The sequence below is a fragment of the Lactuca serriola genome, chromosome 2, assembly GCF_051521515.1.
Source record: "Lactuca serriola cultivar US96UC23 chromosome 2, Lser_US96UC23_V15, whole genome shotgun sequence".
Lineage (NCBI taxonomy): Eukaryota > Viridiplantae > Streptophyta > Magnoliopsida > Asterales > Asteraceae > Lactuca > Lactuca serriola.
The window spans coordinates 203,836,820-203,908,908 of NC_136409.1; the positions used below are offsets into that span (position 1 = coordinate 203,836,820).

Genomic DNA, 72,089 nt, shown 5'->3' on the forward strand with positions numbered 1-72,089 from the left:
CTATGTGTATATATTTGGTTGTGTTATGTGTGAATGTGTATTCACTCTCTTCTATCTCATAGATATGATTTATTCTCTATGAGATATGTGCTATGTGTGTGTGTGCCTCATCTGTTATGTGGATTATGTGTTGATTAAAGCATGCTATACAGGTTTTCAAAACTATGTATAAAAATGTATATTTTATCTACTAATATGTTGGGTAGAACATGGGTAGATAGTTGGTGTGTAATAAACAGATGAGAGGCCTCGTTGTTGTTTGATTGAGTCATCTAGCGGAGTTTAGATGACAACCACTGGCTATTCTAGACAGTCTTGTGGAAACATTAGCAGGTTCGCCACCTGTAGGTGTTAATGAACTCGGGTGTTCATTCGCTGTACTCCATCCCCCTCATGGTTGCCTTATTTGACTTATATTGCTGAGGTACCCCCGAAGCATGTGTTGTCGCCCCGATGAAATATTCTTAGACTAGGTCCCTTATGTTAGTTGTTTTAGGGACATAAAGTGAGAATAACGGGAATGGGTAATTGGGTTATTGTTGGTTGGTGAAAATTAAATATGATTATTTATTGTGGGTTGAAAACCCTATATGCTCACCAGGCTCCCAAGCCTGACCCACTCAGTTTTAATTGTATTACAGGAAGTGGTGCGAGGGCATGAGATGGATGAACCATCAGTTGTTTTGATTACAAGTCTGCATATGTTTATATTTGTTGAATGACTTGTAATGTATTCGTTTATGCTTATTGGTCTGTATCGGAACATGACACCCTGAGTTTTGATTATAATGAAAATACATTTCTTTTATGAAATGCTTTGGTAAACATTGTTTTATCATGTTTTGTTTTTTGGGAACAAATTCCGCAACTCTTTCAAATCAAAAGGATTTACTCTGAAAATATTTTAAAAGCATAAATGAAAATCGGTCATACAACTCGACGAGTCGCAGCATATGTGTTCTTCAGATGAAGATGAACTCGGCGAATAGGATGAAGGACTTGAACCTCAGTTTAGAAGGAGAACTCGTCGAGTCAACGTCTAACTCGACGAGTAGGGACGGGATCCAGGGCAATCGATTGGATAGGGACTCGGCGAGTTGGAGAGCCAACTCGGTGAGTCGGGTCAACTGAAAGTTGACTTTGACTTTGACTTATGACATGATCAGGGGTAAAATGGTCATTTTACCCAAAGGACAGTTAGCAGTGATTGATTGAGTATGTTGTGGGAATTGCAGCCGGAGGATTTCCGGAGCAGCAGCAGCAGCAGCGGGTAGTCAGTTCCCGACCAGATCAGCAGCTACTTCGAGGTGAGTTACCTTCTAGTAGCGGTGGGTCTACGGCCACAATGCCGGCCCACCAGTAGGAGTTGTATGTGGATGATTGTCTCCGTGATATTCATCTAGGGTTACTACTACCTGTGCTATGTTTATGTGCTAGTATGATATGATGCTATGTGTTAGTGGCAGTAGGGGAGATAGTCCCCAAGATAACCGGTCGATAGGGCCGAAGGGGTAGTTATACCCAGCCATGCTAGATAGATTCTGATATTGTGGTACATGTTATGTGGTAGTAGTAGAGGGGAGAAGTAGTCTCCAGTACCCGGTCGAGAGGACCGAAGGGGACGCCAGCACCCAGATATGCTAGGCAGTATTTGGTCGAGAGGACCGAAGGGGGGGCCAGCACCCAGGTATGCTAGGCAATATCCGGTCGAGAGGACCGAAGGGGTAGGTCGGGCACCCAGATATGCCTGACAATATATGTATGTTATATGAATATTATGGTATGTGGTACAGTGGGGGAACTCACTAAGCTTTGTGCTTACGTTTTTCAGTTGTTGTTTCAGGTACCTCTTCAGCCAAGGGGAAGGAGCAGGCGCGGTAGCGGCTCATCACACACACTCTTGTTTCCGCAGTTATGAGTTTATTCTGGGATTGACACTCTGATATTCTGGTTGTTTAAATGTTGTGGATTTCAATTTGGTTTTCGATGTGAAATGGTTTAATCAAACAATGTTTTAATTATTAATGTTTTCTAAGTAATGTTTTATAACGAAATTTTTGGACATGAAAACTGGGTCGTTACAGTAAATGGGCCGGCCTTGGTGCCTTCGACCCATTTGGTATGGTGAGGAGACTCACCTCACACTGCCGAAGTCCTCCTGTAACATCCCGAGTTCAGGAGTGCAAGTTCAGGGTTCAAAGTGAAAATGTGGATGGTCAACTCGGCGAGTCCATGGGTAGACTCGGCAAGTAGGGTCGCGATTCTGGTCGCGTGTTAAGTGGCCAACTCTGCGAGTTGGTGTTGTGTGGAGAAAACCCTAGTCTCAGGGGTTGAGCCCTATATAAAGAACATAATACCCTCTCCCCAGCCTCTTTAATCTCCCTTGAAGTCCAGAAGCCCTAATATTCGTTTGTGAGAGAATTAGAGAGCATTTGGATCATAAAGGAGTGTTTGTTGAAGAGATCTTTGAAGATTAAGAGGCTTGGAGCAAGGGGCTTTACAAGGTTTAGGCTTATTCTTCTGTTGGAGTCTTCTATCATTTGTGGGATTTTTTGGAGTATATCTAGTGCTATCTTGAGTTTGGAGGTTGGATTTGAGGTTGCTACCTCAGATCTAGAGTAGTGATCATCTAAATGAGCATAAAGTCCCTGTTCAAGAGTTGTTGATGAATCCTTTTAGTCCCAAACCCTAGACCTAGAGTGTATTATGCTTAGATCTCTTTGGATTCACGTAAAGTTTGCCACTTTACATGATGGATGGCTTGTATAAGAGTAGATCTATGGATTGGGGACCCTTCATGGCTTGGAAAGCCTCTGTATGGGATAAGAGCTAGTGGTACTCGGCGAGTCACATGGGTTTACTCGGCGAGTTGCTTGAAGATAGGCTGCAACTCGGCGAGTTGGTTGAAGATAGCCTTGGACTCGGCGAGTCTGGTCGTGAGGTCCTAACTTTTCCTGGTTGAGTTATGAATCGGTGAGTCAAGGGATGACTCAGTGAGTTGAGTACGATTAGACTCAGAGTTGTGGGACTCGGCGAGTCTTGGCGTGACTTGGCGAGTTGAGTCGTGTTATGGGAGTTTCAGAGCATAGGGACTCGATGAGTCAGCGGGGTGACTCGGCGAGTAGAGCTAGTCTAGTGTTGACTAGTTGTCTTCCAGGGGTATTCTGGTATTTATTGAGTTCAGTGTTTTGGTTATTGATTAGTGGTGAAGTTCGTGTCAGAGGTTGGAGCAGCGTGATCTTATCTCTTCAGTCGGCAGTTGTGAGGTGAGTTATCCTCACTATATCGACAGGGTCTACGGCACCAAGGCTGGCCCTTTATCGGATTGTAATCCGGATATCGTTGTTATGTTTTTCCTTGCTATGTTTGCATCCCGGTAGTTAGGATGGTATATGTTAGAGACCTGGTTAAGGTTGGTATCCTGGTATATAGGATGATGATATATTCATGACCGGTTAGGTCGGTATCCTGGTTAGGATGATGTTATGTTATGTGATCTGATAGATCGGTTTGATTGGATGTGAATTGTTATATGATTGAATGTTTATGTGCACATGGTTGTTGGACTGGGGTTGGGTTGAGGCGGGTCCTGCTTTGTGATGTAGGCCAATATACCCAGGGCGGACCGGATATTCCGAAGGCCCAGCGAGCGGTCCGGATAGGCTGTAGGCCCTACGAGGGCGGACCAGACGTGTCGAGGCTCGGAGAGTGGACCAGGTGGACTGAAGGCTCGGTGTGGGCGGACCAATCATACTGTAGACTCAGAGAGTGGACCAAGTGGGTTGAAGGCCCGGTGTGGGCAGACCAACCAAACTACAGACTCGATGGATATGGCTAGACTCGGAGGGTGGACCAGGTGGACTGAAGGCCCGGTGCGGCGGACCAGTCACACAGTAGACCCGAAGTGCATGACTGTTCTGTGTTCTGTTATGATATGGCATGTTATGTGTATGGTATATGTGGTTGGTATTTTGGGGGTATCTCACTAAGCTTTCGGGCTTACAGTTGTGGTTTAAATGTTTCAGGTACTTCAGGTGACCGTGGCAAGGCAAAGGCGTGATCGTACTGCTCCTCATGATTATGTTTTATGATATGGTTCTAGGAAGACTCTGATAATAATTGTACTGAAAACCTTTTTGTAATAACTTAATGAAACTGGGTTGTTTTTGAAAAGGTTAAATTGGTTGGAATTTTTAGAGCGTTACAAGTTGGTATCATATCCTTGGTTTGAGTGAACTGGAGGAACATTCGTGTGAATCCAGTCTCAAATCAAGGAGTGTTTTCAAAAGAGAATTTAAAATGGTTTTCAAAATGATTAAAAGTGGACGCAGAGGTACGATCAGCCGGAGCCAGTAAGTAACCCCAAAATACCATACAAGATAATTGTTTTTGAGATATGATAGAACAGTATGCTAGTACTAGGCTAGGGATCTTCAGGAATTTTATGATAGAGTTGCCTGATTTATGATGCCTTCTAGCCTAGGGTTTCTTTCTGTATGAGATTTCCAGTGTTCCTCTAGGAGTGAGGGTTGAGTGCTTGTTATGTATGATCATCACTAGGGTGTTGTGGTGATACTTGATATAAATATGGGTAGGTGTGGAAGGTAGTACGGGCCCGTACTACTGAAAGCACAGGACCCATACACGTATCAAGGAAGCCACAACCTCTAGGGTGGGGTTGGGAGTTGGTTCCCGGGGTTCTGGGAGAGCGTTTGATGTTTTGCGGTATTTTCAGTATGGTGGTTTCGAGGCATGCTGGGAGCAGATCCGGATCAGGATCGGGAGGAGGAGAGGGCGGTCGGGGTGGGTCAGTACCGCCCGAGGTTATTGGTTAGATGAGCACAGACGAGTTGGATGCTAGGATTCGTGAGATCCTGCATGATGAGGTTGATGCGATGTTCCGGGCTGAGTTGCCGGAACTGGTTGGGTCGATCAAGACCACTATGGTTGTGTATTTTGATGAGCGTTATGCAGCTCTTGCAGAGACAATAGCCGCGGCAGCCGCAACGGCAGGGGGAGGAGCCGGTTGAGGCTTTCAGTATCGGTACTTCGATAATATGAAGCCCCCTATTTTTGATGGAGTTCAGGATCTGATAGTGGCTATGAGATGGTTGTCAGATGTGGAGGGTTGTTTCTTCACATGTTCGTGTCCTGCGGATCAGAGAGTGAGGTGCGCTCTGAACCTGTTAAGGCTCAGGGCGAAGGATTGGTGGAGATTGACCACGGGATCATATTCGGATGCGCAGAGGGCTGGGGTTTCATGGGATCAATTCCGGGAGATGTTTAGCACTCGTTATGTTCCGCGGGTTGAGAGAGAGAGAGAGAGGTTGGCTCAGGAGTTCCTAGAGCTAAAGCAGGATTCAGAGTCGGTGACGGAGATCACCAGGATGTTCATTGAGAGGGCGATGTTTTGTCCTGAGTTTGCTTCGGAGCAGGCGCAGATGTCCCTATATTTGAGTATGCTCAAGAGGGATATTAGGCAGTTTGTATCTACGCAGAGGTGCGAGACCTTATTAGAGTTACAGAAGGCCGCCAGGCGGCGTGAGTTCGAGATTGAGTTGCAGTTGCGAGAGCAGAGGCAGGCTCCTATGCAGTTGCAGCCAGCGTCGAAACAGTCCAAGACCGTTGATTCTAGATTGGGAGATCAGAGCAGCCGCACTTGTGGGAAGTGTGGGAAGGGTCACACCGGAGTTTGTAGGTCCAGTGGTGCATGTCGCAAGTGCGGAAAGGAGGGGCATTATGCGAGGGATTGTCGGCAGATAGCCCCAGTTCAGGATTTGAGGATTTGTTATCACTGCCATCAAGTTGGACACTTGAGGGTCAACTATCCACAGCTTGTTGCAGGATCGGTGAAGGCTCCAGCACCGGCCACTTTGAGGATTGCGGGTGGAGGTCAGGGTGGAGCGGAGCCCCCGAGGGCTCAGGGTCGTGCTTTTCAGCTTACAGCAGAGGATGTCAGGGCAGTGCCGGATGCAACTGCGGGTATGTTTCCTTCTTGATATTTTGTTATCTTGTGATTATTATGGAGTATTGTATATCTGCTAGTCTCGTTGTGTGATTTTTGGTATTGTATTCGTTTGTTCCTTGAGGGTTATGGTATGGTTAAGGGTTTTGGTATTGGGAGTTTCGTTGGTTATCATCCATGGGGATTATTAGTGGGAAATCAGGCTTTTGGTCTGAATGTCAGGTAGCATCTGCAGTCTGAGGAGTGGTTAGCTGAAGGTCGGGCTTCTTTCAATTCCGACATGATCAGTGTTGATATGTGATTTTGTGAAGGTTGCTCATTATAGTGGGAATCAGTTCGCGTGTAAGGGAATGTGTTGTGTAGGGTTGTTGAGGGAGGTCGGTTATGGCGACCGGTGGTTGATAGTCAGTGCTCTAAGTACGGAGAATTGGAAAATTCTCCGGAAGATTGACAAGCATGAGAGGTTGATTAGTTGTTTGGGATTCAGCAGCGGTTCTGTCAGCCAAGAGCGTAGGCTGGTATGAGCAAGTGACAAGCAAACGGGGCGGGATACAGACCAAGGGTTTCGTAAAAAGGGCGATTGATTGTGGAAGGCCTAGGATCAGGCCGAGATTGAGTATGTAGGATGGAGTTAGAGTTTGGAACCCCTAGAGGGCTAGAACAATATGCATGGGAGAGTTTTCCAGGAGAGATAATTCAGGATGATGAATGCTAGTTAAGCGGTACGGATAGACTGAAGGCCGGTGGGCGTACCAGTCAGGCCGAAGGCTCAGAGGACGGTCCAAACAGGATGAAGGCCCTGGAGGGCGGTCCAGACATGTTGAAGGTTCTAAGAGTGGTCCAGATTGGCTGAAGGCCTGGTAAGGTGGTCCAGTCATGCTGAAGACTCTGCATGTGTTGATAGATCTGTATGAGGAGATGGAATGAGTATGTTACGATGTGATAGAATCAGAAGGTCTGGCCCCAGGTATTGATCATGATTAGTGGAAGGTAGTGCATGGAATCGAGAGTCCTTGTGAGCAGATTCAGAGCATGTGTGGTGCATGGGATAGCGGTTATGCTATAAGGGAAAGGTGTAGCGTTGGACGAGCACCGTGGCACTTGTTGTAGTGACAAGGCGGCCAAGTAGATTTCCTTGGATAAGGAAAGGGAAAGGTATGTAGCTCCGAGAGGGAGTGTAAGTTCACAGAAGTGAAAGCAGTAGCGTGGAGGTATGATTGAGGTGTTATAATTATGGTTATTGAGCAGTGTGCTTGCGCCGATGGTATGGAATCACATCCGGGTTGGATGTCTGCTGAGGTCACGGAAGGAGTTCCGAGGGTGTAGAGCCAAAGAGGCTCGGAAGGGATGCAAGGATGGAGCCTTGGATTCCCAGTTTGGTGGGAACAATAAATTATGCATGTAGTGGTAATTCATCCTAGGGGATATTTGGAGGTGTCGTCAGTGTGTCGGATTTTCCCAACTCGTGGATGCTAGAGCCAGTTCAGCATGTATATGTGATTGCGGAGGAGAACTCATGGGAGTTGCTCTAAAGCTGAAGGATGTGTCATCCTGTCAGCATGGAAGGGATAGAGTTGGACTCAGAAGGGGAGCAGGTTAAGTCTCAACAGTGAATTCGGTGAAGGATATGTCTGACGAGGAAAATGATAGCAGTGTGGTACCGGGTCGGGATCCCGGTGGTTCAGGGTTATATCTAGCTCGTAAGAGTCAAGTGATTGTTGTGATCTGGAACGAGTGAAGTATCATGGAGTGGTACTCGGTTGATAAGTGTGGTTATCAGAGGATGAAGCCGGTGGCCGGCTTGAGGCAGTGGTCAGGACACCGCAGGGGAAGAGTTGGGTTTCGGGTTTAGGTGGTAGTGTTTTGAGGAACCTGGTTTTCTTAATGACAGGTGATGCATTGTGAGAGTAGTTTCTGGAGTTGTGTTGCTGCAAGCTTCGAGGGCGAAGCCTAATTTAATTGGGGGAGAATTGTAACATCCCGAGTTCAGGAGTGTAAGTTCAGGGTTCAAAGTAAAAATATGGATGGTCAACTCGGCGAGTAGGGTCGCGATTCTGGTCGCGTGTTAAGTGGCCAACTCGGCGAGTCGGTGGCTGGACTTGGCGAGTTGGTGCTGTGTGGAGAAAACCCTAATCCCGGGGGTTGAGCCCTATATAAAGAACATAATACCCTCTCCCCAGCCTCTTTACTCTCACTTGAAGTCTAGAAACCCTTGTTGGGTTTTGAGCATTCTAACACTCCTAAGTGTACATGCAACCCTAAATACCTTGGATCTATGTTTTCTCTATTATACATGCAAATAAGAACTTCCAAGGTATTATCCTAATCTAGCATACAAAACTAAGAATGTAACAAGATAGAATACATACCTCTTTGGTGTAGAAAGTCTTCATGAAGCTTGAGTGCCTAGTGCCCCAAGTGTGACACCTCAAATGGAATCACAATCATCAAAACACTTAGAATAACTTGAGAGAATTCTTACAACTCGTGAAATCGGCTAGCCCTTTCACTTCACACACTAGTGGCCGATTTTGGTCAAGAATAAGATGCTTATATAGTTAGGGTTACACCATGTAAACCCTAATTGACATGGCCTTTCATTTCCATGATCCATGGGTACAAATACACCATGGAGCATCCATGGACCATCCTATGGGTTTTAGCCCAACTTGATTATCCATGGAGCATTAGCCCACTATACAAGTATGGATGATTTACACAATCAACCCATATATTTAATTAGTCTTCTTTTGATCACTTAATTAATCCTAGATTAATTCTTGATCAATACTAATTAAATAATCTTATTATTCTTATTATTAATATACTAGAACTTATAATATATTAATAACCATAAGTGTCTTATTTCTCTCATTATAGTCTATCCAAGTGTATGATGGTATGCAACCCAAATGGACCATGCCGGGTCGGGTCAAGTCTTACCAATTATAGTTATGGACTTAGACATTAATCCAACAGTCTCCCACTTGGATAAGTCTAAAACTATTATTGCGTATGACTTCAGGAACCAACTGGCAATCGTAGCTCTCAAAAGCTTCTGTCGAACTCTGACCTTGTAGATGAACTCTGACCTTTGTCAATTACTTGTCCATTATATAAGGGATCATATATTCCTCCATTCTAGATATCATATGGACTGAGACATGGATTATAATCATTCTCTCTGTCCATTTGTTGTTTCCCGATTTCCGATTTATGACGACTGACTAATTGAACAAATCAAATCAGTCCTGGCTCGGCCGAGCATTTCCATTTGTCATCATCAAATCATCGAGGGGCCCACAGATATCGCTTTTATCCCAAAGGTAAAAGGAACGGATAAACTTCGACTCATATGGCTTGTTCTACTACTTGTTGAATCATACACAAAGGCACGTTTTATAGCACCGAGTTACCAAATGTGTTTTCGTGCTATCAATGTACTATCAACTCATAGTAACAACTCATATCTCTAGGTTTGAAGAATATAAGATATTATCGTCTCATGATCACTCGTGATAAAATCCATGAAGTGATTCCAATGAGCGCGGGTTGAATCCAACACTCAGAACTTATGAGCACTCATGATTGTTGTAGCCCTTTGTCCAACACCTTAGACCTCTACAAGCCAACCCATGACAGTCTTAATTCATATCTACTTCCAACATATGACCGACTGTGGATAGTTTGAATAACTTAGTCATTCCAGAAGAATAACCCAGTTTATTCGGGAAGTCAAAACATGCAAAGTGAAACACAATAATAATAGAATCCAATATGGTATCAAAACCTATCACCATATGATTACACATTATTCATTGTATACTGTTTCAACTATCAACTTTATTCTTGAATTTAAAACAATAGTTGTCCCATGCTCCAAGCATGTACACTATGTTTTCTAAACACTAGTCATGCCATACACCAAGTATGCATACTATGTTTGTCTGTGATCTTTACTTTGTGAACTAGATCAATTGAACATAACTTCAATGATTCTCTTTTCACACTCCCAAATCCTTACTACAATTGCAAGAATTCCAAATTCATGCCATTTACTGAAATCTGTTAGATTCTAAACTTATATGCATTGATCCTCTTGTAATGATTATGTACAAAGTCATAAAGACTTGACAACAACCATTACAGAGCATTCCAAAGGAGATCAACTCCTTGGAAATATCCCTCTTGCATTAAGTTTCCTTAACCTTACACAGATTGAAAATTCTAACTTTGAAACATTTCCAGATTCCATTTTGACTATCACTTCTGAACAAGAGTTGCCTCCTTACAGATTATGTCAATATGGTCCTTCCAGAATTATCACTATACTTCAACTATCCTTGAGTAACCAATCTTTGGTAAACCTTAGATTGTCCTCGACAATTGTTTAATCCTTTTAGTCATATCCAGTTCTAAACCTTTTCCCTCCTTAATGCCCCAGGCATTTGGAAAATTTTAGAAAGGATGAATATAGCACATGTAATCGATCCTATATCCGAAGCATATGGGACACAATTCATGATGTCTCACATAAAGACTAAACCAGTCTTTTGCTATACTATTACCATTTCAATTTGCCAAGTTCTCATAATTCAGATTATGAAAAGGGATGCCGTAATCATAATCGAATTTTAGAACGCAAATAATGGACCCATATACAGAATTTCCTTATGTTGAGCCATTCCAACATGAAATTCATATATATCCTTGACAAAATGATTAAAACCTCACGATCTAAGCTTATAGATTTGAGATGAAGTATAATTTCCTCTCCCTTAATTATAGCAAAACAACCTTTTCCCAATTGAAACCTTTTGTTTTCTATAATTAACATTGCTAGCTTGCAATACTTATCATGCTCCCACTAACATGATGATTATTAGCATAACACTTATGCTCCCACTAGCTTTGACATGTACTCAGAAATCAGCTGGACTTCTAGAAATCAATACTTCATTGACTTTCTTACCAAAGTTCAGATTTCTGATACTAGATTGTTTTGATAAGACTTTATCAAAATCATACACCTTCCCTTAGATAGCACACTTGTGTGTCTAAACAATTATGAAGAGGTATGCCGTAATCATAATGGTTAGACCTTTTTGCCACTTCTCACAAGTTCAGGTTAGTGTGCCGGTAAACCACACACGCTCCACTAACGACTTTGAGAATGCAAATATCACAATTGCTATCTAGCTAAAATCTACTTAGTGAAAGTGTTTCCTCACCATCATTTTCATGAATCGGAGAGAAACCTTATGACACTTAGATTTAATGGTGTATGTGTTCTTATCCATGTGAATTGTCAAAACCATAGCCACAAGACAAGGATAATGACAAATCCAAACTCATATGGATTGAACCCAATCTTAATTTCTCGCCACCTGGCAGCTCAAGGGCCTACCATTGCTTCCAAGTTGTTGTGCAACTAATTGAGAACTCTAAGAACTCATATGCAAAGCCAACTTTAACTGGAATGGGCACAGAATATGTCAACACGATAGGTTGTAAAGTGCAAGTCGTGTGCTAGTGAAGAACTTCAGGTTTTATTCTTGATTAGTTCTTGAGACTTTCAAGATCTTTAAGACTCCCACTGTCCTCTTGACCTATAAGACTTCCTTGTCAAACATCCAAGAGATAGTGTGGATTCTTATCAAGACAAACACTTCACACAATTGGCCTTAGTTGGTCTTTGTTTTATCCAAAACATCACAACTTACCAATTTCAAATGTACAAGAGTAGAAAACTTTTACTCTTACATTTCACAAGTGTTTTAAACCTTCTTTAAGGCATGTCACTCAAGTTACAATCTTGGAGTAGGACTCTAAGACTTGTATTGGAATGAAGTATAACTCATCTTCTTGATTTAACCATTTCAACAATTCAAATTCTTCTTCTTAGTCATAAGAATGCACTAAGATTTCCTTTGAGAAATAATTTTTGATATGGTTTCTTAATCATTAAGATGATCACAAAACTGATACTAAAGTACTCTCCCATCTTTTCAGATTTGAGAAACTTTTATCCTTCTGCCTAATTTGATTCTTCTTATTCGCTCTGCCATACATTGGAACCTTTTCCAATGTCTCAGAGTTACACTTAAGCTTGTAAGTATAATCATATTTACTGAGCTTTAGTAAACTATGACGAATAGTCTTATCAAACTTTTGTGGTGGACTTAATCAGTGCACAAGAATGTGTACTCGATCCCTTAGTCCTTTACTTCACACATCCATGTGAACAAGTAATTAGTCTTAATTTTTCCAATACTTGAAAGTTCTCATTCATCATGCTATACAACTTGCATGATTCCAAGTTCCGGTCTAATTGAAACTTGGGTGATGAGAATCTTTCCTTATTTGGTAAATTTAGACATTACCACAAATGAAAGAATCAATTTCATATTTCCACTCTTGCTATTAATGGAATCATATAAGCAACAATTTTTCCTCAAATGCCATTGTAAGGATATTTTAAAATAAATAAAATCTAAAATTTTCTTTTATTTTAAAACTTTGCGGAAAAACTTATCCTTACAATCCATATGAAAACTTGTTGTTATCTATTCCTAAGCAATATCTCATAACTCCTAAGAAGTAACTCAGGAATCCGATCTTCAAATTATGCGATAGAAATCCATTTACGCGATCAGATTCAGCATATTCTTTCTTTAAGTTTCTTCACTTTTCTTTGATTCTTAAAACATCACCATGTGACCCAGTCACATCATGTATCAAGAATCTCAGAATAGAAACTTAACAGAGTTAGATAGTGGAATTTACCTGAAGTAGAGTCAAACTTATTGACTTTAACATCCTTAGGTAAATCTGGCAGCTTCGCAACCAATGCCCCTTTCTTTGGCAATATAAACATATGGACCCTTTGATAATGGTACACGGGACTATCACAGACTTAGCTTTTCTCTTTACCATTTGGTCAACCGAGTTGACTATGGCTGATCCCTTTCCATTGGGAAGAGAGAGCTTTGCTAGATATCCAATGTCATCATTGTCAATGTCCATAAAGTTTTAGGAAGTTGATCTTAGCAAATAGATAAGATCATTAAGGGTCTTGTCATAGTCTGTTTCATAGGTGTTCCAAAAGAACTCACTATGTGACTTAGAAAGTAGTTGAACCACCAACTTTCTCAAGACTTTGACACCCAACTCTCCCGGCTTGTCAATATGTGACTACATCTCCAAGACGTGACCACACCTAGACCTTGCCTTGCCAATAGGGTCTGAGTGACCTTAAACTTTTTCAAGAACTTGTAGGTTAGGGAGAATAATTGGAGGAGGTGAATGAAGTATGATTTCCAAGGGACATCATCTTCATTTAGGAAAGCTTGTTTCAAGAGATTTGGGAAGATCATAAATGTCTAAACCAGACATCTTTTGGGAGATATTCAAGGTAGTTGATTTTAAAGTCCTTAATATGACACCCAATATGAAATATTAAGGCTAGGACCCAACAAACTATTTTATAACTTAGAAGAGGTATGCCGTAATCCAAGCTATAAAATATTTGAAGGTAGGTGAATGACGATTCACCAATTTCCACCAAGATAAACGAAATGTATTATTAGGTTTTAATTGGTTTTGAAACTCCTAGATTTTTGAGATTCATTGAACTGTTCAATGGCATGTTTCAATCTCGAGTGTGCCCTTCAGGTTTTGTGACTGGGATGCCGAGGATCACAAAACAAGGTGTGAAGTAACCATGCAAATTACTTGGTACCCTTAAGTGTTTACCCCTCAATCGATGTGCCGGTTAACCACACACGCTCCACCGATACTATGATAAACATTAAGTTACCCTTTGCCTACCTTGTTAAATACGAGTTAGTGTGCCGGTTAACCACACACGCTCCACTAACCGACTTAAACAAAGTGCGAAGTGTACTTTCATGGATTAGCACCTTATTCACATTTTTCCTAAGTAACTAAGATTGGGTATTATTAAGAGTTTAGTTACTTAGTATTATCATTAATACTTTTAATGAAGGGAGAATTCTAGTCCTGTCAAACCCGTTCGGCTAACGACCCTCCACCGGTCAAGCAAGCGGTGGGGAGAGTGGACACCCATTAAGTTGCCATTTTATAGGCAACAACCTTATACCCACCTTATAGACCGGCTTCGTGAATGAGGCGTACTAGCGGTAAGACTGACTTTACTCTTATACATATATATATTATTAACTTATAATATTATAAAGTATAAGGGTTGAATTTTAACTTTTAAAATTCTAAGGGCTAACTTGGAATAAAGTATTCATAAGTGAAAACTTTACAAATTCCAAAACTTGAGGGCAAGTTTTGAAACTATTCAAAACTAATTAATTCCATAACTCATGTGTTTAAAGTAGTTTTAATCCAAAAACTCTTCAAGTTCCATAACTTGAGAACAAGTTATGGAAGACTTTAAACTAATAAAAGAACTAACTTTTTCTTTATTTTATAACTTATGGATTTAATTATGGTTACACATTTTTCTTTTAATGAAGTAACTCTTGAACTTCCATAACTTGAGGACAAGTTATGGAGTAATAAAAATTATTCAATGACACAAGACTCTTCATTTTGTAACCATTGCCAACTCTTATGAATTTTATGAGTCTTTAATGTGACTCTTCATGTAACTTGAGGACAAGTTACACAAACACATTTTATACTCAACTCTTAGATTAAAATGGATTGAAACCAACTATTTCAATTAACTTTTCTATTAATCTAAGCAACTCATAAGAACAAGATAATTCAAATCAAACTTTTTCATGTAATTAGTCTAAACCTTAAACTAATACAAAACATGAATCTATTGACAATTATCTTTGAAAATGGATTAGCATGAACATTACCACATCAAAAACAAGTTTATAAGTTCAAAAACAACTTAGGGTAATGTTCCTAGTCCATTTCTAGCCAAAAACGTCGAATATATGCTGTCTGGGGCTCCTACTCGTCGAGTGCATGAACCTACTCGGCGAGTAGGATGATTTTACTCATGGACTCGGCGAGTTCATCAGTGGACTCGGCGAGTCCAGTGCCCAGAAAGCCAGAAAATCGAGTTTTTCAGCATTTTTCAACAATTTGCATCAAGTATAAGAGAAAGCAAGCCTAGGCTCTGATACCACTATTGGGTTTTGAGCATTCTAACACTCCTAAGTGTACATGCAACCCTAAATACCTTGGATCTATGTTTTCTCTATTATACATGCAAATAAGAACTTCCAAGGTATTATCCTAATCTAGCATACAAAACTAAGAATGTAACAAGATAGAATACATACCTCTTTGGTGTAGAAAGTCTTCATGAAGCTTGAGTGCCTAGTGCCCCAAGTGTGACACCTCAAATGGAATCACAATCATCAAAACACTTAGAATAACTTGAGAGAATTCTTACAACTCATGAAATCGGCTAGCCCTTTCACTTCACACACTAGTGGCCGATTTTGGTCAAGAATAAGATGCTTATATAGTTAGGGTTACACCATGTAAACCCTAATTGACATGGCCTTTCATTTCCATGATCCATGGGTACAAATACACCATGGAGCATCCATGGACCATCCTATGGGTTTTAGCCCAACTTGATTATCCATGGAGCACTAGCCCACTATACAAGTATGGATGATTTACACAATCAACCCATATATTTAATTAGTCTTCTTTTGATCACTTAATTAATCCTAGATTAATTCTTGATCAATACTAATTAAATAATCTTATTATTCTTATTATTAATATACTAGAACTTATAATATATTAATAACCATAAGTGTCTTATTTCTCTCATTATAGTCTATCCAAGTGCATGATGGTATGCAACCCAAATGGACCATGCCAGGTCGGGTCAAGTCTTACCAATTATAGTTATGGACTTAGACATTAATCTTGATCAGTGGTGAAGTTCGTGTCAGAGGTTGGAGTAGCGTGATCTTATCTCTTCAGTCGGCAGTTGTGAGGTGAGTTATCCTCACTATATCGACAGGGTCTACGGCACCAATGCCGACCCTTTATCGGATTGTAATCCGGGTATCGTTGTTATGTTTTTCCTTGCTATGTTTTCATCCTAGTAGTTAGGATCGTATATGTTAGAGAACTGGTTAAGGTCGGTATCCTGGTATATAGGATGATGATATGTTCGTGACCGGTTAGGTCGGTATCCTGGTTAGGATGATGTTATGTTATGTGATCTGCTAGATCGGTTTTGATTGGATGTGAATTGTTATATGATTGAATGTTTATGTGCACATGGTTGTTCGATTGGGTTGGGTTGAGGCGGGTCCTGCTTTGTGCTGTAGGCCAATATACCCAGGGCGGACCGGATATTCCGAAGGCCCAACGAGCGGTCCGGATAGGTTGTAGGCCCCACGAGGGCGGACCAGACGTGCCAAGGCTCGGAGAGTGGACCAGGTGGACTGAAGGACCGGTGCGGGCGGACCAGTCATACTGTAGACTCAGAGAGTAAACCAGGTAGGTTGAAGGCCCAGTGCGGGCGGACCAACCACACTACAAACTCGATGGATATGGCTAGACTCGGAGGGTGGACCAGGTGGACTGAAGGCCCAGTGCGGCGGACCAGTCACATAGTAGACCCGAAGTGCATGATTGTTCTGTGTTCTGTTATGATATGGCATTTTATGTGTATGGTATATGTGGTTGGTATTTTGGGGGTATCTCACTAAGCTTTCGGGCTTATAGTTGTGGTTTAAATGTTTCAGGTACTTTAGGTGACTGTGGCAAGGCAAAGGCGTGATCGTACTGCTCCTCATGATTATGTTTTATGATATGGTTCTGGGAAGACTCTGATAATAATTGTACTGGAAACCTTTTTGTAATAACTTAATGAAATTGGGTTGTTTTTGAAAAGTTTAAATTGGTTGGAATTTTTAGAGCGTTACACCTGCAAATAAAACTCTAGCTACTGGTTGACAGATTCCTAAACTATCAACATCAAACAACACCCAATTAATAATTAGGTTCCAATACAAAACCATAAGTCCATGCTTGGGGTAAAATGACTAATTTACCCCCAAGCTAGCTTGATCCACGCCTAAGGCCCAAACACACACTCTGAAGGCCCAAAAACCAATAAATGAATCAAGGCCCAACATATGGCCCAATTTTTCAAATTGGGCCCAAACCTCTATATGGTCTAATCTTAAGGCCCAATCATTTATTCTAGTCCAAACATTTGGCATTCCGATGGTCCAATATCTCATAATCATCAAGGCCCAATCTTGGCCCACTTATGGCCCAATTTTACAAATTGGGCCCAAGCCTTTCCAATGGACCTTATCCTAAAGACCAATAATTTCCTTAGTCCAAAAAATTGTTCCTATTTGGCCCACGAAGGCGTACAGCAGCCCAGTCCAAGAAATGGCCCAAACCTAATTAGGGTTTTTTCACATAAAATGACGATTAGGATTAAGTGTTCCTACTTAACTCATTAAGGACTTAATCCATTAAGTCCACCACTCTACTAGTCCAAACATACAATGTGGTCGGACATAACTCAAAATTCCAAATCCAATGGTCCAAACGCGGGTCCCAACAAATCCAAAACTCACATTCCCATAATTAGGGTTTTCCAAACCCTAATATGGGTTTCCAACCAAATCACAAAACCAATTAATCCAATAGTTAAGTTTGTACATTAATTAAAGTCAAACAATTCGGGTACCACCCACTACCACCTCGAACAGTGGTGGTTGGCGGTGGTTCTCGGCGGCAGCCACCACCTCATGGTGGTGGTGGTTATGATCTTGGGTTAAAGCAACACCAAAAGCACTCACGTTTTCTCTTCCGGCTTCTCACTACACCTCCACCAGTAAGGCTATAGTGGTGGTTCTCCACAGCGAGGTAGGAGGAGGAAAATGGGTGGCAATCAGGTCTTGATGCAAGCGGCGGCTGAGGAGGCTACGAAGGTGGTGGCGGCTGTAGAGAATACGCTAGGGTTAGGGTTACATGCATCCAAAAACGGGAGGGAAGGAATGACAGGTTTAAGTCCTATGTTCCTTTCCAACTAATAAACAAAATTGACACAGCTAGTCCCTCCCATTCACAATCTTTTTAACTCAAGTCCATAATTTACCCTTTAGCCCTCAGCATTCAAAAATCCTTTCAATTTAAGTCCAATATTTTACCATAGACCCCCTGACTTCTGAAAATATTTACAAAATAAATCATGGAATTACACTATAACCCCTGAAAGTCCAAATTATATCATTTGGCTCCCCGAAACCAACACCTCGCTAAATATTATGGGTTTTAGGATCACTATAAAATAATATAAAATATAAATTTACATCTTGGGGTTCCGGGTTTATTATTTAATTACTCTATTTTAAACGGAATTTTACAATATTTCAAAAAATGTAAAAATATATATTTATACTTTCTAAAAAATGTAAATACAATTTTTAGTTATATATTTTCTTGTGTATAAATATGTTTTTTCTACATTAACACTTATAATATAAAATATATATATATTTATGGCAAAAACATAAAAGATTTGTAAATTTAAGGGTTTTGAGAAATTTGTATCATGATAACATGGAAACACATTATCACATATAAGAAAGAGCAAAAATAGAAAAGAACTTGTAAAGTTGTGGTTTTCATGTATTAAAAAAATGATGTTAATATAAAATTAATCATATTTCTTCTTGGAAAATCTCCACTAAAGTCTCAATATTTTAGATCATTTTACGATTTAATTCTAAATTATTATTTTTTTTACAAAAAAAACCCAGATTGTTGGATACAACTTCGGAATGTCCATTTTTGGCCGATTTCGTAAATTTAGCTAGTATTCCATCTTTTTTCGTTAATTGGTAATAATATTAAGACTTTTCTAAAGATTACGTTATTTTTTACCAATAACCAGAATATTGAGACATTTGTGAAGATTACCATTGTACTAATCTATATTATGACGTTATCTTTTACCAATAACCATAATATTGAGACTTTTTTGAAGATTTCCCTTGTTTATGTTATAGTGGTCGTTAAACGTTAAAATTTTGGTTTAGTTACTTAAATTTAGGCTTTGTGTTCATTTAGTCACCTAACTTTTAAAATTGTGACAATTTAGTTAATAAACTTTTAGAATAAAGTTATAAAAATGAATTCTAAAAAAGAAAAATGTAACTATAGCACAATAAACTTTTGTTATTTGCTTGGTTTAGTCATTAATATCGTTTTACGCAATAGACCATTTAACTTATTGATAACCTATCAATTAAACCATTTTGCTCGAATTTAATAAGTTATCCAAACTATGGTGATGTGGCACTATTGACGTGGAAACATTAGCGACGTAGTGTTATTCTAAGGTTTCGTCAAGGTCGATAAGTAATGAAATCAATTGCAAACCCTTATAATTTTTTGATAGATCATAAACATGTTTGGATTGTTGAGTGCCTCTGTGAATGACACATTGAGACTCTCAAGCGAAATCTCGTAGCCACTGACACGAAACATCCAAAACTTAGCAGAGGACTCTGTCATCTGTTGGATTGAATTCATGCCTAGAAAAACGGAAACACCTCAAATTTTAGACCAAAATTTTCATTTTTAATTTAACAAAATCAGAGTTTCACAACCAAGTTATCAATTACATAATTATCCCAAAACGACCGGTATCACAAATATCAAAGTTCATAAACATGTCCCAGTAGCAAATCTATCAGCGTGTGTATACAATCAGACCTTCTCCTTCCCACGGTCCTATGAAGTACCTGCCACATTTAAATAAACAATAGTAAGCACGGTGCTTAGTGAGTTCCCCAAGATACCACATACAATACGTCATAAATAAACAACTATGGGTTATCAGCAACCTTGGGGACTATCAACAGTCCAAATGAGCTAACAGTACGCTCTGTGGGTTATCGGCAACCCTGGGTAGCTGTCAGTAGCCTTAATCACATATAAATAGCATAATATAACCATAACAGCCAGACCCAACTGGTCATCATAAATACAACTATTATACCACACATGTAAGAATAAGTAAGGAGACTCACCTGATACTAACGACATGTAAATTGAACACCTAAACTGTCGGATCTAGACTCCGCCTAGTAAACAAAATAATTAAACCTAATTACGTCCAAAACTCACTCGTGAGTCCAAATCCCACAGCTAAACCTTCTAAGGGCAAAAAGGACCATTTTGCCCTTCTCATGGCCCAAAACCGTCAATCTTAACCAAGGTTCAAAGTCAGCAAAATTCAACACTCAGCTATTACTCTAAGCATTCAACAAAGCCAACTTTCATCGGGGATGGATCAAGCTACGCTGCGCGTAGCCAGGAGTACGACCAGTGTATTCCGTCCTCCTCTACTTTTACCAATTTAATGTCTTAATCTCTTAAGACAACTAACCCAACCACATATCTGACTAATCTAATACGTCTTAACCCATAAAGTCGTTAGTTTTAAGCCTTTACATGGCTAGGAAGGATACAATGCAACAATATTTAACTTCTAATGCACTCTAAGCTACTTTACTCGTACATGAACCAAATGAAATGATAGAGGAACTATTTTTATGAATTTATAGGTCCTAAAATGCATGAAAGGATAACTATAATTCCATGGAGTGCTCTAAACTCATAAAGGTCCAATCTTGGGGACAAAAGTACATAAAACTTCAACCATGAATATATAAGGAAAAGCTTGCCAAGGTATAAACTTTATACGTGAAAATGATGCACAAAGAGGAAAGGTTTCTGGATCTACGAGCTTGCTAGAACCTACTCCTTCTTCTCAAGCTTCCTTCTTCCACTACAAGCACCAAGAACACTTAAAAACTTGAAAAAGCTCTCACAAGCAACACAAGTTAGGATTAGGGTTTTAGAGAGGGTTTCGAGGCTGATAAGGGTGCTCAAAATGAAGCCATAATGTTCTTTAAATAGGGGAAACCCTTAAAATTAGGGTTAGTACGGTTATCGTACCACACGTACGCTGAACGTACTAGCTAGCCATCCGCGATCATGCACACTGCATGAGTATGTTGCGCGTACTCATATATACGCCTTGCGTACGACCAATTCTACGTGCCTTTTTCTTCAAGGGACCAAAAGTGGCATTTTTTATAAAGATTAAAGAGATAATAAAATATACCTGATTTTAGGATGTTACAATTCTCCCCCACTAGAATCAGACTTTTCCCTTGAAGTCATCCCCAGGAAACAACTCCGGATATTGCTCATGCATCTCAGACTCAGGTTCCCACGTCCATTCTGAACCTCTCTGGTACTGCCACTGAACTTTGACCAAGTTCACAACCTTGTTCCTCAAGGTTTTAACTTTCCGATCCATAATGGCCATAGGCTTCTCCACATAGTTTAGGAGATGATCGACATGAATGTCCTACAAAGGGACCACAACTGTCTCGTTAGGTATACACTTCCTCAGCTAGGAAACATGAAAGGTATCATGAATCTTCTTCGGCTCCTCCGGTAGCTCCAACCGATAAGCCACCTTGCCCACACAGGCCAAAACTCAGAAAAGGATAATGAACCTGGGGCCCAGTTTTCTCTGCTTCCTGAAGCGAATAACACCCTTCTACAGTGACACCTTCAGGAGCACTTGATCTCCCACCTGAAACTCTAGCTCAGATCATCGCCGATCCGCATAACTTTTCTGGTGGCTCTGAGCTATCAAAAATATTTGTCGAACATGGTATATAAGCTCAGTCATCTTGAGCAATACCTCCGTGATCCCCATGATCCTCTGTCCTACCTCGCCCCAACAAATAGGAGTCTGACACATTCGACCATAAAGAAGCTCGAATGGGGGCATACCGATACTGGCATGATGATTGTTGTTATAAGAAAACTCAGCCAACGGAAGATAGGAGTCCTAACTCCCACCAAAATCAATAACACAAGCACACAACATATACTCGAGCGTCTGAATCGCCCACTCACTCTGCCCGTCCGCCTGTGGATGGTATACGGTACTGAAGTGTAGTTGGGTACCCAACTCCTCATGAAATCTCTTCTAGAACTGGAATTAAAGCACACATCCTGATCAGATACAATAGACGTCGGCACCCCATGTCGAGCTACCACCTCTCGAACGTAAATATCGGCCAACTTCTCTGTAGAAGAGCTCTCACTAATGGCTAAGAAGTGAGCACTCTTCGTCAAACGATCCATTATCACCCAGATAGTGTCAACACCCATCACAGTCGTTGGTAAATTTGTAATGAAATCCATAGTAATCTACTCCTACTTCCATAGGGGAACCTCCAAAGGCTACAACTTTCCATGAGGGCGTTGGTGCTCAGCCTTGACCTTCCGGCAGGTCAAACATCGCTCCACAAACCATGCCACATCTCTCTTCATACATGGCCACTAATAATATGCTTCAAGTCGAGATACATCTTGGTAGATCCCAAGTGGATCGAAAATATCGATTTGTGGGCCTCCTCCATTAGAATCTGTCGGGCCCCACCCGCATATGGTACCCATACCCGCTTATGAAGAGTCAAAAGCCCTCAGCTGTCAATGTCAAAGGCTAAAATCTGACCGATCACCCACTCACTTTTTCGATTTTCCTCTTTTATAGCCTCCAACTGCTCTTCCTTGATGATCTCTAGAAATTGATTCATCACGGTCATCCTCATGCACATATCCTGAATCAGGGCACTTGTCGCCCTCCTGCTCAAGGCATCAGCCACCACATTCGCCTTGCCCGGATGATACAAGATCTCATAGTCATGGTCTTTCACTACATCCACCACCTCCTTTGCCTCATATTAATGTTAGGCTGATCCATAAGATATCTCAGGCTCTTATGGTCCATGTAGATGGTACACCAGACACCATAGAAATAGTGGCATAAAACTTTAACCATGAAGAAGATCCAACCATGAAGATACAATTCCCTGGAGTGCTCGAAACTCATAAAGGTCCAATCTTGCGGAAAAAAGTTCATAAAACTTCAACCATGAAGATCTAAGGAAAAGCTTACCAAGGTATAAACTTTAGACATGAAAATGATGCACAAAGATGGAAGGTTTCTGGATCTACAAGCTTGCTAGAACCCAGTCCTTCTTCTCAAGCTTCTTTCTTCCCCTACAAGCACCAAGAACACTCAAAAACTTGCAAAAGCTCACACAAGAAACACGACTCGGGATTAGGGTCTTAGAGAGGGTTTGGAGGTTGATAAGGGTGATCAAAATGAAGACATAATGTTCTTAAAATAGGGGCAACCCAGAAAATTAGGGTTTGAAATCTGGGCTAGTACGCCCAGCGTATTAGCTGGCCATCCGCGATCATGCACACTGCATGAGTACGTTGTGTGTAATCATATGTACGCCCTGCGTACGACCAATTATGCATGTCTTTTTCTTCAAGGGACCAAAAGTGCCATTTTTTATAAAGATTCAAGAGATAATAAAATATACCTGATTTTGGGATGTTACAAAAAAATCCATGAAATATTCTCCAAAACCGCGTGTTACCCCTAATTTTTCAGTATCCATAAGTTTTCTTGTGTAACTCTCCACCACCGACGATGCTCCTTCTATTTCAACTATGAGATTTACACCAGAACTTTCATCGTGATTCTTTGACTTCATAACGGTGTTGCAAATCTTATTCTCTAGGATCGTTTTGTTAAGCATTTGGATCCTGTTGACATCACTTATGCCCGACTGGAATAATAATTTTCTAGCGGGAATGGGAGTTTGACTCATTGATTGGTGTTTCCGACAAGGATAAGTCGCAAATTGAAGAGAAAGAAGAAGACTATAATATTCCATTAAAGCTTGAATGATTATGTATTTCGATTTTGATGAGAAGAGAAGAAGCATTTGGATTTAGATTATAAAGATGGATGAAATCATTATGAACTCCAAAAACATAACCCATAAAGTAGAAGATTAGAAGAAACAAAGAGCACTTCAATAACATTGACAACAATTAATTGTTGTAACATAAACAAAAAAGGAAAGATTTTATATGTTGTGAATTTGATCAAACCACTTTTTGATTAATTGGGTTTCTTAGGGATTGAATTTTTGGAAATGGGGAATGAAAAACATAGACTCAAAATCAAGGAATGATTGGTGGGAACATAGTTTTGACCCTCCCAAAAAGATTTGAAAATGGAAAAAGGATGTTGGGGGAGACCACAAACATCATGAATATCATCAGTTTTTACTTTCAAGTATTTTTAATATTCAGCTTGATCTTGATTTCTCTCATGGAAAATCAATCCCTTTTCTAAGAAATTATTCCCTAATCTAAATCTACAGGCACACAATCATACCAATTTAGGGTTTGGTTTTGGTTTCTCTCATCGACGATCTATGGATTTAGGGCATGGATTTGTGGGACGATGGCGGCGGTCTGAGGTTGGTGATGATGGTAGTGGAAGGTTGACGGGGGTGGTGATGGGATATTGACAATCGGCGATGGCTTCTACTTGATGTTTCATGAACTTCATAACTTCTCAGGAGAAAATGACACATAGATGAAGTATTCAATTTTAACTTAAATTAAAAAAATAAAAACACTATATAGTCAAAGGGAAACCGAGATAAATTTGGATCTTTCCCTTATTTAATTGGTAAAACAATATTTTAGTGACCGCCGGTTGCACAAAAAAAATTAGTGACAAAATCGGATAATTACCAAAATTTTATTGTGCTATAGTAACATTATCTCTTATAAATAACTTTTAAAAACTAAAAAGTGACTGAATTAGCACAAACCGAAAAGTTAAGTGACCAAAAAAATATTTCATGACCATTTTGACACAAATTTCCAAGTTCGGTGATCTTTTAAAACTTAAAATGAATTAAGTGACCAAATGAGAACAATTCGAAAAATTAAGTGACCAAAAAAACATAAAAATGATGGAATAGTTGTGAATCCCCAAATTAACTCATTTTAATGTAGAATTTTCTTTTGTAAAAACTTCAATTTTTACAAAATAATTAATTTAGGGGGAGGAGGGTCCTTCTTCTATAATCCTGGATAATTCATATGTGGTTGGTTATAGGGGTGAAAATTCTCGACCTAATTCGTAACCAGACACAAAAATAAACGGATTTGGGTTGAGATTTCTGACCCGGCAACCCCTTTATTTCATGGGTTGGATTGGGTTACCTGTTTGGGTTCATGGGTCAACCCGCCAACCCAAATATATATATTATATTTATAAAAAAAATTGGATATGATTGGACAATTGCACTTTGCATGAATGTTTTCAATTTCGTTTGGATGTTTATGACTTTATGACTTTATGTTGGAAACCTTTTTTTCAAATGTGTTGCTTATTAAGTTATTATGTTAGATACTTAGATTGGTATGTGGTTTTTCATTTCATACTAAGTTTTTTTTTGAACGACTGGTTAGTGGTTAGAGGTTAAATCACCAAGTTAGCTAATTCACCTATGCCCGAGTTTGAACCTGAGACCTACAATCTAAGAGACTTCCACCTTTACTAAGTGGGCTAGTCCCACATTGGCTCATAATAGTCAATGTAAAATGCTAATTGTTATTTAATTTAGAGATATGTAAAATTTGTATAAATTTAACATGTGAAAAGTTTCTCGAAAAATGACCTGTCTACTTTTTAACCCAAAATCGACCCACTGACCCACGAACCCATATAATTAAATGGGTTATGTGGTTTGGGTTGGGTTGATGTTTCCAACCCGATAATATATTATATAGGTTGAGTTAGGTTGGTTTGGGTCAATGTATTATGACCTGCTAACCTGAACTCAACCTAATTGTCATGTCTATTGGTTATGTGGAAATGGCTCCATATCAATTATCAAACTCGAATTTAAATGTCAAATATTTTGAAATTTGGCAAAACAAGTCGTTTGAACTCTTCCCTGGTACATAATACATTGTGTCGGACTGCCGATCTATGCATTACGGTTTATGACTTTAATAGTTTTCAGCTTTCTTTTGAATTTTCTTTGCATTTTAGTACATTGTCCATCACCCTCTTCCCTACTTCTCGCATATCTACCACATAATTAAGGAATCTAGAGCATCCATGTTGAATATACTTCCTAGCTCTCGCACCTGAACAAATTGTTGGTCAACGCTGAGCACCCTCGCCATGAATAACCAGTTCTCCCCCACTTGGGGTTCGAACTCTCTCTAACTGGTGCTCACAATGAATCATAGCCCCATTGGGACCCAACCAGTCCATACCCATAATAACATACAACCCTCGCAAAGGAATCAAAACCAAATTGATGGAATACCTGTCATTGAACAAATTCAGAACACAACCCTTATGAACCCTCGAAGCACTAACTGAACGATCATTGGAAATCTCTACCTCCAATGGATAATCTAAAGCTCCTGGAGTGTCGTTAAACTTCTTGCTAAGTACAAGAGACACAAACGATCGGGTAGAACGTGAATCGAATAGAACATGAGCAGTCATACCATTGACTAACAATGTCCCTATACAAGATTAGTTAAGACATAAGCATAGATAAGAAAAGCAGTAAAGGATATGGTAAAGACACATACCAGTAACCACATCAGGTGATGCTCGTGTCATCTTGGCTGTCAGCTGGAATTCCCTGCTCTTCACCACATAAGTCGCCACCTTGCTCCGGTGGCCATCGGTAATCCTCAAAGTGGCTGGTGCAGGCGCCATCACTACTCCTCCTGTCAATCTCGGGTAATTGGACTTTTTATGGTCCGACTAATTGTAGTGGAATCATATCAATGATCCATGAGTGCAATCCTTGATGAAATGAATCAACTGTTGCAATTAAAACAAATCCCACCCTTCTCACGACAACGCCCCTCGTGAGACCTCCCGTACTTGGCACAACAGCCCCGACCCCGATGACCTCTTGATCATGAGTCAGCAGTCTTGGACCTATTTACTTGGCCCTCCGATGTCTATGTTTGTACTAGTCTCCGCTTCCATAGAAGCTCCAAATCAATCTCCTGCTATTGGGTTCTAGCAATTACATCCTCTAGGGTCTTGCAACCCGATAATCTCACAAACTCCCTAATATAATCCCTCAAAATATCATGGTACCTAGTCTTCTTCATCTCCTCATCTGATGCATATTGCGGTACCAACAGAGCTCTCTCTCGGAACTTGGCGGTGATCTCCTCCACAGTCTCTATAGTCCGGCGAAGGTCTTGAAATTCCCTCACTAGTTGCTGCATCTCAATCGCTAGTGCGAAATCAGCTAGGAACGTTGTCACAAAATCATCCCAAGTCATGGTTGTCACGACCGTCGTTCCCAAAGCATGACCAATCTCCTCCCACAAGTCACAAGCTCGGTCCCACAAAAGGAAAGATGTGAATCCCATCTTTGAACCCTCAGGGCAGAAGCTCGTTTGTTGAGCATTCTCCATGTTAGTGATCCATTGTTGGCTAGCAATAGGGTCCTTCACCCCAAAGAACTCTAGGGATCCACAAGTCTTAAACTCCTGAAAAAGAGAGTTCGAGCCCCCAACTGTCATGTTGCAATCTCGGCCTAGAAGGCCCCGAGACACTCATCAAACAACTCCATGATCCCCTTCTTAATGGTACTAAACATCACAGGGGTGGCCTCTATAATACCGCGAATCATCTCGTACGTGATGAACTTGTCACCCTCTCATCAATCAATTCTACACAAGAGCCAGAACCAAAACTATAACCAGAAACTCCTCCTCGAGTGCTAATCATAATGAAATACAACATACAAACAATCATAATATACTTGAGGGAACGCTCACACCACAAGTTTCTTATAATCTTCGGGACCATCCATGACTCGAGTACAGATCCAGTGCTTTCAGTAGTACGGGCCCAATACTACCTTCCACACCTATCCATTCCTTCCTTAAGAACCATCCTAACTCCTCTAAGTCACTCTACTAAGGTAAAACACACAAACTCTATGCTATACAGCATACATAATCTCAAGTATAATACTCCCTGATCTTTCCTAGGAATCCTCACCTCACTGGTCTCCGCAATACTAGGAAATTCTACCAACACTGTAGGTTTCCATATGCATGCAAATTGTACACAATACGAGATTAGATAGATAGTAGAATAATGATTATACCCTAAGCCCACAACCAAACAAGGAACATGAAATAAGACTAAAGCAATCATTCTAAGGCTATATGATCCTAGCCATACATAATATTTGAACATACACTTAGCAATTAACTTTACCGATACAATTCCTAAGGACTACATAGTGTCCATTCCCCCTAGACTATAAGGCATCACACAAATCAGCCAATTCTATAATTCAATTCTTGAAGGTATCCTTAGGTATACTCTAGCATTCAATTCACATAATAGCATACTGAACATAATACACATGTATGAGTATTTTGGGAATCACTTACTTGATCTTGGCTGATTGCACAAGTCGCACCCCGTTCTTTCTAAAATTCTTTCTCAGAAAAACTCTTTTTTTAAAAGATTATCAATTCCTCAGTTTGAGTTCAGACACACCCAAGAATGTTGTTGAATCACTCAAACCAAGACTCTGATACCAACTTGTAACATCACAAATACTGATAACTTTTATTTTATTTTTAACCTATCGAATTCATACATCATTTTTTTCAAAACCAAAGATAATAAAGTGTATCTCAAATATCATAGTATAACAAAAGTCATCAATGCGGAAAGTTATAGGGGAAAAAGATGTGCAGTCAATTCGGACCCTTCCTTTTCGAACTCGAAGTACCTGACAATGTTAAACCACAAAACCGTAAGCACAAAGCTTAGTGAGTTCCCTAAAATACCATGTACCATTCATAAAATCGGGCACCACCCATTATACGTATGGGCCCACCTAACATACAAACGAGCCCAACCCAGCATACAAATGAGCCCCGCCCAACATACAAACGAGCCCCGCCCAGCATACAAATGGGCCCATCCCAACATACAGATGGGACCCACCCAACATATAAATGCAAGAGTCACAAAGACAACTATCACCCCTATATAGTATAATGAGAAGACTCACCTCAATCTGAAGACAAACAAATCTCACACTCAAGCTGCCGATACTGGAACTCCCGACACTAATCAATACGCAGTAAGACCCTAATTAGAAATTAAGGTAATAATTCACGCTCAAGGGCCTTAGCTCATAATCACTATATATATATATATATATATATATATATATATATATATATATATATATATATATATATATATATATATATATATATATATATATATATCGCTTAAAAGACCATTTTACCCTTTCAAGACTAGAACCCACTATAGGTGACCTATAATCCAATTTGTCCAAAAATCCCATTTATGGTGCTATGCCCAACATATACCATGATCTTACGTAGAGCCTTTGATGGAAAACGAGGACAATTCAGGTGAAATATCCTAAAACTTCAAGATAAAAATTTTCATTTCAAACATCCAATAGTCATGTCAAAACAATCAAAAGTGTATCATAATGAAAACAATATCAGAGTACAAATCCCAAATTCACATAATGCAGAAAAACACGGGCATATTAAGTGTGATCAATCTGAGCCCTTCCCTTTCGAGCTGGAAGTACCTGAAACATAAATTGAAAACCATAAGCAAAAAGCTTAGTGAGCTACCCCAAAATACCCCATATACAAAGCATAACTGGGTCTATTTCAACCCTTCAGTCTCCTTCAACTGGTACTTGGTATATCTCAACCCCTTCGCTCTCTTTCAACCGGTACTGGGTATATTTCAACCCCTTCGGTCTCTTCCAACCGGTACTGGGTATATTTCAACCCCTCTTGTCTCTTTGAATCGGTATCAAGTCTATTTCACCCCTCCAGCTAACACATAATCATAATAGCAAAAGTCGCATATATCGGCAATCCAGGAAATTGTCATGAAGACAATTATCATCCTATCAACATAGTCTAGTGGGCCAACATTGATGCCTTCGACCCACGAGTAAAAGCGAAGGAAACTCACCTTAGACTGAAGATATCAAAATACACTCGAGTTGCTAAATCGTGAAATCCTCTCACCAAATCACAAATAATAAAATCATAATTATAAATTAGATCAATAACCTAACCCGAGAGTCCAAACCCTAAATCTCGCCTTTAAGGGTAGAAGGCTGCTTTACCATTCCCTTATTGGGCCTAACATACCAAGGCCCAAATCCAAACTAGCCCAAAAGTCCAAAAAGGCATTCCAAGTCCAAAATGGGACCTAATCCATAAAGGCCCATCTCAGAAAAACTTGTGGTCTAACAAGGGCCCAAATCCTTAAGCCCAAAAGTGGCCTGAAACTAAAAGTCCAACAACTACTTTATTGAGTATGCTAAGTGTACCATTAGTATGATCGGCGTACTCGAATGCTTCGTAGTGGTCGGGACTCCAGGTGTGTACGTGCAATGTACACCTATGTAAGCCTGGCGTACGCCCTAGTTGGCCATAGATTACTTTTAAGGCCTTAAATCGTTAAGACCTAACGTCCAACTTCATATCTAAGCTCATTAAAGCGTATTAAGCCATAAAGTTGCAAAATTTATGCTTTTTCATGTCTTAATGGGACTCAACCCATGGATTTAGCCTTCTATTACCCCTAAATGGTCACCAACAAAATGGTTGAGCTTTAAATTCCAAGATCCGATTTTTATGACTCAATGCACTTGTAAGTGTTCAAAAGGACAACTCAAATGGTCTGGAGTAGTCCATACTTCATAAGACCAAAGTCATGGTACCAAAACTCCTAAATCTACCCACCAAAAGAGATCTAAGCAAGGAACAACCAATGTAAGAACTTTTTACCTCCATAAGCTTGTAATGAAGAAGATAACCCTGGATCTTGAAGCTCCAACTCCAACAATGCACCACCACCAGGTTCCTTCTTCTTCAAAATCACAAAAGAACACCCAAAAACTCTCAATAAGCTCAAGAACACTCTCAAGATGGCTAGGGTTCTCAAGAGACAATGGAGGCTGATAAGAGAAGGATTGGAGAACTTCACGTGCTTAAATAAGGTGCAAACCCTAAATTAGGGTTTTCCCCTTACTCACGTACTCCCAATGTATGTAGGGGACATCCCACATCATGCAACCATTGGAGTATGCCCATTATACCATATGTACGCCTAGAGTACTCGATTCCATGATCTCAAACCAAAAAAAAATATTCTAAATTAATTTATACCTGACATTTCTGGCTTTACATCAGGCTACACTAAGCATAGCCCATATTACGACCCACGTAATTATGTTGTTTGCTAACTTCACATTAAGCTCTTAATGCATAAAAACCAACCATCCAATTCTCAAATCTGGACCTAATAAATGTCCTAGGTGATAAAGTCTCTGAATTTACACCTTTTCATGGCTTAAAAGAGCATAAGACCAAACCCTAAGTCCAAAACACACTCTAGTTCTCAAGAGCTCATGCATAGATGGATGAGAGTGACCAAGCTCCCACTTTTATGACTCTACAAGCTCTGAAACATATAGAAATGAAACTCATAAGGTATGGAGTATCTCATACCCATAAAGACCAAGGTTAATGGACAAAAAGCATATAAAAAACCATGAGCTAATTAGATCTATCAAAAGGAACATCAAAGTGCAAAGTTTAGATCTACAAATCTTGGAGCCCACAAATCTTTCTCCAATGGATTCATTCTTCAAGAATGCACACCAAAACCACACAAAGGCTTAAAAACTCTCCTAAGGTGGCTAAGGTTTTGAGGTCACTAAATATGAGGGTGGAGGTTGAGCATGAGGAGGACCCCAAGGAGTTAAAGCCTTTAAATAGGGCCCACAACCCCTCCACTAGGGTTTAGGTCTATAGTATTAATCCCTCAAGAGGAATATTTTATCTACACCCAACGTAGGAGGCCATCCTACGCCCAGCGTAGAGCATCCAAAGGGTACAAATGGCTAAATTAAATATAAAGAATCATACCTTAGGATACGGGTGTTACAACTGAAACTCAGTTTGGCAAAAAAGTTCAAGTTATCAGATCAGACAATCCAGTTGAGCTTGGTTCTTGTAATGAATATTCATCATATTTACAAGAAAATGGCATTTTACACCAAACTAGTTGTAGAAGTACACCCCGACAAAATTGGGTTGTTGAGCACAAACACAAACATTTATTGGAAACATCTCGAGCTCTCCAATTTCAATCGAATCTTCCCAATAGATTCAGAGGAGAATGTGTTTTCATAGCCACATATATCATTAGTATATTCCCAACAAAAGTTATAAATGGTAATACACCATTTTTAAGACTAAATGGAACTGAGCCGTTATATTCCCATCTTAAAACTTTTGGTTGCATGTGTTTCATGAACACTTAGAAATTACATCGATACAAATTCACTCTAAGAGCATCTCCATGTGTTTTTATAGGCTATCCTTTTGGAAAGAAAGCATACAAACCCTACAACTTACACACTAAAAGATGTTTATTTCTAGAGATGTTTATTTCCATGAGAATATCTTTCCATTCCACTCCATGGACTCTAACTCTATTAATGTGTTTCCTATTCATGATTAGACGGATTTCAATGATTCTATAAGTAGTTTTGAACCTTCAATGTGTTTTTCACAATCTATTTCATCCCCACATTTTGTTCCTTTAACAGAATCTATACCATCTCCGTCTAATTCTCAATCACTAATACCTTTACCACCTCAACCTAATTTTTGTAAATCATCCAAAACCCATAATACTCCTACTCGTTTACAAGATTACATTTATGAAAATGTTTCTTATTTGTTACATCCCCATTTTCACATCCAGAAAAGACCGATTTGTTTATGCTTTATTTTGAAAATTAGAGTATCTCTTAAAGAAATATGTTGCGGAATTTGTTCCCAGAAAAATATGATAAATACATTATCAAATCATTCCCGAAGAAATGTATTTTATTCATTTAAAAATATTGGGATGTCATTGTCAATACAGAAACATAAGCATAAACAGACCTTACATTCATTTACACTAGTGATTTACATCTACTTTAATCTCTCAGTGCAATGTGTCTTCGTACCGATACCTATGATACAATTAAAATGATTGGGTCAGGTTGGGAAACCTGATGAGTACATAGGGTTTTCAACCCACAATAATATAGTTATTATGTTTAAACATCAAAAAATCAACCCAATTACCCATCCCCATTACTTTCTTTACTCTTAAGAATCAGCTACTCTTTATTCATTCATTCCTCAGGATTATCCTAAGGAATAGGCACGAAGTCCATCATTTCCAGGGTTTATATAATAGGCACAAAATCCATAGTTGTCAGGGTTCATCCAACGGGCGCTAAGTCCATAGCTGCCAGGGTTTATCTCATTTATCGACAATATTATTTTAGGGAGTCCACCCACAATACATGTCAATGGGTTTTTAGAGTACACCAGGTGAACATATTGTTCACAACACCTACAGGTTGCGAACCTGCTAATGTTCCACTAGACCGTCTAGAATAGTCTGTGGTTGTCATCCATACTATGCTAGATGACGGGGCCAACACTTGGGTAAAGCCTCCTCTCAATTTTTCACCTCTCACACTCATCTATATCACCTTTCATCTAATCATCCTCTGTCTCATCTTTTATCTACCCATCCTTACCCAATGTAATTTATAGGTATAAAATACGTATATAGTTTAAATCATTTAAACCATGTATAATAGTGCTCTTCCAGCGTAGATAACAAGTATACAGATAATATGCACACATAGCATGTAATTTACATTAAATAGTTCATATCTATGTGTAAGATGAAAGTAACTATGCACTCACATAAGTAGCATAAGTTGATAGAATCTAACTAGAAACGGTCAGTGGTTCGTGATCGTTAGGCTCATGACGCGGAATGCCTTCAGCAAAGGAGAAAGAAAAAAGAAATTAAGGTAAGGAAGATTAGGTTCGATCTGGCTATTTATAGGCTGCCAAAAATATGTCCACGTCATGGGCTTATATGTCCACGTCGTGGCGGATGGTAGAATCACTTCGTAGGCTTGTCATCTGCGTTCTAGCTTCGAAAGGTGTCCGATTGACATTTCCACGTCGTGGACTTAATTTCCACGTCGTGGGCTCTTAACACATCACTCTCGTAGACTTAGCACGTGTTTTTCTAGCCTCGATTAGTGTCATTGACTAATTCCACGTCGTGGACCTTATTTCCACGTTGTGGAGCATGGATAATTAGGGTTTCTGCCACATGTCATGGTCTTAGAGTGCTACATCTTCGGAAGGTCATAACTTTTGCATACGAACTCCATTTTTTACGTTCTTTATATCCACGCGTAGGTGGAGACGTACTATACAACTTTATTTTATATCACTAAGGCTAAAAAGTAATTTATCTTAAACTCACTTTTTGCAATTCCAGGTGTCGTGCCGGTTTTGTCGTGAAACTTCGACAGGTCATAACTTCTTCGTTATAACTCGGATTTCAACGTTCTTTATATGTACGGAAACCTTGTGACATATAACAAAACTTAGTTAAGATTATTTATTCTAAATAACCCTCTATTAAAATGTAATTTTTTGACGCTTATCGTCTCTAAATTGACTAGACCGAATCTGTGGACATTACTTTCTTGCATGCGTATCATTACATCAATATCTTCAATTAATCATGTTTTTTCTCTTACCTTTATAATCAAAGCAAGAAACTAATGTATAATGTTGACAAGCTACATGAACCTTCATCGTATAAAGAAGATGTCAATATCCCTGAATATAAAGAAGTTAGGATAAAGAGTTTGAAGCTTTAGCTACTGATAACAAATTTACCAAAAGGAAAAAAAACTAATCAATTATCGTTGGATTTATAAGATCAAGTATAGATCAAATGGACAAGTTAATTGTTGTAAACGGAGATTAGTGGTGAAGGGTTACACTCAGAAAGCTAGTATTGATTACACAGAAACTTACTCTCCAATTGTCAAAATGACAATAATCCGTGCATTGGTTGCAACTGTTTTTTATGAAGGGTTGGAACACGATCAATTAGATGTTAACAATGCATTCCTTCATGGGGATTTGGACGAATAAATATATATGAAACCATAACCTGGTCTTATTTTACAAAAAATAATCAAGATTGTAAATTCTAAATTGTATGGACTTAAACACGCCTCACATCAATGGTATGTTAAGTTGTCTTCAGCCCTTAAAGACAATGGATATCAACATTCCAAGGACGATTACTCTCTCTTTCATAAAAAGATGGATCATCATGTTACTTTTGTAGTTGTTTAGTCGATGACATCATGGTTACATGAAATAATGAAGAAGATATATGTTTTTAAAGCATTTTTTGATTCCAAATTCAAGATTAAGGGTTTGGGACATCTTAATTTCGTCTTGGGTATTGAAGTTTTGTACTCTTTTTCAGGGTAATTTTGATATAGAGAAATTATGCAAATGACATGTTGAAAGAATTCCAATGCTATGAAATTTTATTTGTCCTTTTCCATCTAATATTAAACTTTTAATCAATGAATGGCAACCAATGTCTAATCTAGAAGTATATTGTTGTCTTGTGGGTAAACTTAATTTCTTTACTTACACTCGACCGGATCTTGCTTTTACAGTTCAAGATCATAGTCAATTTATGTCAAATCCAAGATTATCTCATTTATAAGTGGCTATGCACACTTTGAGGTATATCAATAATGATCCAAATCAAGGATTAGTCTTTAATAATCAAGAAGATTTCAAGCTACAAGCTTTTTGTGATTTTGACTAGGCTGCATGTCCTTAGTAAAAAAGAATTATCAATGGCATTTTCATTTTATTGGTAGGAAGTCCAATTTCATGGAAGTCCAAGAAACAAGTAACCATATCATTATCATTAGCAGAAGTTGAATATCGAAGCATGAGGTGTGTCAATGTTGAATTAGCATGATTATTAAGAATCCTACATGAGATAAATGTACCCAATGTGACTCTTATTCATGTTAAATGTAATAGTCAAGCAACACTATATATTGCTAAAAATCCGTTTTTTCATGAATGTACTAAGCATGTGGAACTCGATTGTCAATTTGTAAGAGAAAAGTTAAAAGAGGATTAATTTCTCTCCAATATGTTCCAACTCAATCACAATTGGCTGGTATGAAGATTGTCTCCCACTCTCCAACTTAAGAGGGGATGTTGGTATTTATTATGAAGATTGTCACGTCAGAACAATTAGTTAGTCAGTTAGAATTAGTTAGACAGTAAGAATTGATAGTTCTTCTCTGAGTATGTATATATGTTAGGTTGTTGTAACTATTTTCATTCCGTCGATTTAGAGAAAGTTTTCAACCATATCTTTTTTTTTCTCTTCTCTTCTCTCTCTCTCTCTCTCTCTCTCTCCATTTTTCAGGAATCAAGAAGGTGTATATACATATGATATTAATTGGAAGAGATGCAGAAAAAAAATATACATGTGTGTTTAGTTCTTTTAAAAAAAAGTTTGGTTAAATGATGGACGCTGCTTCAAAATGTTCCATAAATCAACAATATGACAAGAAAGACAGGTTTATTCCATATGGTTAATATCGATTTTTTAAAAAAGAAAGAAGGAAAAACTATGGATGTGTTCGTGTTTTTTTAAAAGAGATAAGTGTGTTCTGTTGGATTTAATGAATATCAAGGTTTAAATAAAGTTAGATAAAATGATATTTTAATAAGATCCGACAAAAAAATGTTAAAGACGAGGCAAATGACCTAAAATTGATGAAAATGTGGTATCTAGCAAAAATTCATACAGCTTGAATAAGAAAACGACAAGTTTAATATAATAAATGAAAATCTTTTTGTCATACGTCACACTCTTATTGATTTTGACACATGTCATTTTGTGGTTATTTTAAATTAAATTTTTTCCATATAACATTTTGTGGTTGTTTCATTTTTATTAAATTTCACATAATATTTAATTAAATTTATTAATTGTAATAAATATAATAATAAATGCATTTCAATTTCATTAATTGAATTTCCTTTTAATTTCAAATTTTCTAAATTAAAGCCAATAGTTTTCTTTGTTTATTTATCTAAATTATTTGTTTAAATTTAAAAAAAAAAATTAATCTTAATAATTCAATATTGTTTTAATTTTTCTTATAAATTCAAATCTCTTAAAATGTTTAGAATTTTATATTTAACTTTTTTAAATAAACTCATATAATACATAGGTCTTACACCTAATATTTAATATATTTACTTGTTAACAATATTATATTCGATTGAAACTATCATATATTAATATCATTTTAATTTTATTATTGGATTTCAAACTTAATATAAAATCGTAATAACATTCAAGTTTGACTTTTAGTTTCTATATAGGCCCTGCTTTGTAATTTCAAATTCAATAACTAGTTTATTTGGGCCTTCATATTACTTATCGAGTTCACTTGGGCCATACTTTTGGACAACTTAAACAAAAAATATATATATTAAAATACTAGTTTATAACCCGTGTGAACCACAGTTATAAAATTAATCAAAATTTTATAATAAGAACTCAAAATTATTAATAAGTTATTTTAAATAAATTATTAATTTAAGAGATATTTTTATTAGTTATGTGAAATTATAATCATTGATTCAAATAAATATATAAAATTAATTTTTAATATATGTTAGATATTTTTTATTTGTGAATTAATGAAAACAATAATTTAAAATTTAAAATTTAAAATAGAATCACATTAATGAGGAGGTCTAATAAATTTAAAATGAAAAACTAATAGATTGACAAGTGACAACACATTAATTAAAATGTTTAATATGATGACACATGGCAAAATAGCTACTCTTTTATTAGTATAAGGATACGAGAATTGGATAGTAGGGTAAGGAAATACGACGTCGTGATGTGTAATCGCTTGGACATTTGTGCCTCATAAACATTGCTACTAAGATCATGATAATTTAAATCCACTAAAGTACAAGTATTTTGGTAACTTGTAATGTAATAAAAGTGTAAGATTTACCAAAAGAAACAATTCTAAACATAGAGTTGAAGGAACCATATCATATAATATTATAATCACACGTATAAGAAAATAGAAAGAAATATTTGGAATCTGTATCATAATTTATAAACTTTACATATTTATTTATAAACTTTATAAGTATTTATTTATTGGAAGAGGCTTGAACTCCATATGGTGGTGCAGGAGGTCCGTAATACTGAGGAGTTATTGCTTCTTTGCGAGCACGATTTCTTCCAAACAGATAACATCCAATCGCAGCAATCAAGAACAATAGGATTAGAGGCAACGATATCACAATAACAAATCCCATCGATTTAATTCAAACCTTTTCTTACTCAAACAAACTGCAATCATATCAACAACATTTATCAATCATTGATGCAATGATTCCCATGTAGCAAAAACAAACAAACTAAAAGGGATAATCACATCTTAGTTGAAGATCAATTGAGATTTGACACTTGATTTACTCAGATTTGCAACTTGTTAATTTCCCTTGGATGGATACTAATAACTGTGCATCACTAGAGCGAACTAGCTTTCACTTTCGGGTTCAATTTCAAATAACATATGATAAATTCTGCAACTTATTAACGGCGCCCTGTGAATTAATCGATTAATTTTGATCTGAAACTCCGCATATTTCCGGCGATGGATTTGTTGATGAATAAGTGAAACGAAATCTATGTTTTAGTGATTGCTTAGATTTGGATCAGTGCATATAATTGTATATAAATTCACTCACTTTCATCGGAAAAAACAGATCGATTAATCAAAACATAAGCAGAAAAAATAAGAAGAAATCCAAGACGAGTTTGCAGAGAATTGAGATCAAACAATTGCCGAATTCGCGCTAAAAACAGAGGGGAAAAACATTGAACTTTGAAGGTAGATGTATGATTCAGTTACTGAAAACTATGAGGATTAAATTTCCACAAACGTACCTCTAAATTCTCCTGGGAGCTCTCCACCGGAGAAAGGGAGAGAGAGAGACGAGTGATCAAAGGGAAAATTGTCACAGAAAGATGCTGTGGGCTGATGCATGTCTGTGCGGTGCAGTTACGCGGCTTATAAATTCTTATCCTTTTTCCCTCAGAAGTCAAAAATACAATTCAGATTATTGAAGTATAAGAAACTAAAAGTTAATTAATTGTGTAAATTAAATTATTATAATTTATAGCAAATTTTGCTACCTTTCAAAAAAAATAATAAGAACTAGTTGTTAGACCTGTATATTACACGAGTTTATTAAAAAAATATGAAGGTTTAAATATTTAGAAATTTTTAATTTATAACGAAATAAAAAAAATTATTGAATTGTTGAAATTGAAGTGTTCAATAAATAATTTAAATAAATAAACAAAGAAAATAATTGAGCTTCGATTAGGAATTTTGAAATTAAAATGAAAGTTGCATTAATTTAATTGATATTTATTTATTATTACATTTATAATAATTATTATATTTAAATACTATGTGAAATTTAATAAAATAGAAAAAACTATAAAATAATATGTAGAAAATTTTAATCTAAAATAACTACAAAATAACATGTGTCAAAATGAATGATAATGTGACATGTGACAAAAAAAAATATTTATTAGAATAGATTAAATTACCCTTGATTTTATTTAGTTGCTAAGTTGTATTATAAAAATCATTCATACATGAATTCAATTTCATTTTACGTTTATATTCATAATGTTTTTTTTTTTGATGATACACTTTGAAAGGGAGATATGGTGAATAGGTAAAGTGGTGCCATGAAGACTTCGAGTCCAATATCACTTGAAATGAAGGAAGATTAATGGTATTTCGGGTTTGAGCCAAATGATTCGAGGGAAAGTTAGCATTAAGCTTAGAAGGTGTTCAAAGGAATGGTTAGAGAGTAGAGTGTTGTAAAAAAAACTTACTTAGCCTTGAGATTTCACTTAGGTATAAATATAAGTGAGTGATAATAATACGTAATATACAAAATAAAAATAGTTAGGAGATGATAGTGGCACGTTGAACACACTTTAAGAAACATGTTTATAATAGATTAACCCTAACAAGATTCCTAAGAATCAATATGCTGCAAAATACCCAAAACAAACCCAACTTTTATTGCTCCCACATTTAACATAAAATGGCTCACTTAAAAACACAATCTGAACACCCGGACCCTAAGTTGGGTCGGTACATTAAACTTTGGGACCTTTATGTTCTTGAGGTCAAACTAGTGTAGGGTACCCCTTTATTGGGGTGTCGTCAAGGAAAAATCCTTCAGCCCCTGTGGGTTCTTCTGAACATGTGCGTCAGTATCCAAGTATCAAATGAGGTGTACATTTAAAAGGGACTTGACATCTAGCATAATTTGTATATTATGTTCTTTTCGGTAAATGGAAGAGAGCACGATACATCGATTCTGTTTGTCCTTCTAGAATGGTTTTTAAAAGAAATGCAGTCATCTCTAGCATTGAAGTTGGTGTTTATTGGTGTACTTTCAAAGAAAAACTTTTGAATAAATATTTTCATTCTCTTGAACTTTAACATTTACTTTTTCCATATATAGATGGAAACATTGGAAATAAATCGTAATTGTGGAATGGTGTTATGGGAGTTGTTGGGACGATTCTTATTTCCCTCAAATAATGAATCCTCCTAAAAGTTCAATATGTGGTAGCTCAATACGCACAATTGTCACATGTTTATCAAAAATATTAATACCTAAAAACTCCTCCTGGATTTGCCATCATCGATCTCCATATAGAATGAAATTTATGGTCGCAATTAGAGTTCCACACACCTTCTCTAATAGTTTCTTTATTCACCCTTGATTTTGTAAGCATGGTCTCATTCAAAGAGGGGATCATTAATTATCATAGACAAGGTTGTTGTCATAAAAGTGATATGAGTCATAGATGACACTAGTGTCGTAAGCGAGATCAACATCAAAAGGCTTTGTCTAGTCTTTAACAATTATTTATTACAATTTTGAATGGTTTGAGAAGAAGGTCATCATCTGGATTATATTTGTAAACAATACCACCAATAAATAGTCGTTTCTTGAGTCGTTAGGCTGAAAAGGTGTTGTAGTAATTTGATCTTCGAAGATGAAATCATATATGAAATTTTTATAAGTTAAATTCATTTTAAGATACTTATGGATTCTCATATAAACTCTCTAAACGAGCCCTTATAGAGAGAGCGGGGGGACTCTAACATATATAGACACTTAAGGGACTAAGTTGCAACAATGTGGGATACACTGACATTCCCCTTTAGAGTTGGAGGTTCGTTGAGGAATTGAGGCTATACATGGATGTGTTGAGCCACATGGGTTCGGGAAGTCGACTTTGTGAAGAGGGGTAATCAAACATATATAGACATGTATGGGATCGTGTCACATCGATGTAGGATACATTCACATCCAACTATAGTGATATGTATGATGAAAAAGCTTTAATGGATAAGATGTCATCATCTAAATTATGTCAAGGATTATCAACCAGATATTCACTCCCACAATATTACTCAAACTCTCATTGTAAGGTGATAAGCATTGGATATTAACCATGACCGCCTCGGGGTTAACTAGTCAATTGAATTCCATGTCCCTTTGGATCTGGTTAGAATCTGAGCTAACAAACTCATTACATCTACCTCTCAGCCTCTATAGTCATCTTCTCAATTTGGATGTGTGAGTCTCAAGCATCAACCATGCCAACATCACACTCGATGTTGCGATAGTGAACAGTTATGAAAGGTCTTCCACAACCGACTATCTCAACCATATGTGATATCAAATGAAGTGGAATGTATGGAACTATCCAAAAATGATGTTGGAACGCTCAAGAACACATTTAACGAATACTTTGTGTTCTTAGTGAAGAAGTTGATGGGTTTTCTAGGTTATAAAAAAATTTATGAGGCAGAAAAAACACTTAAACTCTTAAGCTCACATGCAACCTGGAAAGGATCTATGTTTTCTCTATTGATAGAAATAACCTATGAACATCAAGAACCCTAGAGAGAGGCTATGAAAATCGAAATTAACATAAAGATTAGGGTTAATACCTTTTGATTATTATAGCAAATAATCAAATCAAATCTTATTGAAGTTCCTTGGAAAGCAAGCACCAAAAGGATGATGTCTCTAATGTCTCACACCTAAAACCAGAACCCCTAGAATGAGGAGCAGAGAGGAGATATGAAGGGAATTCTGTTCATATGCCTTTAAGTAATGTGGTGAACGAAAATTGCAAGCCAAGGGGTCATATTTATAGTTTAGGTAACTTGCAAGCAAATCAAGATTTGAATTCATTAAATAATAGATTTAATCATAATTCAAATCATTTCCTTATATACAACCAGGAGGTTTCCAGAAACCCTAGGAAACCATCTAAAACCGTCCATACCATTAAGAGTTCCAGAATTGTTTCTTTTGTTCAACTATTAAACAATTACAATTCATCCCTTGCACCTTCAGTTAATTCCAATTAATCCCAAATTAGTTCAAGATTAATTATGATTAATAGTTAATCAATTATAATTGACTTCACTTTAATTTATTAATCATATAAATTAACAAATCAATTATTTAACAATTGATCTCATATTAATTTATAAATCACATAAAAAAAATCAGCAAATCAACTGTATATTTCCAATTAATATATTAATCACATAATATATTAACAAATCATTTCCAATATTTTTCAATTAGTTTATTGATCATATAATAATCTAATAAGTTATTCATCTCTCTCCCAATATCAATTCTAGCTATTTCTAGTCTTGAGGGCGAGCCATAAAGGACTTTGCTTCTAATTCAAGAATATATCATTTTAGTTACCGGCTTAGACACCTTAATTTAACAGAATTAACCTCTAATTCTTCCATAAAAGTTTTTATAAACTCATTTTTACATAACCTTTATGAATAATTCAAAGATAACTAACCCTATTTATAATATCGTAACCCTAATATCACTCATAATAATCAAGGAAACTACTACTAATAAAAATAAAATCATAATATGTTAGCTAAAACCTAAGAACTCCGATGTTTGGCACAAAAAATGGTCAACTGGGAAACACAGGCGAACTGGTTCTCTGAGAGTATTGCACGTTTACAAACTCAAGGTCAACTCCGTTGATGCACCATTAACACAAATGCCAACCAAACCTCTTAGCTTTATGGTCTAGTCCAGACTAGGTATTCAGTCGGTGTTGTTGTTACGAACTTCCTCGAGCCCTTTTTGATCATCTTTTTCTAGGTTTGTATACAAGATAACGTATCTGAGCAACCAATATGATAGTACAAGGTGATGTTAATTATCATATTTTTTGAAGGTATTATGTTGAAGATGACTTTTTATATTAGTATAATTTAGAAAGAAAAAAAAAAGTGTTTCGTACTTATGATGGTTCCAAATCTGGTGTAGGATCCATGTAAAGGTGTTAGGAGTTTTGCGGTTTCCGGAGAAAACACATTTGGGCTCCAACTCTAGATTCAGGTTACACAATTAATGTAAAACAATATATTTCGACTTTATTTAGTTTCTTCTAATAAATTTATACACCTAAAATCGAATCCAAGAGCATAAAAAACTAGAAATGGTAAAACCAAATAACCAATTACTCGCATTATTTGACCAAATTTAACGAAAATGACATTATGTATATACATAGATGATCTTTTTGACATATTTTATAATTTAAAACGGCCAATGACACTACCAATAGTTTGTTGATATCCATATGCAATTTCTTTTTCCTTTTGTTTTATTCACTTCGGTAATCATTGGATTATGGAATAATTATTAGGGGTAATTGAACGAAGTCGAGTCAAGCTATCAGAACTCAAAACTCGACTTGATTGAAAAACTCAAGCTTGATTGGAGCCTTAATTTCAAGCTCGAACTTGAACTCGATAAAGTAATTAACATTTTCGAGCTCAACTTGGTTAGCTATTAGAAAAATAAATTTACATTAAACTAAATTACAAATAGAAATGGGATTAACCTCGTAAACTCGATTTAATCCAGCTCTATAGTATGTAGATATGAAGAAAAAAACTAAGGGTAAAAATGTAAATATAGCAATGTTCGATTAAGCTCGCGAATTTCATGATCCGAGTATTCCAATACTCAAGCTCGGCTCGATAATGTAGTCGTATGGCTCGAGCTCGGGCTCGATTTGAACAGTGTCGATTTCGAGTTTTTTTCGAGTCGGTCTCAAATCACAAGTATCTCACGAGTTGTCTCGAATCAGTTACATCCCTAAATAAAATACATGCAATAGGTAAAAACTATGAAATCATGGATTAATCGCTAAAAAAACAATGACAAAATTTTGGAATAATTGGCATAATGTTTGGTTTCCAATTCCATTCCTCCAATAACCCCTTCAACAACATCAAAACTCAAAAGAAAGAAAATCAACCATTGATTCCCTTTTGTCGTCCACGTAAAAACATTTACAAACCACATAACGACAACAACCTCCTTTCTAATCTCGACTCCCAAACCCAAACAAAATTGGGCATTTCGGGTCAATCACAATCACAACCCATAAGATGCTGACATGACAGTCTTGTGGGGCCCATTCAATCCATCTGGAGTTACCGCCGGCTTATTCGACAACCGCCGTTTATATCGCTTTAGAACAGACGCCAAGTTCTCTTTTCCTTTCGGGAACGCCACGTCACCCGCCGCAGTCCCTGTTCGACCTTTTCTACAAGAAATCGCAATCTCCACATCCTTCACTATATCCAACAGACTGGCGGCCGTCGTGCATTTACCCTTGCTCTGTTTCGCTGGCGGCGGAAGACTGGTGGCTGATTTAGGTGGAGACACCCTTCGCTGCTGATAGGAAGTCGGAAGTTGCAGACAGAAACATGGATTCATTGCGGCCCGTGGTTTGGAGAATGCTAGCTCTAGTATACCCTAAAACAATCACACAACAATATACTAAAAAATCCGATCCAACACAAAATCCGATCATCGGGGATAAAAGAAAAACGTTACCTGAAGACGATTAAGAACGTAAGTGTATTTCCCCCAAAGCTCCGGCCGGCTTTCCATGAGCGAAAGCTCAAGAACCCTATGTATACACCACACACCAAAGCTTGTTATCAAATCAGCCCTCCAGACACAACCTTCCCCACAATTGGGAATCGAGGTCACCAGATCGATTTTCATCCCCGAATCGCCGCCGTGAGCCGCCCCGTTCATCTCCTTACTCTCGACTTCATACAGGAACCGCTCCCTAGCGGCTACGCGGTCAACAAGGTCTTCGTCAAGACCACTGTTCTGCTGAAACAACCAATCGGATCCTTCAAGTTTCAACAGCTTCACGATACAAAGTCTCAAAGATTTCAGAAGATTTGCTTCTAAATCAACCCCAGAACCAGTTTCTTGACTGTTTAAACTCATTCTACTGTTTGATTTTTCAGCTACACCAAATTGTTCGTAAGGTTGTCTGGACCAAATTGACCATGTATCTGCTCCTGAATTTAACTGGTAAGAACCGGTATAGGCTGAAGGAGTCCCGGATCTATTATACGAAGGGCCTGAATACATCGACATATCATGCATTTTCCGGCCAAGAGTTCCATCACGAGGAAGGGAGGGCATACTGTAATATCTCTTCTCGTTTACAGTGCTATGCATTGTTTCAGGATACTGATTCTGGTATGATCTTTCCGGTTGCATTGAGCTGTTCCTGGACACAACCGGATCCGGAAACCCAGGTGGCTTTGCCGGACTCACCCCGTTTTGCAGACCTTTCGTTAAAGAATACGGAGCTTTATAGTTTGCTGAAGAACCAAACGACGGTGATTTTGGGGTTAATGACTCCATTTGATTCATATAAGACTTGATTTGATACCCATGAACAGTAGCTGGTTGATCATCGAACCCAACGGAAGCTTGAGGAATTCGAAGACCATTAGAAGATGATTGAAGACGGAGGCTATGGTATCGCTTTTCACCAGGGTCCATCACATTGAGGTTTGACCTCTGTGCATAAGCGTCTAGTATTTGCTTTTGGTTCGATAACAATGAAGACGAACTTGGGCCCCGGTGAACCCCGTAAATCGAATCGGTAGTCGTTTGCACACTCTGATGTGGTGTTGCCTTCGAATTCATGTTCGTCTTAGAATTTATTCCGAGTAATTTGTCAAGTTTTCTTGCTTTTGCTTCCTGCGTTGGTTCACCATGGAAATCGAAAAGTTGGCCCCAGAATTCGTCAAGAACTGCAGCTAATTGACGCCTTGCAGCCCGGCCCAATCCGGCTAACTTTGACCAACTTCCGGTGCCGCTACCCACATCGTCGTGTTTCAAACCGAGACTTCTAAACGATCCTGGTCCTTCGGGTGATACAGCTAAATGGTTCGTTTCAGAGACTACTTTGGGTGATTCTTCTATCTGCCATGGATTTGTTGAATGTTCTTTCTGTGAATTCCCGTCTATACTCAACGTCTTTTCGATCGATTCAGATTCTTGGTTCTGCAAGTTGCTTCTATCTTCAAAGCCTGGAACAGCTGTTCCTGTTCCTGATTCCTCTGGTGGCGATGATGGTAATAAGATATCAGATGAATGTTCATCTATGGTAGTCAAACGAGAACCCTTCTCAGGTTCCGTGATTTCTTCAGGCAAATCAAGCTGACGAGTGGATTTTTGTGAATCTGAATGGTACTCCGGTGATGTTTCCTGCTCAATTCCATGTTGGGTTCTCTCTTTCAGTGATGAATCGTGAACAATTTCTGGTTTCGAACTTGCAGACTGCAAAGGCGTTACCACAAGCCAAAGCATAAGAAAGAATGAAAGAGACGCAGTGAGAAGAAGGACAGAATAAGGACTTGAAATCGATCCACCACTGCCTAAATTCCATCTGATATTACTTGCCCAATCGCTGTTTCCAAACATCATTTCAACCACAAACACAATTGCTAGACTGAGCATCCCAATAAACGTGATCAACACAAAAAACTCGAGAACCCTAGAAATTTTGTTCACCCCCATTACTGATCTTGATGTTGCAATCCGAAAAAGGGGAATCACAGATGATGGAAGCAAAAGCGCCACCAAAATCTGAGTGAAGATTAGGAGCTGATATGTACCCTCTGCCCCAGATTGCCATGAACATAAGAGAGCTAGAATAATGGTGATGAATCTGATTGTTGAGTGATGAAACCATCCTGGGATGTTGATTTTGAAGAAATTATGAAGAATAGGTTGACCACCGAATTTCCAGGTCAACGCTGTAGTATGATTTGAAAGCAACAGGATCACTATCAACGCAAAAGATCCCATCACACCCCTAAATACCTGCAATAAAAATCGTCATCTGTAAAACAGGGATGAACAAAAGGAAATGTAAAATCTTGAATAGCATCAAACCTGATCCATTAAAGACAAAGCATCTTGAAAAGTAAGCAAATCAAGCCCAGAACTGTAGAAAACATTTGCTGCTGAGTTCATTAGAACATAATTTACAAGAAAAACACCACTGAAAACACCCGAAATGGCGAAAAGATGATCAAGACACAATGCTCCTTTTGAAACATGTTCTTGTCCCTTATTTTGCTGAAAAAAAGAAAACGATAACTCCATTAAAGATTATTCCACATGAAAATATGCAACTCAAAAACACATTCAAAGACAAAGATGATTTACCTTCACAATAGATGAATGAAGATAAAAATTATGAGGCATAATACTTGCACCAAGAAGACTAATCAATGCCAAAACACTTTCCCCATTGAATCTTGTTAGCATACCACCACTCATGGAGAGTGATGTATCCGGTTGACTCACCACCACACCAAAAAGATAAGAAAGTAACGCAACCGTTGCCAAACACATGCACATAAACTTAGCTTTACCACTCTCCTAAATTAAAAATAACACCAAATTAGTTATAAAATAAAAGATTGATCTTAACGAAAAAGTTCAATAAGAAACCACAACTTCACACAAAACCAAAATACCAGACGATTCACATGTTCACATGTGATCCCTTTCTGATGCACATGTGAAATTGTGAATCATCTGATTTCTTGGTTCAATCAAAAGATTGAACTCATTGACTAATGCTTACCAACAAATTGGAGAAAATAGGGAATAGAAACGCATCGAAAGAAGTCAAGAAAACACAAGTGAACAACCCCATGCCGAACATCAAGTTAAGTCCATGTGCCACGCCCAAAATCTATCAAAAAATGCGTATTTATAAGTTAACATTCAAGAAAGTATAATAGCGAAACCGTAATAATTGAGAGGAATATATATATAAAGGGTGTAATACCATAGAAAGATCTAAAGCAATCATGGAAAGTTCGGCTTCGATCCCTAAGAAGATACACGTTAATGCATCGTACTCTGAACTACATATCTACATGAGTAAAAAGAATCAAGATAACTTTATTAACTCCATAATTCAAGAAATTATGACATGATCCAAAAATCAAGAATTCACTTATACCTGTGCAAGATCTTTTCCAGTGACCACTGCAATGGAAGCTGAGAGGTATTGACAAAGAACAGCAGATAAACTAAAGACAGACATGGGTATGATTAGATCGTACCCAAAACGGGCCCCACCTTCGATTGATGCAACCCATTTTCCAGGATCGATATATGTAATTGCTATGAAAAGTACTGGTAAAACAGCAGGAAACAGTCTCTGTAGGACGCTGGATTTGGGTTTTGAGATTAGGGCATCCGTGTCCATTTCCGAAACTTTTGTAACGAAAATTAAATTATAAATTTGGAGTCGCCTGATGATCAATTAGAAGGTCACATAATAGGAACTCCCGCTGGAAAAAAAAACATAGAATCAAGATTCAGTGACAACTTTAAAAAGAATCAAAAGCATCAAACATTTCTATAGCGAATTGAAAAACTAAAGATTCATGTTACAATCTAGAGATATAACATACTTATATCGCTCTTGAATTGACTTACAAAACCCACTCCAAAGGAATTTAAGAATACAGTTTTGATATACTAAATGCATCGATGAAAGTTGTATATAGAACAGAATAACATAAAAGTAATTCCTTTTCAAGAAATATGCATAAAAGCATAAAACTTTGCAAGCAACCCAGATCTCCATCATCGCCATAAAACCCCAAAACTCCCAAATTTAATGAAGTTTGTGGAAACTGAAAACCCCACAACATATGAAGCCTGGGATCCGATTAGATTGCAGACCTGTACCTATCTATCTAATAAAGATTCAAGAAAACTAGAGCAAAGTCAGCAAACCCATGTCATGAAAATTAGAAAATAAAAAGTCAAACAGGACTTATCAGAGTATTAAATACGTCATAGATAGATAGGGTTTTATCATTGCTGTTATTACAAAGCGGTTATCTTTTCAGGCTTTTCTTGATGTTACCTTTTTGGGTTCCGATGAAAGCTTGAGAAAACCAAGAATCTGTCATATGTTCAGAGCCGATCAGATGGGGTTTAAAGATCGTAGGAAAGAAAGGAAAAGATGTATCAGAGATGGAGAGAGGAAGGGGTATAGATATAGATGGGTGTATGTATATATAAGATATACAGTGGCCTAGGGAAGCTATATCTTGTAGTCGGAGAAAGGGAACTGAGAGCCTATGAGAAGAAGAAGAGAGATGGATTACTCCCACTTGTGACTTTAAAAAAGCTATAGGGCACGAGTATATAGAATTCAGCGATAATTTGTATTTTGTAGTGATAATAAATGCTTTTAAAAAATTGCCATTTTTTAATACCCCAAATATTTACAAATATTTAATTCATTATAACATGCTTAAAAGTATCGTTTTTTTAGAGTCATGATACATTTGTAATTGTTATTTAAATAAGACACAATAAGATACACGAGACCATGTTCAAATAACTATATTTTTACATTAAAATTTTTATATTTATTGATACAAATAGTGATTTATTTTCAATATATTATATACATATAAATTATTTAAGTGTTTTTATATGGATTTCAAAATATTGGTTGTTTTATAACTTTTTCACAAATTCATCTTACTTTGACTTTTTTTTAATAACTAAATTACTAAGGCTATGTTTGGCGTACTAGCTAAAAAACTAACTGTTAGCTGATAACTGAAAAGCTAGCTGATAGCTAAAAAACTAGTTGTTAAATAAAAAGCTAGCTGATAGCTGAAAAACTAGCTGATAAAAAATGACGCTTGTAAAACTAGCTGAAAAGCTAGCTGAAATATATAAAATTACATAAAAGGACATGAGAGAGTATGTGTTTCTATAATTAATTAAGGGGTGTATTTGGAAATTTTTTAAAAAGCTGGTCTAAGTAGCTTTTCAAAAAGCTAACTTATAAGCTACTTTTTTGGTTACCAAACACGACAACATAAAAAAAACTCGAAAAATAAGCTAGCTTATCAGCTAGCTGTGGCGCGCCAAATACAACCTAAGAGCTAGACAAATAAACGGATAAGATCTAATGAACATTTATAAAAAAAATTGCATTATAAATGTCATCTTTATTAAGTTTTATGGAATCAAAATGTTAGTATTTTGGAAAGTCCATAAAAGCTAAACAAAAAAGTAGTGAGGATAACACAACACAACAGGGGTTTCATTTCCATATTATACGAAGACACATGCCTTATGAGATAAGATATCGTTGGTATCCTTGACACCTCAATGCATATGTGACAATTGTACATGTAGCATTAAGACAATATTATTTTAATCAAGAGAAGATGGGAACAAATTCATGATGGGACTAAATAGCAACTTCTTGACCATAAGGGACTCAAATCCTGATTATGAAATGACACATACATGTATGAACTATCATCTTGTTGCGGAAGATGAACATCAAAGAGTCATCTCGGTTATAAAGAAACCTACCATTACGGAAATCGCCCTTCAGATGCTCACATAAGGAAGCTCGAAGGTTGGGACCGACACCAACATTCAACGCAATATAAACTTACAAAGATAATCAAGACTGAGTGATGGGGAAGAGGTCGGGTGATGTACTTTTTGTGGGAAAATGGACAAAAATCATGAAAATAACTTCAAGAGAATAGGACATTCATAGTGGTAGGCAAGAAAAGGAAATAAGAAAAGAACATACCCAAAACGGTTATGTTGACGTGGAGACAAGTTTAATATCGGGTGTGACAACCGACCAATATTTGAAATTGGTAAAACACTTTTCTAAGGGAAACCACTTAACTCAGGACAATCTTCCTTCCGTGAACATGGCTAGTAAGGCTAATTTCAATAATGCATGGATTATACACACTAGTGCTAGCGATCACATGGCTTCTGAGTATGAGCTTTTCAAAACCAAACGAGGGTGTAACCATGGAATGGCTATTACCATACCCAATAGGGAAGCGACATATGCTTGAGGGATCTGATAGTTTCACATTGTAGAACGGATTAATAATTTAAAGTGCTTTGCATATCCCGAAATTCAAATGTGCCCTTTTATCCATTACTCACTTAACAAAATATCTAAAATTATTATGTGACATTTTTTGCTTCTTATGTTATACAAGGCTTACAGTTGATGAATCTAATAGGATTTGGTTAGTGCAAATATGGTCTTTATCGAATGAATTTGACACCAAGGAAAAGGAGGGCAATTATGGCTATGGTCAAAATCAACGTTTAACATATGTCTTTGAGTGTAAATCCATCATATTGATTTTTTGGTAGTTTTTCTCATGTTTTAAGTGGTAGAGTTTGTGATTCTAGTGTAAAAGCTAAGCACACCATATTACCATTTCCATATGGATCAATAAATGCGTTCGATAGTTTTGATTTAATACATTACAACATATGTGGTAATTATCACATACCTTTCCTGTAGGGAGCTTGTTACTTCCTAACCATCGTTGATGGAAAAACACTATGGTTTAAGCATACTGGTAGCTAGTATTCGTCCTTCAAATTTCATTCCTACTACAATAAGATATTATAATTTAGAACTTAGAGACAAAATTGGTCCTCCTTCATCATTTTATTTCTTTTTTACAATAAGGTTTTAAAAAACTAGATTGTGGAAAAAGAAAAAAGAAGGTATATATGACAATTGCTTTTTTTTTTAACAAAAGAAATTGACTTATAAAATTTTGTAGATGAACATTATAAAGTAAGGTTGTATGATGATTGAATGTTCAATGAACAATATAAAAGTGTAGGAACATATTTTGATGTCTCATTCCATGATATACATTGGGCCTACACTAACTTGGCTGTACAATACAAGTAAATACATGGGCTAAATGTACAACATAGTCTAATACCCCTATGTACATAGTTGAAGCGAGAGAATGAATACGAACAATCAAACTAGAATGAAAGTCTATGAAAAGCGAACACGAAAGTCCCTTAATGAAGATGTCAGTATACTAAAGACTCGAAGGGATATGTAGAACTTTAACATGCCCAGTGGCAACCTTGTCCTGAACAAAATGCATTTCAATCTCAATATGTTTCATTCATTAATGTTGGACGGGATTGGTCGAGAGATACATTGTAGTGACATTGTTCTAATAAACAATGGTGGCTTTCGAAAGAGGAGAATGAAGCTCATGTAAAAGATTATGAAGCCAACAAGTTTCGGCGACCGTATTGGCCACCCCTCTCTACTCGACTTCTACATTGGAGCAGGGAACTGTGGCATGCCGTTTGGACGGCGAAGAGATAAGGTTGTCCCCAAGATAAACACAAAACCACTAGTAGATCGCCTAGAAGCGGGGAAACCTCCCCAATCAACATCAGAATAGGAAATCAGGCTAGAAGTAGTCGATACGTGAAGTTGAAATTCATAGTCAAATGTACCTCGAATGTATTTGAGAATTCGTTTGAAAGCATGAAATTGAGGCTCTCGTGTGTCGTACATGTAGAGACATATATAATTAACCACAATGGCAATGTCTGACCGGATGAAGGTTAAATGTCGATGATCACTAGCGAGGTTGCAATATAAAGGTGAATATGAGACTAGAGAACCTGAGAGATCAAGGTGTGACTGAGTATCGAATGGTGTCCGAAAAGGATTGCAATCTAACATATTAGTACGATGTACGCTGAAGTAATTCAATGGCATATTTGTGTTAGAAAAATTGAATACCGAATTTATTCTTAATTTCCCCTATATCAAGGAAATATGATAAGTATATCAGTCATTGCAAACTTTGCTAACAATGATGTGATGATACGCCTCAGAACATTCATATAAGATATTGTAAGGATAATGTTATGTAAAACCTATTCTTGAGAATCAATCTAAATCACAAGAGTTGGTGCGGAATCACAAACAAGTGATTAATGCTAAACAATTATTATCAATTAAGAACACAGTGATGAATCTTCAATGCATACTATATTGAAAATAGTCTAATACATAAGATTCTTAATTTGCTCTTGGTTCTATCTTTCTCTCTAAATCTCGATCACAGTTCTTTAGGATGACCAACTGACTAACTCTCTCATTCACGGCTGATAATACATTATATACTAAACCTAATACAAAGCCTTAACAAGCCCAAGCCCAACCGAAATCCTATAAGCCCACCGAAATCACAAGGTGATTTCGGTCCAAATACCACCGAGAATATGGAGAACTTGGTCCTGGACTGAGAACACTAAAAGCTAACAAAATTAAAGTATAACCCATTAATTATGTCCTAATAATCTCCCCCTTGGTTTATAGCTTTCTTTTCTTTTAAATCTTCTCTTTGTTCATGACCTTCAGCATTTATCTTCGATTTCTTCAAAACTTCAAGACGAACATATGAATTTCTGCATGAATGACTTCATCTTGAATAGTCCTTTAAAATTTGACTTTGAACTCACATAGGATAAAGAGTCTTCTTGTATAGGTTCTTGAAAATAAGCACTTTCAACTTTGAAAAACTTCAGAGATAATTACAAAGAGACTGATTCTTTTGGATCACTTCGGCAAGTTCGTAGATAGAAACAAATAGATTGAGGAGGTTTCAATGCAATTTGCCACATAACTTCAAAAACAGCTTCACCTTGCTTTTGGGGTTGAAAGGTTGTGTGTTTAAAAATAATCTTCACTTCTTGTTCCTTCGAATGAATATTCTTTGTTGATCACTGGTGCGTCTTGAAAAGTAACCAAGACTAAAAAGTCTCTGTGGATCACATAATCATAAAGACCCTTCTCACGACATTTGTTCAAGGACCCATCCTTGGATCAGATGGAGACTACTCGCAGTATCTGTGTGAACACGGAGGAACTACGATTTTTTAAGTATCAGAGAACTACTCGTGGATGTTATCCCCTGTATATCCTCGATCAAAGATCTCAATACAGTTTTTCAAGTTAACAAGTCAACTTGGCCCTTGGGGAGACGTTCAATGGTTTCTGAATCTCATCTGAGTGTACCCTTCTAGTGCAAGTGAGAGTTAATTAGGAATAGATCACAAAACCATCCTGTGACACAATATACAAGGACATATTTCCACAATTTAGCATGACATGAGGTCCAGGCCCTTTGGCGGGATATTCAAAGATAATCGTGCCTTGCGAGGTGCATCACCCTGGTGCCATGACAACTCTTAGGTAAAGATAGCTGACAACACCAATTTGACAATTTGTATAGTTTCAGACTTTCAATTCCTTAGATACGACAGTTCTTAAAGAGATACTACCTAACTGACAGTTTGTACAGTTTCATATCTTTAATACCGCGAATACGACATTTCTTTAGAGAGAAACTGCCTAACTGACAATTTGTATGGTTTCATGCCTTCAATTCCTTGTGAAAGTAGTGTGAAGTGTAATTCCGTTAATTCCTTTCAAGATCTCTTTTTGCACAGAAAATTCCGACACAGTCTCATTGAGTCTCTTCTTCTTTTGAATTCGTAAGACAAATGAAATTTTTAAGATAAAAAATAAAAATAAAATAAACTTAGCACACAATAAAAATAACTAAGAATAAAAAATAAAATTAAAATATGCTCAAAAATAGTATAAATATTTTTTTTGGATTTTTTTGATTTTTTTGAGAAAGAAATAAAAACAGAAATAAAATAAACATATTTTTAGATTTTTGAATTTTATAATTTTTTGTTTGGTTTTAATTCCCCCTAAATTTATGCATAGAGGAAAAATATGAACAAATTAAAAAAAATAAGAATAAAATACAAATGTAAAAAAATTTATGTCAGTCCTCAAAATGAATCATTTTAAGAAAAACTCAGGAGTATCAAGAAAATTCAAACTGTAATTCAGCAATTGAAGATGCATCCAGATAACCTGAGAGTAGCAATATTTAGAAACAACAATGTATTTAGCCTCAGCTGTGTTTCAATTCCGGAACGAAGTTAACATATTCAAAATTCATCACGCCGTTAAGTACGGTCCCCATTTGAGTGATCTTTTCTTTCTCCCTTCCCACAAAGGACACATACCCTCAATTAAAGTTTCGAATGTCATGCAGTTGAGAGATGTATCCTGTCATGTGCCTGGAACAACTACTACCAACATACCGAAGTCTGGTGATATTCCTCCATAACTGCTCCGACACAGAGATCGGGATGAGTTGGTTGTGGGAACCCAATCCATTTTGAAATTGGGTTTACCATCACTATCACACAAAATACTCTTTCCCATGAAATATCTTGTTTATCTGATAAGGCACAAAAAGAAGTTACAGGACTTTTGGACGATTTTGAAATATGACCTTTAGGAACCCATTGATAATTAGGTTTAGGTACTTTCTTGTTGAACCAAAAGGGATCTTTCCACTAGCTTTTAGGGTGAGACAACCTTTTGATATTGGCTTATATAGTGAGTGTGAGCTAGAGGACGACCCCTGAGATGAATTCGACCTTACCGATTTTGGTTTGGCTAAAACATCTCTCGAATTAGGCTTATTGTCCAACATGCCCTTCTTGTCCTTGGGAATCTGATTTTTGGCCCTTTTAGCATTTCAACCACCATTTCGTGAATGTGACCTCGAAGGATTTCTTTTGAAAGATCTCCCCCTTGGAACATTTTGCCAACCTTGTTCATACTAGAGAACATATGAACGATGTGGGGAATTTCTAACAATGTGACCGGGAGTCCCACAGTTCGGGATGAGTTGGTTGTGGGAACCCAATCCATTTTCAAACTGGGTTTACCATCACTATCACACAAAATACTCTTTCCCATGACATATCTTGTTTATCTGATAAGGAACAAAAAGAAGTTATAGGACTTTTGGACGATTTTGAAATATGATCTTTAGGAACCCATTGATAATTAGGTTTAGGTACTTTCTTGTTGAACCAAAAGGGATCTTTCCGCTAGCCTTTAGGGCGAGACAACCTTTTGATATTGGCTTATATAGTGAGTGTGAGCTAGAGGACAACCCTTGAGATGAATTCGACCTTACCGAATTTGGTTTGGCTAAAACATCTCTCGAATTAGGCTTATTGTCCGACATGCCCTTCTTGTCCTTGGGAATCTGATTTTTGGCCCTTTTAGCATTTCAACCACCATTTCGTGAATGTGACCTCGAAGGATTTCTTTTGAAAGATCTCCCCCTTGGAACATTTTGCCAACCTTGTTCATAGTAGAGAACATATGAACAATGTGGGGAATTTCTAGCAATGTGACCGGGAGTCCCACAGTTAAAATAAGTTTGTGTTTTCAAATAAATAAGATTGTGACTTGGTCCTTGTCCAAATGAATTTTGTTTCAAGGAACTTCCACAAGCACATGCACATTTATTAGACTGTTTCACAACTTCATTAGGCTTAAGATTGTTAGCAGCGCTATCACAGGCTTTTGAAGCATTTTCAGCAGAACTAGAATTAATTTTATTCTGCTCAATTCCGTTTTGCACTGTTACTTTATTTGCACATGAAGTAGAAACATCAGTATCGTTTACTGCAATATTTTATGTTGGGCCGGATTGATCAGTCTTGATTGAGGCAGTTACAGGTGGTTGGCCATATTGTGCAGGAGTCTCTATCTCTTCGGTTTCAAGGGGTGGAGTATAGTTATCATTAAAAGGAGGGGGAACATTATGATACCCTAGATCCGTACCTTGTTTGTCTTTCAACTTTAATTGTTTTTCTATCATAGACTCAACTTTCTCACTTGACACGTTAAATTTCTTAAAGTTAAATTCAACATCCTTAAATTTAGCTTTTAACGCATCAAGTTCGGCAGTTAATTTGGCAATTTCCTCTTTGGCAGAACGATGATGAACACATTTGGTGCTATATTCCTCCCTAATCCTAATTAAATCTTTATTTTGAGCATCTAGTTTTTCCTTAAGAGGTTTGTTGACTTTCTTAATTTCATAAATTTCATTTTTAAGGTCAAAAACCTCTCTAACTAATAACTCATTATGCTCACGATTTATTAATTTTAACTTCACAAGACTAAGAGCATGGGGTTTCACTTACCTTCTTGGTATTGTTGTAGGAACTCATTATTTACCAACAAAAGATTTTGATTGTGTAAATGGATTTTAACCGAAAACCAAGAAAATAAATGCCCTTTGACCAAAAACACCAATAGGTTGCTGAATAAATGCTGACTGAGAACCTTGAAACCAAGAACCTAACCGAGTATGCGAAGCCAAAAGAGCAGACTAAAGACCCAAAAGTATCGAAATGAATCTGACCTAACCGAGAACCTTAGCCGCCGAGAACTCTCAAAGTTGAGACCGAAGTTGCCCAAAACACGAAATTTCCAAATTTTCAAACCAATTTCGATCAAAAACTCTAAAATAATGAAGAACACGAAGAACAAAACAACAATACTTTTCGTCAAAGTAAAGCAAAAACGCCAGAAACTCCAAGAAATGTTTAGTACTTTGCCAAATTTATTGATACCGATCTAGGCTCTGATACCAATTGTAAAACCCATTCTTGAGTATCAATCTAAATCACAAGAGTTGATGCGGAATCCCAATCAAGTGATTAATGTTAAACAATCATTATTAATTAAGAACACAATGATGAATCTTCAATGCATACTATATCGAGAATAGTCTAATACATAAGATTATTAATTTGCTCTTGGTTCTCTCTTTCTCTTTAAATCTCGATCGCAGTTCCTTAGGATGACCAACTGACTAACTTTCTAATTCACGGGTGGCAATATATTATATACTAAATCTAATACAAAGTGTAGCACCTGGTTCCTGGTATGAAAATTTTATCTAAGTATTTTGCATTTTTATCCTTGGACTCGGCGAGTTGTAGGCCCGACTCGCCGAGTAGAGTCGGGATATGGAACACGTTTAAGTTGTCGACTCGGCAAGTCCATATTATTGACTCGGCGAGTCCCCACTGTCTGATGAAACCCTAATTTCAAGGGTTTGCACCCTATTTAAACCATCATATGCGCTGCCAAGCTCGCCCCCTTCACCCTCAGAGCTCCCTATATCGTCCTAATCTCGTTCCTTGTGAGATTGAAGTAATTTGGTGTGATTTCTTGAAGATTTTGAGAGAAAAAGGAGAGTAGATCAAGAGGAGAAGAAGGAGGCCAGACATCTTGCTGTTATTTCAGAGATTCCTTGAGGTATAACTCAATTTCCTTCTATTTTCATGCTAAGAGTCCCTTAGAGCTCCATTAAAGTCCTTCTTGAGCCATTTCCAAGCTTGATTATGAATTAGGGCTTGTGATAAGTTGATTAACCTTTAGATCTAGGCATGATTGAGCTCCAGGAGCTCGGATCTACTGCCTTTATGGAGCCATATTGCATGAAAGCCCTAGATCTACTCTTTTAGTGCATTTTGAGCCCTAAAACCTTCATTGGAGCTTATTTACACGTAAAGTCGTGAGTCATGGGGGGTGACTCGGTGAGTTGGAAGACAGACTCACCCATGAAGGAACTCGGCGAGTCAACGCCTTGACTCGGCGAGCCCAAGGCAATCTTCTTGCCTCAAGAACAGACTCGGCGAGTTGTTCATACAACTCAGCGAGTCTCATCATAGAGTTTTCATCGGATGAAGATGAACTCAACGAGTTGTTCATACAACTCGGCGAGTGGGATGGACTATTGGACATCATGTAACATCCCCCTCTGGCACGTATCACAATATTGTCCGCTTTGGGCCACTCGGCACGAGGACTTCCCAGGGGGCCACCCATCCTGGTACTACTCCTGCCCGAGCACGCTTAACTGCAGAGTTCTTATGGGATCTGTTGCCCTCACGGCTTTAAAATGCGTTGTGTTAGGGAAGGTATCCACACCCCTTATAAGGAATGCTTAGTTCTCCTTCCCAGCCGATGTGGGATCAGATCTAACCCACTTTCACCCCCCATTATAGGGTTCGACGTCCCCGTCGAACACATCGACCCGTGCCCTGGCTTTGATACCATTTGTAACATCCCCCTCTGGCACGTATCACAATATTGTCCGCTTTGGGCCACTCGGCACGAGGACTTCCCTAGGGGTCACCCATCCTGGTACTACTCCTGCCCGAGCACGCTTAACTGCAGAGTTCTTATGGGATCTGCTGCCCTCACGGCTTTAAAACGCGTTGTGTTAGGGAAGATATCCACACCCTTATAAGGAATGCTTAGTTCTCCTTCCCAGCCGATGTGGGATCAGATCTAACCTACTTTATAAATTGTAACGCCTGTGTTTCCGGGCTTGCCATTTTTAGCAATGTAATAGTCTAGGTTAACCTTTGTAACCCGTTTTGAAATAATAAGAGTGTATTATTTGAGTATTATGTGTTTTGTGCTTAATTGCTTAATTATGTGGTTTGATTAATTAAGAATAAAAATAAGCGTCAAAATTAAAATGTAAAATAAACTTGATATCTTTGGATAATGTTGTAGTAGTTGAAACGAGGTTTCCGAATATATAAAGAACGCCCAAATCTGACTTCGTATGAGGAAGTTACGATTTTCTGAAGTTTCGACTTAGCGGTATGCAGCCCGAAATACTCGATTTGAGATCGAGCGGTTTTTAGCCGAAACAATCTAAACGAGGATCGAAGGTCTCATTGTTGGTATCGAAACGGTGAAAAGTTAGGCGAGAACGGACGTCAAACGAAGAAGTTATGAATTTATAACGAAGTTTTTCTGTCCCGGCCTATTAAAAATAAATAATAAAAGTAAAGTTAAAATTAGCCGACGGAGTCAAAACTAAAGTGTAGAGCGTAGTCTCAACTACGCGTGGATATAAAGAACGTCGAAAACGGAGTTCGTATGAAGAAGATATGAATTTATGAAGTTTATTAAATAATTTGTATTTAAATTTAATTATAAAACCCGGTATTATCCGAAGGGGGAGTCACCGGGCATATCCGAAGTACGCCCAGCGTACTACTGTACGCCCCGCGTACAGCGAAGCATGACGACCTTCGCATCGAGTTCTTCGGATGACGAACGCAATGATGATTTCGGACCAGTACGCCCCGCGTACTCCGAGGCTCCAGCCTCCTATAAATAGGATGCGAGAGCAGCCGACTCAATTGCTCTTTTTCTCTCTTCTTTCTCCTGTTTTGCATCGATTTGCGTGCCAGAAGTACCCCGAAGCCCCGGTATCATTCTCGAGCCCCGAAGCAAGTCCCGAGATCCCGAAGATCCCGAGAAGTGCGATTCCCAAGCCGAAGCTCTGCCCGCGAGAAGTTCGATTTTTGTAGAGATCTTCCAAATCTGCTGAGGATTACTACTTCTGCAAGTCGTAGTGCTGTCCGATCATCTTCTGATCAAGTGAGTGTATACTACCTTTCATAAACACGATAATAATACAAGTATGGTTAGAGTGTATTAAGTATATTGTGGTTTATACGTGTGAGTGTGTAGTTACTTTCTTCTAACGCATAATTACGAAGTATTTTATACGAAATACGTGTTATGTGTATAATTTTGTTGTTATATGTGTGAATGTATATTCATTCTCTTCTATCTCATAGATCTGATTTATTTTCTATGAAATACGTGTTATGTGGGTGTGCCTCATCTGTTATGTGGAATATGTATTGAATGAAAATGATATACAGGTTTTAAACTATGTATGAGAATATATATTTTTATCTACTAATATGTTGGGTAAAACATGGGTAGATAGTTGGTGTGTAATAAACAGATGAGAGGCATCGATGTTGTTGTTGTTGTTGATCTAGTTATTCAGCGGAGTATGGATAACGACCACAGACTCTTTCTAGACAGTCCTGTGGAACGCTAGCAGGTTCATAACCTGTAGGTGTTGTGAACGATGTGTTCACCGGTGTACTCTATCCCCCTCATGGTTGCCTTTAGGATATCTATTGTTGAGGAAACCCCTTAGCAGTAATGTCCGTCCCGATGAAAATCCTAGATTAGGTCCCTTGAGATAGATGTTGTTTTAGGGACGTAAAGTGAGGATAACGGGAATGGATAATCGGGATAGTGATTGGTTGGTGAAATTAAATATAATTAATTTATTATGGGTTGAAAACCCTATATGCTCACCAGGCTCCAAAGCCTGACCCACTCAGTTTTATTTGTATTACAGGAAGTGGCGCAAGGGCGTAAGATGGATGAATCATCGAGTTGTTTTGTTTACAAGTCTGCATATGTATATATTTGTTGAATGACTTGTAATGTTTACATTTATGCTTTATGGTTTGTATCGGAACATGACATCCCGAGTTTTGATTATATAATGAAAATGCATCTCTTGATGAAATGCTTTGATAAATATTATTTTATCATGTTTTGTTTTGGGAACAAATTCCGCAACACTTTTAAATCAAAAGGATTTACTCTGAAATTATTTTAAAAAGCATAAATGAAATCGGTCTTTTCTGGCCGAGATTTTGGGGATGTCACACATCAGTTTAGAAGGAAAACTCGTCGAGTCAATGCCTAACTCGACGAGTAGAGACGGGATTATGCTCAATCGAATGGATAGGGACTCGACGAGTTGGCGAGCCAACTCGGCGAGTCATGTCAACTGGACGACTAGCAATATTTGATTGAAAGATCTGTGGGAATTACAGCCGGAGGATTTCCGGAGCAGCAGCGGCAGCAGACAGACAGTTCCCACGCAGATCAGCAGCTACTACGAGGTGAGTTACCTTCTAGTAGCGGTGGGTCTACAACCACAATGCCAGCCCACCAGTAGGAGTTGTATTTAGATGATTGTCTTTGTGATATCATCTAGGTTGCTACTACCTAATATGTTATATGCTGGCATGATATGTATATGTGATAGTAGTAGAGTTATGCTGGCATGATATGTATATGTGATAGTAGTAGAGTTCGGTTGTTAGGACCGAAGGGTAGGTCAGACACTGTAACATCCCCCTCTGGAACGTATCACAATATATTCCGCTTTGGGCCACTCGGCGTGAGTTACCTTCCAGTAGCGGTGGGTCTACGGCCACAATGCCGACCCACCAGTAGGAGTTGTATGTTAGATGATTGTCTTTGTGATATCATCTAGGTTGCTAGTACCTGATATGTTATATACTGGCATGATATGTATATGTGATAGTAGTAGAGTTCGGTTGTTAGGACCGAAGGGTAGGTCAGACACTGTAACATCCCCCTATGGATCGTATCACAATATTGTCCGCTTTGGGCCACTCGGCACGAGGACTCCCCAGGGGGTCCACCAGTAGGAGTTGTATGTTAGATGATTGTCTTTGTGATATCATCTAGGTTGCTACTACCTGATATGTTATATGCTGGCATGATATGTATATGTGATAGTAGTAGAGTTCGGTTGTTAGGACCGAAGGGTAGGTCAGACACTGTAACATCCCCCTCTGGAACATATCACAATATTGTCCGCTTTGGGCCACTCGGCACGAGGACTTCCCAGGGGGGTCACCCATCCTGGTACTACTCTCGCCCAAGCACGCTTAACTACAGAGTTCTTATGGGATCTGCTGCCCTCACGGCTTTAAAACGCGTTGTGTTAGGGAAGGAATGCTTGGTTCTCCTTCCCAGCTGATGTGGGATCAGATCTAACCCACTTTCACCCCCCCATTATAGGGGTTCGACGTCCCCGTCGAACACATCGACCCGTGCCCTAGCTCTGATACCATTTGTAACATCCCCCTCTGGCACGTATCACAATATTGTCCGCTTTTGGCCACTCGACACGAGGACTTCCCAGGGGGGTCACCCATCCTGGTACTACTCTCGCCCGAGCACGCTTAACTGCAAAGTTCTTATGGGATCTATTGCCCTCACGGCTTTAAAACGCGTTGCGTTAGGGAAGGTATCCACACCCCTTATAAGGAATGCTTAGTTCTCCTTCCTAGCCGATGTGGGATCAGATCTAACCCACTTTGATTAGTTTAAGCGAACTAGGAATATGGAATTATTTCTAGACTTAAACTTAGAATGCTAAGCGATGACTGTGAGTTGAGTGTGTCCATTATATTTTAGGTAGTACACCTAAATTGATACAGACACTAGTTTATTTTAGGCAAGATGCCTAAAATTTCTTTAAGTGCTAAATGTTATATGATTGCCATATGTGATATTATTTGTTCGGATCTATGGTTTGTTGCCGACCAGATCTGAAAATTTTATGTGCTCAGGTTTCTAAACGTTTAATTACGATATTAGAACTGGCATATAACTTTTTGGAGTAATAAGGAGGATTACGCGTCTAAATCTTCTCTAGCTATATTTTCGTCTTGATACAAGGAATGCATGCTTCTGTGAAAATAACGCCATGGTGAAAACTCATAGAGAATTGAGTAAATGGAGGAAATGAAAAAGACTTATGATAGTGAATGACACCTGTCGGAAGGTATCGTAAGAGTGGTGTTTTGTCATTAGTATATGTCAAGCAGTGCGTTCAGAAGAGTACGGTACGTCCGAAGTACACCTTCGATTGGCGGGATGATGGAATATTGGTGTTATTCATGAAGTTGTCCCATCGGATGAACTTTCCACCACCAACCAAGTTGAAGCAGGATTGATGATTGAAGATACGCAATGAAGAAGTCCTAGTAGAGTCTAGGGAGATTGTTTATGATTATGTGGACACATTCGTATGTGTTAAATTTTTTTGTGATTTTAAGACTTGGGGACTACGAGACAATACTTGGGACGAGTATGAGTAGGTGTGAATGGTAGTAGAGGCCTATACTACCGGAAGCACAGGACTTGCACTTGGATCAGGGAAAGTCACAAGGTTACCAAGAAGCTTGTAATTGAGTTTGTTTTTATTCAAATATGTCATTACCCTTGTTTCGGTAATGGCTAGTAGGATGATTGTTATTCCGACCCTAGTGGTCATATTAAATTGAGTCCGACTACGATGAGTTTGTTACGTGGTTCGGAGAACCAAGTTTGATGTAACATCTGATTTAAATTAGAAGATTGGAATCAAATATGTCATTACCCTTATTTCTTCATATGACGTCCGTTTTCGTCTGTCTTTTAACCGTTGGACTACTATCAACAAGATCTTCGATTCTCGTTTAGATTGTTTTGGCTAAAAACCGCTCGATCTCAAATCGAGTATTCAGGCTGCATACCGCTAAGTCGAAATTTAGAAAAATCATAACTTCCTCATACGAAGTCAGATTTGGACGTTCTTTTTATGCATGCTCACGGTTTAACGAACTCTACAACTTTCTTCTAGATCACTAAGGCTAAATATCGCTCTAACGTAAATTCACTTTTTACGTCATTCAACGTCATGCCGATTCTGTCGCGAAACTTCGACAGATCATAACTTCTTCGTTATAACTCAGATTTCGGCATTCTTTTTATGCACGTAAACCTTGTGACATATACTAAAACTTAGTTAAGATTATTTATTTTAAATAACCTTTTGTTGAAAAGTCATTTTCGACCCCTATTATATCTAAATTGACTAGCCCGGATCTACGGGCGTTACAGACACCCCAGATATGTCTGACAGTATGTGATGATATGTTTATATGCTGACATGATATGTTATATGTGATAATGGTAGTAGGAGGGGAATAGTCCCCAAGTTCGGTCGTTAGGACCGAAGGGTAGATCAGACACCCCAGATATGTCTGATAATATGCTATGTTATGATATATGTGATAATAGCAATAAGGGGTGAAATAGTCCCCGAGGATCGGTTGTTAGGACCGATGGGTAGTCAGCACCCCAGAATGGCTTGACATGGGTAGTCAGCACCCCATAACGGCTTGACACGGGTAGGTCGGCACCCCAGAATGGCCGTACCGGGTAGGTCGGGCACCCCAGAATTGCTCGACAGTAAGTATGATATGTGATTGTATGGTATGTGGTATGATGGGGGAACTCACTAAGCTTCGTGCTTACAGTTTACAGTTTTGGTTTCAGGTACCTCTTCTTCAAAGGGGAAGGAGCTGGCGCGGTAGCAGCACATCACATACATGCTTTGTATTCCGCACTATGAGATCTTCCTGGGGATTTGTACTCTGACATTATTATGTTTTATAAAATGGTTTCTAGACACGCGACTTCTTTTATGAAATGATATGATCGGTGAATGTTTTATTTCTAATGTTTTGCAAAGTATATGTTTTTAAAATGAAATTTTTGGCTCGTATTTTGGGGTGTACACAAAGTCTTAACAAGCCCAAACCCAACCAAAATCCTATAAGCGCACCGAAATCATAAGAACACCACCGAGAATATGAAGAATTCGGTCTTGTACCGAGAACACTAAAAGCCAATAAAAATAAAGTATAAACCATTAATTATGTTCTAACATGTTATCAACATATGATCCATAAAATATGTTGTAAGGATAATGTCATCAAAATATAAAATCATACAGGCAATGTATTTTCCCTTTCTAAATATGAACAACGAAGAGTCATATTTGCCGTGTGAAAATGTCTTTTCAAGTTTGTTTGCCTTTTTATTTGTTGGACAGAACAAATATATACAAATGACTTTATTCATTTATCCTTCCTAATAAATAAAAATAATTTTGCCACATGTCACTATCTCATTAATTTGGATACATGTCATTTTTTGGTATTTTTGATTAAATATTTTTTCCATTTGTCATTTTCTTATATTTTTATCTTTTCTTAATTAACATATTATATTTAAACCTCAATTAATAATTGTCATAATCGAAAATAATCAATAAATTACAATATTAGTACTCATATAGTATTTAATATGTTTCCTTTTAATTCAAATTTTAAATTTTAAATTTTAAATTTTAAATTTCAAAGTTAAATAAATTTTTGTTTAAACTTTTATATTTAATTTTTGTTTATCAAACCCGTATAAAATACGGGTCTTGCATCTAGTTTTTTAAATAAATGTACACAAAAAAAGTCTCATTTGTGAAGAAGGTTTGGTAACTTGTTCGTTAAAAGTATTTGTCCATATTGTTAAGGTACGCGTTTGTTCGTTAGGAATAGTCTATGTTGCTATCGAAGATACTATTTACACTTTGTTTTTATTACCTAATTCTCTATTGGGATCAATAATGGAAAGTTGTTTAAAACTGAGATTTCCGGATTTCAATTACAGTTTTCAATATTTTTCATATTATGATTGTTCCAAAAGTTTGAATCTACTGCTAATTACTATTGTTTATCATTTATTTATATGCTTGTGAATATGTTCGTGGGCACCATCTCAAATGTATTCATTCGTTTGTGTTGGTTTGTCATCTTAACTAACACAAAAATCAGTTTGTTTATATATTTGTGTTAATTTATTGATTTAATACAAATATTATAAACAGTGGTGGAGCTACATGGGGCGGTGGGGGTACTACAGCATCCCCAAAAAAATTATTTTATATATATATATATATATATATATATATATATATATATATATATATATATATATATATATATATATATATATATATATATATATATATTTGTAAACATGTTCTATGTTATTGTACCCCCAAAATAAAGGGATTGTACCATGTATTTTAATGTCCGAGATAGGATAACTACATAAAGTATATTTTAATAATTGTTGTACCCCATAATAATTTTTTGGCTCCGCCACTGATTATAAACAAACATTAACAAACATTTTTAATATTGGAATGTTGTAACTTTAAGAATATATAAGAAACTTATTTCTTTTATGATTTTATAATACTTGTTTTTTAAAACATGTGTTAAGTGCTAAGAATTATCTTTTATTAATATTAACTATATGTAAAATCCATGTATTACATATGCTCATTTAAAAGAAAATTTAAATATGAAATTTTAAACATTTAAAAGTTTGAATTTATAAGAAAATTTGAAAAAATATTGAATTATTAAAATTAATGTGTTTTTTCTTTTTTAAATTTAAATAAGTAATTTAGATAAATAAACAAAGGAAACAAATGAGGTTTTAATTTAGAAAATTTAAAATTAAAAGGAAAGTCAATTAATGAAATTGATGTGCATTTAATATTATATTTATTATAATTATTATATTTATATTATGTGAAATTTGATAAAATGAAAAAAAACATAAAATGTCATGTGAACAATATTTAATTGAAAATAACCACAGAACGACATGTGACTAAATCAATAAGAGTGTTATATATGACAAAAAAAATTTATTTATTAGAGTAGATATTAAGGTTTTAAATCCAATAAAACATTTGTTCTATATAGTTTTATGCCCATCTTAAGTTTTTTCAAAAGTCTTATTATACATAGGTGTAATTATTTCATGACCAAGTCACACTATTATTCACATTTAAATTTTAAAAACGTAAACGCTGTAAAAAAGTTTAGTTGTCTAAGGGATAAATCATAAATCAGAAGATTGGAAGGTCAAAATGGAATACCCCTTGTAGTCAAATGTCATAATAATTTGGTGACATTGTCTAATACAAACTTTGGGTGATTTTTCACTTTTAGAGGAAAGTCCATATTCCCATGATGCCCCCTACCATCAAAAATAGATATCTAATTTTCTATATGTCCATATTCCTTGTACATAATCCTTTGATTCAAGGAAGATGTATTTCTAAGAAGAGACGGCAAAATGGCATTAACAAAAGAAGAAAGTATAAATGAAACTCGACGAAAAATAAGTCGTAAATTGATAATCAGTGATATAAAAATTATTGGTGATTTTGATGTCATCAAATCGTTTAGTACTCGTATTAACCAGGATTGATACGAAAGTTCAACGTTAGCTACAATACAAATTTGAAGATGTGGAATACACATTTGAAAAGCTAATGGAAACCCCTTGATGGGATTTCAAGGGGCAGAGCCTCTTGCGATGGTCCATATAGGATGGATATATTCGTTCGTTAATTTTTCCGTCAAAACCAAAACGTCTGTCTGTTCGGAACATAGACAACTTCCTACAAAAAATAATTGAATTTAACTATTCTGGTTGTTGCGGATATCATCTTCTTCTCTTATCATTAATGTGCAAAATTTATGTCTCGAAGAGGCAACAAAACAAAGCATGGTATTTTGTTTATGAATCGCGGACTATCTCAAATTTGGTTATGTGATAACCTCATCAACATGATTGAAATCACATATTTTGGAAAATATTTTATGTATGACCTTAAACTTATCCAATTATTGATTAATATTCATACCTAAATTCTAACAAAAATCAAGCTACCAACTGAAACAAAACCATGACACGCATATATCAAATATATTCCCATAACACCAACTACGTCATAGTAATCTATGAAATCGTTGTGTATCTTAATGATTTCAATGTTGCATGCGTTCTAAATACTTCAAAATACAACTTTTTATTTCAAAGAAGTAGAGATATGATATACCAATGTTTGATTACTAAATAAACTAAATTGGCTATATATCACATAAACTAACTCTTGTTTCGGCAAACTTCATGCGTATGTTTAGCTCTATCACCTAAAGTTCTTAGTCTAATAAGCGTCTGAGAATCCGCTCTGCATAAGATAAACAAGTGCTAGGTCAGACAACCATAACGAGGTTTGGACCCTGTCATAGCTCTCTGATGCCTAAGTTAGATTGAAAATTTTAGTGTTGTCTTAATGTTATATACAGTGGTTTTGGCCTTACCTTGCTCTCCCTTGGACATCGTATCGTTGGGGTATTTATAGGCTGCTCATTCCTAGAAAGGTTTATAGTTCTGTCCCGTCCCTCATCTATTATCCGGTCTACAAGTAGCCACGTCTCCTGTCCCTTCCTTGTTCTATTGTTACGTACCATCTTTTTTGCATGTTTCCTATGATATGGTTCCGATACTTGTGTATTATGTATTTGAATTTAAATTCGTTCATGAAAGGTCGTGGTTTTTTTATCATCGATTTGGTAAGTATAGGGCCGATAATGGATTTTCACGGACTACCGGCCTGGTACACCATTAAGCCCGCAGTCTGAAGGGTGAAAGAATATTGCCAAAATATTTTTTCTGTTCAAAATTAGAGATCCGCCTTGGGTACTAGAACGTCCGTCGCGTGGGGCGCATTAAATGCTTGCACCGTCACATGTCTTTTCCATTGCTTTGATTATATTTCCCTTAATAAATTCTTTAACCGGTCCCTCTTGTTATTTATCAAATAAGCCTGGTTTGTTTAGAAACTTTTTTATCTCATGTCCTCCATTTGACCCTTACATCACGACTACTATGGGTGATGACATGTTGACAGTTGTGTCTGAAGTGGACTATTACATGCATGATCGATACACGCACAAATATCACTTGTCTCCCCTACTTGGTTTCCATGTTCCATCTTTATCCTCAACTATTCTTGATGCCCCGCCTGGTAAGATTGAGTTTTATCTTAGGCATCTTGTTTGTGGTTTAAAGTTACCCCTGTCTCGTTTCTTTTTGAAAGTTCTTTGTTTTTATAAGGTTAATCTCGTTCAATTGTGCCCTAGCACAATGTCGAAGGTGCTTACTTTAGAAATTTTTTGTGTTGCTCATGAAATACCACTTGACATTACTTTGTTTCGCTACTTTTACCGCCTGAAGAAGTATGGTGATTGGTATTCATTTAGTAATCGTCATTTTCCTTTGTCTCCTAATTTATCTTGCTCTAATGGTAACTAGAAAAGTAGGTTTTGTTAGGTAGATGTGCATAGCTTATGTCTTCCTTTCGTTCCCTATTATATCCCGCTTGGTGACGATTCAATATCATTGTCTCACAAGCTGCTTTCGTTCGTGCCCTTGTTTTCTCATTTATGTGTAAAAATATCATTTTTGCCGGAAGTTGTACTTGATTTGCGTCGTATGAGCCCCTTTTCGAAAGCTCGATGTCAACTGTCGGTGTTATTTGTGTGTCATGCAGGTTTGTCTAACCTTTTTATTGGATTTAGTATAGTTTCTTTTTTCCTTTGTCTTGTGGATCTCCTGGTATAAATGCTGCCTGAAGATGTTTTTTTTCTGTGCTCATTTGTTGTTGTAAATGGAAGTAAATGCTCATTTCAGTTGAAGTCATATTTGGCCGGTGACATTTCTACTGAATCTATTATGGTGGATGATGTAGTTCCGGAACGGGATGTTGACCCATTGATTGTGATTCCTGAATCTCCTGTTAGAATTCCAGGATTTGGACCGGATGCTTTTTCTGTTGATAAACTTTTGGAGACTTCTTGTATTGCGATTGGTTCTTCACATGGTGGTTCCTCCAAAGCAGTAGCACCTCAACCCAACCCATCGATATCCTGAGCCTACAACATAAAGTTGGACTGCTCCCGAGCCTACAACATATATCTGGACCGCTCCCGGGTATGTTGGCCCACCTCACAAAGCAGTAATACCACAACTTAACCACGCTATGCTAACATATGAATCAACACAATAACAAGCAATCACAAGTAATCATAAACGATATAACAGTCTAATAGATCACTAGAACATAGAAACATCGTATACACTAGGACACCTACTATAGTATAAAGTATAGTGAGAAAGCTCACCTCAGTCCTGAAGGCAAGATAAACTACACACTCAAGCTGACGATATCAAGTCTCCTCTTTCTATACATATACATAATAAAACCCTAACTAACAATTAAGGTAATAAATAACTCACAAAAGGTCTAGGCTCACAATTAAACCTTCTTTGGGCAAAAGACCATTTACGCTTCCAATACTACGTCCCAACATGGCTAACCAAAAGTCAAATCGATCAAAAAGTCAACGGTCAACCCTCATCTGACTTACGCTCAACGTAGCACACTAAGATCTCATTTTTATGACTCTATAACCTCAAAAACATCAGAAGGAGGCACTCAAATGGTCTTGAGTAACCCATACTCACAAAGATCATGATTATGGGGACAAAAGAATAAAACTCACAACCATACTGGATCTATCATGTACAAGCATCAAGATGGAAGCTTTATACCTTCCAGAGATCGATGTTGGCTTGCAAATCCCAAATCTACACACCTTAAATCTTCCCACTTGGTTCTAAAAACACCTTATTCCTTCAAAGAGCATACAAAACTCTCTAAAAGCTCGAAAACTCACAAATGGTGGATAGGGTTTCAAAGGAATAATATGGGGTAATGGAGGTTGGTCATGGGAATGATCCCAATAAGTTAGACCCCTTAAATATGGCTCAAAACCTTAGGGTTAGGGTTTTGGTCTGTAATGGCTATGCCCAACATATCATAACCTATGTCCAACATAGGTCATTAAACTCGCATCCAAAATTCAACACCTACACCCAACATAGGGAAAAATTCTTAATTTCCAATTCAACTTCAAACAACCATAACTTCTTCGTTTCAACTCCATTTTCAATGTTCTTTATATGCATGGAAAGGTATTGACAAATCCCATAATTCTATCTAGTTACTTTTGGTTTAACACATGTTGAACTAAGACCATAATCCATGCAAGAAACCTGACGTATATCTTTTCCTATTTTACCCTCTGGTTCCAACAGACAAATCAAGGGCATAGACCTCATAACCAATATTATTAACCTTCAAGAAGGCATAAACTTTATTTCCTCATATCTCAAAGCCTTTACATGATTGAATTACGATCCAGAAACCTTGAATTAAGAAACATCATGAAACAACATGTTACAACTCTCCCCCACATAAAGTAGATTTTCTCCTTAAAATCTGTCTCGGTCAAAATATGTGACACCAACAAATTCCATAGCTCCCTCCAACTAACTCAAATTCAAGGCATCCATGAAGAAACTCTAGAGACTACTCGGAACCCCGTATCTACCAACAACTTGAAAACACTCAGCTGCACAACTATCTCCCATTCCTTAACTATAAGACCCAAC

General features: G+C 37.4%; 2 protein-coding genes and 1 long non-coding RNA gene across 3 annotated transcripts; all 3 read right to left on the minus strand.

Moving 5' to 3' along the window:
- Positions 1-26,054: 26,054 nt before the first annotated feature.
- Positions 26,055-26,627, minus strand: LOC145089977 (uncharacterized). The gene is made up of 2 exons (XM_079028345.1): positions 26,498-26,627; positions 26,055-26,428 (listed from the first exon to the last, which is right to left on the minus strand). The coding sequence occupies exons 1-2, from the start codon at positions 26,625-26,627 to the stop codon at positions 26,055-26,057; spliced, it is 504 nt and encodes a 167-aa protein (XP_078884471.1).
- Positions 26,628-37,970: 11,343 nt separating this feature from the next.
- On the minus strand, positions 37,971-39,027 carry LOC145088206 (uncharacterized). The gene is made up of 2 exons (XR_013701013.1): positions 38,892-39,027; positions 37,971-38,291 (listed from the first exon to the last, which is right to left on the minus strand). It is a non-coding gene; the product is annotated as an uncharacterized LOC145088206 (long non-coding RNA).
- Positions 39,028-44,233: 5,206 nt separating this feature from the next.
- On the minus strand, positions 44,234-49,603 carry LOC145088207 (ethylene-insensitive protein 2.2-like). Its single transcript, XM_079026453.1, has 8 exons — positions 49,338-49,603; positions 48,420-48,753; positions 48,243-48,329; positions 48,036-48,146; positions 47,612-47,827; positions 47,336-47,521; positions 44,960-47,263; positions 44,234-44,878 (listed from the first exon to the last, which is right to left on the minus strand). Exons 2-8 carry the CDS (start codon positions 48,666-48,668, stop codon positions 44,495-44,497), a joined length of 3,537 nt encoding a protein of 1,178 aa, XP_078882579.1. The 5' UTR covers positions 48,669-48,753; positions 49,338-49,603; the 3' UTR covers positions 44,234-44,494.
- Between the last annotated feature and the right edge of the window lie 22,486 nt (positions 49,604-72,089).

Excerpts from the sequence above, each read along its gene's own strand:
- LOC145088207 (XM_079026453.1), bottom strand. The coding sequence starts at position 48,668 with ATGGACACGGATGCCCTAATCTCAAAACCCAAATCCAGCGTCCTACAG. Across the intron at positions 47,828-48,035 it reads CTATTTTCTCCAATTTGTTG|GAGAGTGGTAAAGCTAAGTT; the intron begins GTAAGCATTAGT and ends TTTTTAATTTAG. Across the intron at positions 47,522-47,611 it reads TTCATTCATCTATTGTGAAG|CAAAATAAGGGACAAGAACA; the intron begins GTAAATCATCTT and ends TCTTTTTTTCAG.
- LOC145089977 (XM_079028345.1), bottom strand. The coding sequence starts at position 26,627 with ATGGCGCCTGCACCAGCCACTTTGAGGATTACCGATGGCCACCGGAGC. Across the intron at positions 26,429-26,497 it reads ATCACCTGATGTGGTTACTG|GGACATTGTTAGTCAATGGT; the intron begins GTATGTGTCTTT and ends AATCTTGTATAG.